Here is a 69012-nt window from a genome sequence, read left to right on the forward strand (position 1 = left end):
TGCCTTTTTGCTACCTATTTGTAGAGTTTCTCTCCTATGGGTCGTCTACCTTGTGGCCCCTCATTCTCCTCAGCCTATGATTGGATGATGTATCTCCTTCCTAAACTGGACAAGCATAATTTTGATTTAATTTTAACGTTCTCTTATGCTATTTGGAGCACTAGGAATACTATGCTTTGGTCAGGTAAATGTGACCCCTCCTAACATCGTGGTATCTCGCACCATCTACTAGTGGCAAAACTTCCAACTTGCCTCCACTCCTACTTCCGCTGCTAGCCACTTTTCGGACTCATCAACCATGAAGTGGGTGAAGACTAGGCCTATTTTTTTTGAAACTTAATGTGGACGAAACTTGGAATGCGAACCATCTCATTGATGGTGTAGGTGTGGTTCTTCGAGACAATACGGGCAATTTTGTAGCAGGCTTAGCTAAGCATTTCCCTTATGTTCCTTCTCCTCTCTTTGTTGAGCCTTTAGCGGTCAGGGAAGGTCTTGCCTTAGCGTCTTCCAAAGGTCTTCACAATATAGTTATTGAGATTGATTCACTCCAGATCACCTAATCTCTCCGATCTTCTTCGTCGGACTTTTCTCCTATTGGTCTCATCGTTGAGAACTCGTGTTACATCCCACCCGGGTCACCATTTAAGAACCAAAAATAATATTTAAAAATTGTCACATCTCGGGCTCAACTCCACCGTGGCACTTTATTGTCCGCTTTGAGCCCCGACCACTTCCTCACGGTTTTGTTTCTGGGAATTCACACGAGAACTTCCCAGTGGATTACCCATCCTGGGATTGCTCTCGCACGAACTTGCTTAACTTCGGAGTTCCTACGGAACTCGAAGCCAATGAGCTCCCAAAAGGCCTCGTGCTATTTGGAGATGGGCATGTACATATAAGGCTTACAGGATCCTTACCCCTAGGCGATGTAGGATCTTACAATCCACCCCCTTAGGGGCTCAACGTCCTCGTCTGCACACTTTTGGCCAGGGAGTCGCTTTGATACCAAACTGTCACATCCCGACCCGGGCCCCACCACATCCCTAGCTCAACTTCACCGTAACACGATATTGTCTGCTTTGGGCCCCGACCACACCCTCACGGTTTTGTTTCTGGGAACTCACATGAGAACGTCCCGGTGGGTCACCTATCATGGGATTGCTCTCGTGTGAACTCACTTAACTTCAAAGTTCCAATGAAACCTGAAGCCAGTGAGCTCCCAAAAGGCATCGTGCTAGGTAGAGATGAGAATATACATATAAGGCTTACAAGATCCACTCCCTTGGGCGATGTGGGATGTTACAACTCGAGAGCTTTCCTTGGGGATCACTGGAGTTTGTTTTACTCGTATAAGACGTCAAGCAAATGAAGTTGCTCATCGACTTGCCTGTTTCAGTCTTTCGTCCAGCAACCCTTCTATGTGGTCTAAGGAACCACCAGACTTCATTTTAGATGTTTTATTTGCATATTGTAATTCTGAGCAGTGACTACTCACTCTTTGTAATCTTATTTCCCTTATCAATATATCTCTTTATCACCTTTGATTAAAAATAAAAGGATATATCAGAGTAATCTCAGGGAAAAACAAGTTGTTATAGTACACTGCTCACTCTTTGTAATCTTATTTCCCTTATCAATATATCTCTCTATCGCCCTTGATTAAAAATAAAAGGATATATCACAGTAATCTCAGGAAAAAAACAAGTTGTTATAGTACAAACATGACCACATAATCGAAAAACAAGTTATAGTACAAACAAGACCACATGATCACACTACAAATTGGATGAGATGTTTAGTTTTTATAATTTTCTTTCATTTTCAGCTTTACTATGGATGAATTTGATGGGGCCATCGGATAATTCTGATCTTTTTTATTTTTCATCACAAAGGAAAAAAAATACTTTTGTCATTCAACAGTTGATGACTTGATGATGGACCCATGATCATCTGAACAAATCTACCTGGCACACCATCACAGTCTTCTTTTTCTTTATAAGGATTTTCCTTCTATTTTTCCTGCCATCCAAACTGCTTTTTCTTTACCAATTTGTGTTCCATATTGAACCTTTAGTCCCTTTCCTTAAAATATCATTTTCATTTGGGTAAAGGCATACTAGCATCTTTAATGATTACGATACAAATCTTTGACTGGTCTCTTTCTCTATAAGACTCTCATACAGATTAACTGAGTCGCGCATGATTAGAATCTTCACAAAGCAAGATTTACGAAGATGGATACTAAATTACTAGTCTAATTTGAATCCTTCTATCTATGCGGTAAAAGTTGAGGTTCCGTTATAAAATTAATATGTAATATAAACAGTATATTAAGTACTTATAAGCACATGTAAGGTCTCTCATCTCAACAATATGAGATTCGTTCTCAACATGCCTCTTATATGTGAAGAATTTTCAAGCTTAACATATGAACAACGCAAATAGGTGACGTGGAATGCGTTTGGCCATTGAATTTCACACTTGAGACAACATGTTTTGATACCATGAACAAAGTTGGGGTTCCACTATAAAATCAATTGGCAATATGGGAATAACCCAATTACTTATAAACACATGCAAAGTCTCAACATATGCAACCAAATTGGTAATATGGGATTCCAAGAGTTGAAATGCATTGTACTCGCCTTAGAATTGATGTCTTAAACTCTCTCTTTATTTTGTATATATTCGACATGTTTTTAGCCATCAAAGTGATGACTGCTGTTCAAAGACCCTCAAGTGCAAAAGGATAAGGGAGCTTGATTGTAAGATACACCAGTTGATCAGAGAGAGACAGAAGTCGGCCTTAGTATCCAACGATGTCAAAATTTTGGCTTTCGATGTAAGGCAAAATGTTAAACGCGACACATTTATTGACCCTATTCTTCACATAAATGTGCAAAATATAGTCATATGAGAGATGTGATTATGTACTCATCAAACTAAGCTAGCTAGAATTAGGTCTATGTTTGAAGCTTAAAGTGGCAGCTTTGGCTTCTTAGTACAACAGTAGTTCTATGGTTGAGAAGTGAACTTGTAGTCATGATGATTACAGAAAAACAGGCCTTTATATTTGTTTTTCTTTCTTTAAATAGCTTTATGGCTTTTACAGCTCAACCACAACATCAAATGAGTTGTGCATAACCAATTGCATTTAGACAGAGATTAAGAGCAGGAGAGAGGGAGCTAGAGGGTTTTAAGGTCTTTGCTGAAAGAATTACTTTTTGCAATCTTTACCAACCCAACCCTTCCCAATATTCATGCCTAAGATTAAGAGAACATACGACAACCTTGAACGAGGAGCTTTTGATCATTTGCATAAAGAGATTCCAAACCCTAAATCGCACTTGCTTCCAATAAAATATAAAACCTTGATTCAAACTCTAACTCTCAATCAATGTTAAATTTCTAAACCACGTTCCTAACATGCATTTTAGTCATTCAATATTAAACTTTCAGAGAGAGAGAGAGAGAGAGAGGTGAGTTTTAAATGGGGTTCTAAAGCCATGCAACCTTTCACACGATGATGATCTTGTGCAAGGGTAAGAGATAAAGCAAAGCAAAGGAAAGCAAAAGGGGGATGGTGGTGGGGAAGTTGTGGGCGCTTTTGGAAGACTGTAGAGAGAATAAAGACAGAGAGAGAGACAGGGCTGGCTTTGAACAATCACAAAAGAAACTCAAACATCGGCTCTGTCAATCTCCGTCGATATCGATCATTTTAGCTTGTGCAGAAAAGACAAATGTTTAATTAGATTCCTTTCCACCTAATTCACCAAGTTCAGGATCCAGACCGTTGAAATTTGATCCAACGGTTACAGTTATTATAACTTTTAAAGGAGCCCCTGTTTGTAGCTTTTGGATCAAATTTTAACGATCCGAATCCCGGACTTAGTAGATTAAGTGGAAAGGGATATGATCCCTTTCCTGAGATAGTGGCTTTCATGTGGGTTTTCTGGCCCTTATAGAGGACTATGATGCCTTTTGTCCTAATAAGGGCACGTGTGTCATCAACTTCATCAACTCTTCGTTCGTAATATCAAGAGTATAGTTACACTGTTACACATATATGAAACAATTAATTCTAACATATAACAAAAAATTTCACAAAATTATTTATTTTCAACATTTGTCACACTTACTAATAACTGATCCATCACTACATTCTTCACATTCTCGAGCACATATTTCCAAGAACGCCAGTTAGTAGTAGGACAATTATTCTGTATTGCTACACAAATCGCATACGCAAACTCCATATATTGCCTCATATCATAGGGCCCGGAGGGCACGCTCTGCTCCTGGTTTTTATCCTCCATTTGAGCATGAACAGAATTGTGAAGAATAAGTAGAGCAGAAGCGCATATTTATAGGAAGGTTAGGGACTTTGCGCGACGAAGCCTTTGTCGTGCAAACATCTGCACTATATACAGTATTGATTCCTCTTATTCACATGCACTGAATGCTCTAACTAAAAAAACTAACTATATTTTGTGCGACGAAAGTCTTTGTCATGCAAGTGTTCCGTTGATTCGCATGCACTGAATAATCTAACCCAAACTGAATGACCTTTGTCGCCCAAGGTTTCTACGGAAAATCTTCGTCGCGCATTTTTTTCGAGCTAAAAAAAATTACCCGCCGTTTTCTTACTGACTTTACACGACGAGTATCTTTTTTTCGTCATGCAAACTGTATTGTGCGACAAAGGTGTACGTCGTGCAAAGTAGCACCGCTCTTGCTTTATGAAGCTATTTTTTCGTTGCACAAAACTCACTTGCGCGATGAATTTTGCTTTGTCACCCAAACATCTGTCGCACAAATAGTTTTTTCAACTAGTGACAAAGATTAAGAGTAGGAGGAAGGGAGCTAGAAGGTTTTAAAGCATCCCCAATGCGAGCTTTATCCTCCATGAGGCTACCACATTTCTAGCCTTAGCAAGAAATTTCATCCCCAAAGAGCCAGAAAATAGGGCTAGATCCACCACTGAGGCTAGCAACTTCCTTTCATGGGTAGCATAAAATCGGGCTACATTTAGCCCCAAAAAACAATGGATCCTACAAAAAAAAGTAGCAACACATGTGAGCAAAATTCTATCACTCTCCCTCCACTTGCAAATACACTTATACTCTCCTTTTATTATTTTTTTAATTCTTTTTCTTACTTATTTTTCTTGCAATTTGGCTAATTCATAATTGTTTTAAATTCCATAAGAATTAAATTTTCAAATTGATTTAACGTTCATGTGCATTGATGGATGAAATTTTCAAATAATTTTTTTTCAAAATTGTATGATACTAATTTACCAATTGATGCTAGGTAAATTGTTGTGTTATATATATATATATATATATATATGTGAAAATCAAATTATTTCAGAGGGCGAAGTGGGGGTTTGTTTCTTTCAACGGATGAGATTGAGATAAGGGAATCTAATCCAACGAACGATTCATAAGTGATGAAATCTAACTTTGTCACAATTGGAACTTTTTAGGTTAAAGGGTTCATTAAAAAAATTTAAGATATCACGTCCAAAAATCAACTTAAGAAAAGCTAATACAAAAAAAAACATCGCTTAATCAAATTAATACATAAATAAATATATATAGCCCTATATAGAGCCCGAAAGATATAGCCCCTCACTGAAAGGGATTCTTTTATAAAGTCTTAAAGATTCCTCGGAACTCTAAAATAGGTTGTATCCTCCACTTTTCTAGTCCCATATAACGCCCCTCACTGAGGATGCTCTAAGGTCTTTGCCGAAAGAATTACTTTTTGCAATCTTTACCAACCCAACCCTTCCCAATATTCATGCCTAAGATTAAGAGAACATACAACAACCTTGAACAAGGAGCTTTTGATCATTTGCATAAAGAGATTCCAAACTCTTCTAGTCCCCCAATCCAATGATAAATCACACTTGCTTCCAATATAATATAAAACCTTGATTCAAGCTCTAACCCTCGGTCAATGTTAAATTTCTAAACCACGTTCCTAACATGTATTTTAGTCATTCAATAGTAAACTCTCAGACAGAGAGAGAGAGAGAGAGAGGTGAGTTTTAAATGGGGTTCTAAAGCCATGCAACCTTTCACACGATGATGATCTTATGCAAGGGCAAGAGATAAAGCAAAGAAAGCAAAGGAAGGATGGTGGTGGGGAAGTTGTGGGCGCTTGTGGAAGACTGTCCAACTAAAAAAACAAACCAAACCAAACCAAACCAGATTGGCCACTACCCTAAAACAACCCACCTCAAACTAATGGGCCGTACAGGGTAGAGGTGTGACACCTCCAGTCCAACTAAAAGAGAAACGTACTAAGTCTTTAATCCATGAAAGCCCAATTCAACCTGAACAGAAGGATAAGGAACCAAGAACCAGAGAAGGCAGAAGAGACGCAGCGACGAGCTGAAGTCGAGAATGTCGATACTGTGGGAGAAGAGCGGGACATGGAGGTGGGTAGTGAACAAGACCCGTGATTCGAAGCCCTTCTTCTTGGCCTTCGCCACCGTCTGCGGCGTCGTTCCGGGCGTTATTGGCTACTTCGTTATGCAGACCACCAACTCTGGAAACCAACAGCTCGAGGCCGAGCTCCGCCGCAACGCCCGACCTGAATCCATGGTGCGATTTCTGTTCAACCCAGTTGGTTTTCTGACATTGTATTGGGTTTTAAGAAATGGGTTTTGCTTGTAATTACGCAAAGATTGTTAATTTATGGAGAATTATACGAACCCCTTTTCGAATAGCGAATAAATTAGGTGATCAAATTGATTGTTCGATTTGTATGGGTTGTTTTTGTTTGATGCAAATTCAAAGCTGCAATCTTGACTTGTTGGTGAAGTTGTGATATATGTTATGAGTAATGCGTTTGATAAAATGAACTGATTTTGTCTATGAAGTGACCTGAAAAGTTTTGGTTTGTTGAAGATCTGTGTCTACGCTTCCAACTTTAGGTAAAGGAAATTAAAAAAAATCCAGCTAAATGATTTTCACTCACTAGTATAGAACACATGTATATGTATGTGCCATAATGTCTGACTAATTTGCGTCGTTTGATGGTATGGAACCAACTCAACCAAGTAATCTCGCTTCTTCGATATGTATATATAGAGTTTGTTTTGCTAAGAATGTACCTCGCTGAACTAAATTTTTAAAGCCTTGCCTTTCCTACTTTATTGTTTACACTTTCATGATTAAAATTCGTTGTGATCTTGAACAGATAATTGCTCGTGTATAAGTCCTCTAATTTATCTTTCCTATGTGTTTATAATTCATCAGAAACATTGAATAAATGAAATCGAATCTTGTTGAGAAACCATCACTTGTACGTGTGTCACCCATTACAGAGGCAGTTTAACTCATCCAGTACTGATCCCTATTGGATCAGAAACCGTGAATAAATCTTATGTTACGTGTCATCAAATTGCTGATATTAAGTTTGATAACTTCTTGTTATTGAAAGCTTGTTTCCTTGTTTAGTTCAAATGGATTTCAAATCAATTTCGGGTTGTTTCTTGAAGCAGTTTCGTACTCTGAATCAACACAAATGCTGATAGTTTTTTGCTTGAAATTTTGAATCAGAGGATGGGGCAAGTGAATAAAGAAAGATTGGCAGAATTCCTTGGGGAGTTGCAGCGGAAAGAGAACACAAATGACCGCTATGTTGCTGCACTGAAAGGAGAGACATTGACTAGGAATCCATATGTGAGAATTCAACCAATTCCAAAGCCAAGCAACACTGAAGCTGAGAAGGAACAGAAGTAGATGGAGGTTCTGCTGTCAAGGGTATCAGTATGTTTCTTCAGAACAACTACATGGATGGGTTTTGGCGTTTTTGATAGCATGGTTATGCAGAACTTTGCGAGCTGTGTCTTATTTTTTTTATGAATATTTAAGTGCAGTAAGAACTCACTGAGAAAAAAGGCATTCAAGAACGGAATACGATAGTTTCTCATGTACATGTTGTTCTAGAGCATTTTCCAATGTATGGAATGCCACACTATCAAATTTGAAGATAGGAAGAAGCTCCAACCGATATATTAATCCTACGTTGATTGACATATAAAGTTTCTGCTGTCAAATTTGACATATTAGAAAAGGTGCTGTCAATTAATTTTTTTAATTATTTTATTGTTTTAAAAGAATTTGTGGGTTAGAAGAGAAAAAACATATGGATTAGAAGAAGAGAAAATCTGACATTACTATGTTAGCCATCAAATTATCATTGGACATTTATCTTTTGACATCTCAATTGGAGATGCTCTAAAGAGCCAAACAATGTCCAAAGTAGATCAATAGAAACTCTCACGGAACCTTAATTCTTGAACTAAATATTAGAATTGCTAATTTAGGGTTTGGGACTACAAAGCAATGAAGCAGAACTCAATCCCTTTTGCATTCCCATAACAATTTGTGAGCTTGTATTACCATGGACAGATAGACTGCTGCAACGGTAGTATCTGGGTAAACTCCTGTACCTTATGTGATGGTGCAGCTGTTGAAAGCCCAAATTAATGGGCTAGCTAGGCAATCAGAGATTCTAATTTCATGGAAGGAACCCTTCAGATTATTAGGGTTTGTCATTGGTGGCAGAACATACAGAACACTTCATTGCAGAGACTCTTATCACCATACCCACTTGCTACATTGTTGAAAAACTCTGCACACTGGACCTTGTTCTTTGATGTAACCAACGGCAATAGACTAAACTAGCAAATATAGAAAACTTAGAAACACACAAGTATTATACTGGTTCGGCAGAACTTATGCCTACGTCCAGTTGTGATTTCCCTAGGTAGAGAAATCACCGCTTCTTTGATTAATAATAGAGATTACAGAACTTATGCAAACCCTAGAACTAATCTCAAACCTCTCTGCTGTTTGGCTGTTTTCTCTCTGCTGAAAATCAGCATTGCCGCACCCTATTTATAGATATAGGGTTGGCTTACATGTCCTTTACAGATTATAATTCCTATTCTAAGTGGAATAGGAATTTAGACTTCCTTTCCAATTCCAAATAGACTTCTAGGATTTCTAATCTACATTGAATAAGGAAACTAAGATTCTTTCCTAGCCCTTTTAGGAGAAGAATTGGTGCACCCTTTCCCTAAAACAATCCTAAACAGAAAAGGACACAAATTGACGAGCCAAAAACTAACAATCTCCACCTTGGTGAGTCAAACCAAGTCTTGATCGTTTGCACCCCAGAGTATCTTTGAACCTTCTTGAAGTAGCTCTAGAAAAACTTCAAGAGTCTTCACCTTGGCAACCTCCTTCTTGCCTCATTGCACCTCAGGTGAGGAGGTGCTCCACTTTAATCAATCAACGAGATTGATCAAGTTCAAACAATGCTTGAACTTCTTGGCCGGCACTATCTTTGTAAGGAAATCTGCGGCATTGTCATCCGTATGAACCTTTTCAATCCAAATTTCCTTAGACTCCACCCAATCTCTGATTCTGTGATATCTTGCTTCAATGTGCTTTGATCTTCCAGAAAAAACCTGATTCTTTGCCAAGTGAATGGCACTTTGACTATCACACTTAAGCTTCACACAATCTTGAGTGATTCCCATTTGACTTACCAAGCCACTAAGCCAAATTGCTTCCTTTCCAGCTTCGGCCAATGCAATATACTCTGCCTCTGTGGTCGATAAAGCTGTAATTGGTTGCAGTAGTGCCCTCCAACTGATTGGTCCTCCTGCGCATGTAAACACATAACCAGAAGTTGACCTTCTCTTGTCCAAGTCTCCTGCATAATCGGCATCCACATATCCTAACACCCCTGCATTTTCCTTTTGCTTCTCAAACATAATCCTTTGTCACCAAGAACCCTTCAAATAACGCAAAATCCACTTGACTACATCCCAATGTTGCTTTCCTGGATTTGCCATGTATCTGGAAATGACACTGATTGCTTGAGCTATGTCAGGACGTGTGCATACCATTGCATACATGAGGCAGCCCACGGCATTAGCATAAGGCACCTTCTTCATTTCTTGTTGCTCTTCCTCGGACGTAGGACACTGTTGTCCACTTAACCTGAAGTGAGCTGCCAAAGGAGTCGAAACTACCTTTGCTTCTTGCATGTTGAACTTCTCAAAAACCTTCTGAATATACTTGGCTTGTGATATCCAAATCCTTCCAGCGGTCCTATCTCTCTGAATTTCCATGCCAAGGATCTTCTGTGCGGCACCTAAATCCTTCATATCGAACTCCTCGCTCAACATCCTTTTCAAGTCTTGAATTCTAGACTTGTCTTGACAAGCAATTAACATGTCATCCACATATAGCAATAGCAATATGATCATCCCATCTTGGAACACATACCACTGTCTTGGAGACTGTTTCAGGCCATACAGGGACTTCCTTAGCTGACATACTAGGTTTTCTTTCCCATATTCAACAAACCCTTCTGGTTGAGCCATGAATATCGTCTCCTCTAAATCCCCATGAAGAAACGCTGTCTTCACATCCATCTGCTCAATCTCCATGTCATGCTGAGCTGCCATTGCTAAAAGCAATCAGATAGAAGTATGCTTGACTACAGGTGAAAAGATCTCATCATAATCCACCCTTTCCTTTTGTGAGTACCCCTTAGCCACGAGCCTTGCTTTGAATCTCACGGCATCTTGTTCATGTAGTCCTTCCTTTTTCCTAAATACCCACTTGCATCCAACTAGCTTTCTGTCTTTGGGTTTAGGAACCAACTCCCAAACAGAGTTCTTGTAAAGAGACTCCATTTCCTCTGTCATAGCACTTACCCAACTATCTCGCTCATCACTTGCTATAGCTTCTCGATAAGTAGTCGGATCTCCTTGACTAATGTTAAGAGCATAATTAACTTCATTTTGGTCAAACCCAAACCTGTCAAGTTTCTTCTTGTTCCGCTTAGGTTTGTCCAGTGCTATGCAGCTTTGGAATGCAGGTGGATTGTTGGGTGGAGTTTGACTCCTTTGGGATATCTGGCGGATTGGAGTACCTTCAATCTGTCCTGTTTCTTGCTCCACCTGATTCCTAACTGGTGAATGATGTTGATGCTCTTCTTCTTCCTCAAAACCATCAGATTCGGCTTCTTGCTCAATTTGCTCCACCTGAGCTTCTTCTTCATCTGAACTGATTAACGGAATCTTTGTTGCTTCAATTCCAGCATCATCCTTCTTCTCCCTACTGCTCTCGACTTTATTCAGAGGCATGGTTGTCTCATCAAAGACAACATCTCGACTGACAACCTTTTTCCTGTTGTTGAAATCCCAAAGCTTGAAACCCTTCACTCCTTTCTCAAAACCTAGGAATATGCAATGTATAGACTTCGGTTTGAGCTTGGACCTTTCATCACTTGGAATATGTGCATAAGCGCTACAGCCGAACACCCTGAGCTTGGAATAATCCACCGGCTTCTCAGACCATACCTCTTCTGCACTCTTAAAACCGAGAACTGTAGATGGTGATCTGTTAATCAAATAACTTGCATGATTAACAGCCTCTGCCCAAAAACTATCAGGCAATCCTGCATGAAATCGCATGCTCCTTTCTCTCTCCATGAGAGTTCGGTTCATCCTCTCAGCAGCTCCATTTTGTTGGGGATTATTCTTTACTGTGAAGTGCCTTATGATGTCTTCCTGCTTGCAGTAATCGGTGAACTCATTACTTGTATATTCACCTCCATTGTCACTTCTCAGATACTTGATCTTTCTTCCAGTTTGATTCTCGGTTTCTGTTTTCCATTCCTTGAACTTTGCAAAAACCTCGGATTTCTGCTTCATGAAATAAATCCAAACCTTCCTAGAAAAATCATCCATGAAGGTAACAAAATACCTGGCTCCACCATTTGATTTAGTTGGAGCAGGACCCCAAACATCTGAGTGAATATAGCTGAGTTGCTCCTTACTTCGGCTATCTGCACTGCTACTTGCGAATGTTACCTTTCTTTGCTTCCCAAGAACACAGTATTCACAAAAGTCCAGTTTGCAAGCTGACACGCCTTCCAACAGGCCTTGCTTGTGTAATTCTTGCAATCCCTTCTAGCTTATGTGCCCGAGCCTATGATGCCAGAGTTCAGTCTTGTCTTCTATATTTTGATTTACAGAAACAGCTGCTCCCCCGACTATAGTGGTCCCAATTAACTTATACAACTTATTGGGTTGTAGGTCACCCCGCATTACCACTAGCGATCCTTTGGTTACCCTAAGTCTTCCTTTTTTAGACTTGTACCCATAATCGGCCTCATCTAAAGTGCCCAAGGAAATCAAATTATTTCTTAGTCTAGGGACATACCTGACATTCCCTAAAGCTCGTATCATCTCATCGAACATTCTGATTCGAACAGTGCCGATTCCTCTTACAGGACATGAAGAATCATCCCCCATTAAGACTTCCCCACTGCTGACTTCTTTGAAAGTATTGAACCATTCTTTTTCTGCACACATATGAAACGTGCATCCAGTATCCAAAATCCAATTGAAAGCCTTGGAGCCCGATGTTACCGAAAGAAGTTCCCCGTCACTCTCATGTTCGGTGACTGCACTAGCGGAACCTGAGCTTCCTTCCATCTTGGCTTTCTTTTCTTTCCAAATCTTGCAGTTCCTCTTCCAATGATCGGCTGAACCACATTCGAAGCAACCTTCCTTCTTTTCCTTTTTCTTCTTGGATTTTGACCTACCTATGTTGCCAGTTTTCTCTTCTCTTGTCTTTTCCCGCCCCCTCTCCTTGCCTTTGGCATAAAGGCCTTGAGAGCTTTCAGTTATATCATCTAGTTTAGCATATGACTGAAGAGCTTGAATTACGTCTTCAAGCTTCAAGGACTCTTTTCCAAACATTAGAGTTGTTCGAAAGTGCTTGAAAGACGAAGGTAGAGACCTTAGCAGGATGATAGCCATATCATCATCTTTGTAAGTTTCTTCGACTTTCTGAAGATTAGCTATGCAATTCTGGAACTTGCATACGTGATCTTCAATATCACCTCCTTCTTCTAGTCGAAGCCCGAATAGTTCATCCTTTAGAAAAAGTTTATTGGACACGGTTTTTCCCATATAAACATTCTCCAATTTTTCCCATGCTTCCTGGGCAGACATCTTTTCGGTGATGTGTGACCGAACTGATCTTGTGAGATGGATCTCGATGGAACTCTTGGCCTTCTTGAGAACCTTATTCCATGCTGCTTCTGTCATGCTTTCCGGCTTCTTACCATCAAGTGCATCATCCAAATCCTGCTGTATCAGTACGTTCTTCATCATCCTTTGCCAGTCCGTGAAGTCATCATTGCCGTCAAAGGGTTTTAACGCAGGTCCTTGATCCGCATTCATCTTCCCTTTTAACATCGTAGAACACCTTGATCCTAGCTCTTGATACCAATTGTTGAAAAACTCCGCACACTGGACCTTGTTCTTTGATGTAACCAACGGCAATAGACTAAACTAGCAAATATAGAAAACTTAGAAACACACAAGTATTATACTGGTTCGGCAGAACTTATGCCTACGTCCAGTTGTGATTTCCCTAGGTAGAGAAATCACCGCTTCTTTGATTAATAATAGAGATTACAGAACTTATGCAAACCCTAGAACTAATCTCAAACCTCTCTGCTGTTTGGCTGTTTTCTCTCTGCTGAAAATCAGCCTTGCCGCACCCTATTTACAGATATAGGGTTGGCTTACATGTCCTTTACAGATTATAATTCCTATTCTAAGTGGAATAGGAATTTAGACTTCCTTTCCAATTCCAAATAGACTTCTAGGATTTCTAATCTACATTGAATAAGGAAACTAAGATTCTTTCCTAGCCTTTTTAGGAGAAGAATTGGTGCACCCTTTCCCTAAAACAATCCTAAACAGAAAATGACACAAATTGACGAGCCAAAAACTAACAGCTACAGCACTGTAAAAGCACCATATCAATCAAAAAACTCCATGCCCGGATAATTACTGGAGGTTTTGAGCAAAACCCATTTGTTGTTGCAAAGCTAGTTGGCAAGTATGTCGAGTGCAGTGAATCAAGCATGGAAGCTCCACGTAAGCTGTTTGATAAATTGCTTGAGAGAGACGTTTTTGTGTGGAACATGGTTATTCAGGGTTATGCAAATGTGGTTCCTTTTGTTGAAGCCCTCAATGTGTATGATAGAATTCGGTTCAGTGGTGTACCTGCAAACCGGTACACCCACCCTTTTGTGCTCGAGGCTTGCGGTGCAATGAGAGATGTAAAAAGAGGTCGGATTGTTCATGGACATGTCGTGAAATGTGGACTCGACTCGGATTTGTCTGTTGGGAATGCTCTTATTGCCTTGTATTCCAAGTGTGAGGAGATTGAGATATCGAGAAGAGTGTTCGATGAAATACCTGAGAAAGATTCTTTCAGTTGGAATTCCATGATTTCGGGGTACACGGCAAGTGGGAATCCTCATGAAGCTCTCATTCGTTCCATGCTGCGAGATCATGCCACATGCTTGCCTGACCATGCCACTCTTGTTTGCATTCTTCCTGCTTGTGTTGCAGCATCGGCTATTGAAGTTGAATTTTGGATTCATTCTTACATTATATAGCCAATTATGAAAGCCGATGCTGTTTTAGGCAGCGCTCTCATTACAATGTATGCAAATTGTGGTTGCGTAACCACTGCCAGAGTTAATTTTGATCAAATCAGCGAGAATACTGTGATCCTGTGGAGTGCGATTATCCGGTGTTATGGAATGCACAGGCATGTAGATGAGGCACTCCAAGTGTTTTCGCAGTTTGTGGAGACTGGCTTACGCCCGGATGGTACTGTATTTTTGTGTTTACTGTCCACTTGTAGTCACTCAGGGATGATCACAAAAGACTTGGAACTTTTCGAGAAAATGGTAGATTATGGAGTAACAATAAGCAAGAAACACTACGCCTGTGTAGTTGACCTTCTGGGAAGAGCTGGGTTACTTGACCAGGCGGTCGAGCTTATTAGAAGCATGCCCATGGAGGCAGGGAAAGATGAATATGGTGCCTTGCTTGGAGCCTGTAGAATACATAATAACATAGAACTCGGCAAAGAAGCTGCGGAAAAGTTGTTTGTTTTGGACCCCGAAAATGCTGGGAGGTACATTCTTCTAGTCATCATCTATGAAGATGTGGGCAGATGGGAGGATGCTGGTAGAGTGAGGAAGCTACTGAGGGACAACAACGTCAAGAAGCCAACTGGAAGTAGTTCGGTCGAGGTGGATTGTATGTATGACACATTTGGAGCGGATGACGAATCTCACCGGTATACAGACCAGATTTTCAACACATTGCAGAGATTGGATACGATAATGGAAGAAGAAACAGTGATGGTTTAATGTGATTGTCGTGCCTCGATAGTGTTACACGATTTGAATTCAACAGTGTCACCGTTAGAGCAATTGTTTCTGAATTATTGACCTAATGCAGGTTGTTCTACAAACGCCATGAATTTGGTCATTTGGGCTGCAAGGTTCTGAACCGATTCTTCGATTCTGGAATTCGAAGCTTCAAGGGCGGTGACATGAGCATCCATCTTTGTGGCGCGAGTGGTTGCTCTCGGCATAAGCAAGGGAAACGTGGGATCGTAGAATTGGCTGATACCAATAATAAGAACCTTGTTCTAACCTTCAACGCATGACACACATAAGTATGTTGTATAATTGTTCACAATATACTTTTCTTATCATAACCTACCTTGCACACTTAGTCTGCTATATATATTCCTTTCAGACTTGCAAGCTAAGTTTCCATCACAATAACCACCCAACTAACTATCTACTCTAATGACAAGTGTCAAACATCTAATAAGAGTTCCCTGAACTAACAGAACATACACATACCACTTAATTTGGCTAACCCTTCTTAGTATCCTAACAGGGAAGAGCTGGGTTACTTCACCAGGCGGTCGAGTATATGGTGCCTTACTTGGAGCCTGTAGAATACATAATAACGTAGAACTTGCCGAAGAAGCTGCAGAAAAGTTGTTCGTTTTGGACCTCGAACATGCTGGGAGGTACATTCTTCTAGCCAGCATGTATGAAGATGCAGGTAGATGGGAGGATGCTGGTAGAGTGAGGAAGCTACTGAGAGACAACAACGTCAAGAAGCCAACTGGAAGTAGTTCGATCAAGGTGGATTGTACGTATCACACATTTGGAGCGGATGACAAATCTCACCGGTATACAGACCAGATTTTCAACACATTGCAGAGATTGGATACGATAATGGAAGAAGAAACAGTGACGGTTTAATGTGATTGTCGTGCCTCAATAGAGTTATACGTTTTGAATTCGACAGTGTCACTGTTGGAGCAATTGTTTCTGGATTATTGACCTAATGCATGTTGTTCTACAAAGTTTACACTTGTCATTTTCGTACTAACTTGATTCTTTTTGCAAATTGAACAAATTAGAACTCCATCGAAGTTCTCGCTAATTGGCGAATGCTGACAGAAGAAGCACAACTCACAAGTTCTAGTGATTTTAAGCAACCAAACATCTTACAGATGATTAGAAAGAGGAGCAGAAGTACACATTAGATTTAGAAAGCAGGACTGTACAATCTGGCGCAATTCGATACCCGGGTGTCACGGACAGAAGGCAGACAATCTCTAAAAGCTATATGCACAATCTGATATACACACGAATCCCTTTGTGCGGTTATCCGGTGAAAACCCTGAGACGGCTGCGAATTGGCTGGCGGCAAATTGGACAGTCCGACAATCTCGGTGCACAGTCTCTGCACGACTGCAACGAAATAATTGTTAATGGCAATTGGCATGCAAGACAGGAAAGAACAGAGAGAAGGGGTTCTGCAAATGCAGCTCACCATGTGTCCGCAACCAAAGGCAATGTCCTTTCCATTAGTTAGGCAGATTGGACAGAGCTGCATTCAAATTGAAACGAAGAAAGTATATCAGTTATCTGAATTTGTAAGAAGCTCAAATACATTTCGCTTCGGCCATCTATATATAGCAATTGTAGAAATTACAAAACAAAAAAAACTATACCATCTCGCTTCGTTCATCCCCTGCAGGCGCTGGAAGACCACTTGGTTCACGAGTTGGTGCACGATGGGTGTAAGGAACTGGTGGAGGGCGTGGAACGATTTTCTTCTTTTTCCCTGTCGTACGTCTTTTTTCCAGGTACAATAAAACTTATATTAGTAAGCTTAAGCATGCTAGAGTCTAATCCAATCAAAATGGTGTTTATGCTAACCATACCCGAGTATACCGAATTCAACAGCAGCCTTATACTGGATTGGGATTTCCATGAGGGCAGCCAGAGCAAATGCACTTTCTTTCTCGGATGAAGTTGTGTGTTTAGACATAATTTCGGTAAAGTTAACGAACTATAAACGAAAATAAACTAGTTAGAGGATTAATGTCTGCTTAAAATCTCTCCATTGGCAATAAACTTAGTGCTATATAGCTTATCATACCTGAAAATTATCAAATTCGCGTGAAGGGAGCTTGTCATCGAACTTCCTCATGTCTTCCCAAGGACCATCCCCGACTCCAACAAGAACAATCGAGAGCGGATAGAAACTGCTCACATAAGTTTTCAAAGTAAATCTTTTAGGTTCAACTCAATATTCCTGCTGTAATAATGCACTCAGTGCCTGGTAAATCGACACATTTAGCACCTTTCAAGATTTGCTTAGGTTTAGCCATGACAACTGCATGGCATAGACATACTTAAAACAAAGGAAATGAAAGTTGCAGGTTCTACCTTGCATCTGCAATTGATCCGATCGTCTTCTGCTCCTGTGGACTCAATTCATTGTCGCTAGTATCGATACTTCTGGTGACCTTTACAATTAAGAAACTCGTACTTAGTTGTGAGAGAGATAGAGAGAGAGAGAGAGAGAGAGAGAGAGAGAGAGCGCATCAGATATTAAACCTGGCCATCTGCAATGATAACTAAAACATGGTATTGCCCTCCACTTTTCTCCACAATATCCATTGCAGCTTCAACTACAGGTCCATAAGATGTTGGCCCTTAAAACACAACATATGTCTATAAATCTCTGATACTCCAAACTATAATACGTGAAAAACACAAGATATAAGATTACGCCAACCCGAAAGTCGCAAATTTGGAACTATTCTTTTGTAGCAGGCCAAGACTTCTTCGAAACCATGGCAGGGCGAATGATCATTGTGAAAGCTAAACACCTCTTCATCATGAGTGGTAGCTAAAAAGTGAGGAGGGAGGTAAAGTCAATCCAATGATCAAAACACGAAACGAAACAAAAAAGGTCCAGCGCTTCAAACTTTGGAGGGATTAAGGCCCCTACCATCACCAAAGCCGAAACAAGGAATGAGGTTGTCTTCATCAAATGGAGCTAAAGTTTTTCCAATTATGGAGATAGCCTTCTCATATGGATTAGGTTCATCGCCGATGGCGTGCAGGCTCCGGTTTCTGAATGAAACTTTGCCTGCAGTAACAACAACAACAAATCATCAGCTTCAAAGATGTCCAAACACAAAATGCATCTAAGTCTATGTATACGAACAGCAGTGCAGTTTTTATTTTCGTCCGCTAACCTGTCCATTCGTTGCTCTTGGTGAAGTCAATTCCGACGATGAGATTAGATGACTCCAAGCCTTCTTTTCTCAAGGCATCTGTAACCTGAAAAAAGGAAGCAATTGATTTTCTGCAATGTTAAAGGAGACGTTCATATTTTTTTTTTCTTTCAAATTTCTGTTCAGAGTTACTGTGAGTTGTTCCAAAACATGTGAAGTGATGAGCCGAGTATCATCGGCTGTTACACATCATGCAACAAGACAGATACACGCATCATTGTATATTAACTGGAGATTCGACAAATTTACTCGGTGATGATTGAGACTAATTGGGAAATGACTCTATACATTTATTTGCTTACTATTGTTTAATTTTGTCTATTGATTCTCGTTTACTTATCCAATCAAATGATTTTAGATACACAAGACTGTGCAGAGAAAGAAAATGGGTATGCAGAAATCACTTCCGTAAAACCCCTCGTGTTTCACAACCTTACTTTAATAATCATACTTAAAAGAATAAACAGTAGGGTTGTGGGACAAGCAAGTAAAAGCGAGTCGCACTCGCCTTGCTTGTATTCTGTGTGCTAGCATTGCCCATTGGCCAATCTTCCAATGTGCCATTAAAAATAGAGTGATGCTTTCAAAGACACGCGTTGACACGTCACTAATGCAAAATCCTTTTTATATAAAGAAAGAAGGATGTGTGCAACATGCATGATTAATAATTGACAATCATGATAGTTGCTTGGCCCATGATTAATAAATAAATAGAAATTAACCACTCAAATAAGGGTATATTTTGGCTCAGCATCCTCAAGTGGTGCAATACTCATTATCTTGTTTGTCGCATTTTGATCAATTTAAATTTTAAGATTTGTGTCTATTCATTGCTCAGATCTCAAAATTTAAACTCATCTAATAATTATAAATAAGGTGGTGAGCATCACTATTATTTGAGGATGTTGAACATCACCATTACTTGAGTGCGGTGAGAAAAAAAAATCCCCTCAATAATGTATTTTTGTGATGGTTTCGAATTGGATATGACTAAAAAGCAGTTAAAAATACTATCCAAGTCAATACGGGGGAGGACTGAGACTAAACTAAAAGAGTGGATATCCATTTACAATTTTACATGGTACTAATATATTGTGGTGTTATTAATTTACGTGTTCAATTAAATTGACGGGATGAAAGCTATGACCAATAATAGCAGTAGGTCCTGCTATTTGATAAGGAAACCATAAAATAAAAATATTATTATTATTTTAGTAGAGCCCATGTTGTTACTTATGTTTAAAATAAGTGCCAATATTATATCAACACAAAAAAGGGAACGCTTTAAGCTCATCCAATAACATATTCCAAGTCATGTTGAGATAAGAAACTTTCAATAATGCTATCATGTCTTTGAGATTATCGACTGGTTTGGATCTTAGTCATTTGAATTGCTCTAGATGGGTCCAAGTCCAACCACCCTAAAATGGTGTAGGCAATGGAGCTAATCAACTAGTTTTCAGTGTTTAGTGCTAATCCTACTCTCAATTTTAGTCTAAACCCGACTCTTAATATGTAACGAATTATCATGGAAACTGTTCTCGGGCCATCATTTGAAGTAAAGGCGGAACCAGGATTTTAGTCTAGAACGGATTCAAAAGTCTTTAATCTGAAAAGCTTGATTTTACAAAAATTAGTCTACCTTGTGATCAGCAATCGACCACCATCGTTTGGATTTAATATAGTGTCGTCCTCTTCATCCCCTTCCTTAAGCCTAAACCCAAACCTCTATGACTTTCTTCCTCTATCCTTCCACTGATCTCCAGACCTCAGTCCTCCTCAAAGCTCACAACATAAGAGCAACTAACCTCAAATCAAGCCTAAAGAAGGAAATTAAAGTAAAAATACCATAATGGGACTCCGAGCCTACGAAAATCATAACCATAACAATAAACTTTTTCGCGTAAAAAAAAAAAAAAAAAAAAAAAAGTAAGTCAGGATGGGTGTGAAACCAACCATCATGATCCTTCATGGCTCTGCCTTTGACTTGAAATCAACTAATAAAAAAATGGCATATGTTGAACTTGATTAGTTGGTGAAAGCAGTGTGCATGCTTTGGTGCATTCTTATAATCAATTTGAGAATATTGGATAAGAGAATGATTCTCTTAACCCCAAGTCGTATATTTCAAAGTTTTGAGAAACAAACTGAGGAGAGAAATTATTGGTTAATTTTGACTAGAGATTTTTTTTTTTTTTTTTTTAAAGAGAGACAATTTGAGGCAAGCTACGGTTATCCACTTATTTCGGATTTGGAGAATTTATGTAGAATTTAACCCTATTCACAGTTAAGCAGACACATCCGTTTGGAGCATCGAACCCAAGAACTCCTATATTTTTTTTGTTTATTAAGAAGTCGAGTCCGCGCCATTATTGCTGACCACTGTTTATTCAATTATTTGAAAATTTTCCGTTGAAAAGTGAATAGTAACCGTAGAATTTTGGACAATTCCAAAGGATAGTCAGGGGAGAAGACCCAAAAAAAAAAAAAATCCAATCCAAAACAAAACCAAACCAAACCTATGATAATTAAAAAGGAGATAGACAATCCTCCGATTAAAACAGAGATTCCCATAGAGTTAACATATTCCCCAATTTGTATGTGAAATTAACGAAAAATTTTCATATGTTTTCTGCTTAATTTCAGACAAAATTGTAAAAATAATTAATTTGTTAGAGAGAGGAGAGAGAAACCTGTTGAAGGGATGTGAAGTTATCAGGGATATAAGCGTACTTATGCTTCTCCGTACCACTCTTTGCTTTGCTAGCACTCGTATCATTTATGTTCGGTTTCCTGAACATCCCGGGATCATACGACGGCGTTCTACCAGTGACGCCGTGGTTTCTGCCGGCGGTGCCACCGGAGATACCTCTAGAAACCCGATGGCTGTTCTGCTTGCTCTTGAAAAGTGACAAGAGGTTCCCCATGGCAACATCTACTCCTCCTTTGTTGTTCAACGCAAGGCCGGTAAATATGAGAGAAAACAGAGGACAAGAGAGAGATTTAGATAGGGTGGCGAGAGTGAAAAACTATGGACTCCGTCTGCTTTGGATTCAGAAGAAGAAAAGGAAGAAGTGTCAGGGAAGTGAGGTTAGGAATATATGCTTTAGTTTGTTGCTGCCTACGAACAAAGCAGAAGACTTTTTGAGGAGGAATAAAGAGTTCCCTCGTAAAAGAACGGTAGGTGACCGTCACACCCCACCCGTGGCGTTATGAGATTTTGAGGATGCTGTGCAAAATTAAAATACAACATCTTCACGCGTAAAACTCTTTTTTTGTTGTTTAAAACGGTTTTCTTCTTTTGTGGTATATTTATGAGTACAAAATTTAACATAAAAATTAATTTTGTAATGCAATATTGTCTAATGAACGGTAGATATAGAAGAATATAAAAGACAGTATGTATTAAAGAAATGAAGTTTTTAACAAGGAAAAAAAGAAGGTAGATAAAAAGATACACTATTCTCCATAACAGAAAGTAAGTTGGATATTTTTAAAATTTGTACTTAATTAAGTTATGCATATGTAGAATTTTTTTTTAATATATATGTAACTCACTATAGGCTCGAGAAACAAATAAAAGATGTGTACGACGAGATATCCAGCAACAAGAAGAAGGAAAATGATTGAATGAGAAACTCTCGAGACTCTTGAAAAATCTTTTTCATTCTTCGGTTATATATAGAAAGATAGAAATAAAATGACTACAATTATATATATATATATATAGAATTTTTTTTTAATTCAAATTTGCACTTCACACATGTTTTTTTTTTTCAGGAGTATTCAGTGGGCTAAATCATTTAGCAACTATGAAACTGTTTGGCTTTTTACATATAAGGTGTCATGCCTTTTGACACAACGAAATGATATTATTTCACTGTATAAATGTCATAGTTTGAAGATCTTTTGTATAAAATTTCTTTCGATTTGGAGACCATTAATCATTCATATGAAATATTAAAATAAAAAAAAAAAAACCAAATTGACGGTTAGTAATGAGAATATTGTTACTATAGTTGTCTATTTGTTCGACACATATGAATGATTAAACGATTTCAATATTAAATGAAATTTCTATAAATAATATTTATATGATGATAAAGAGCAACAATTTGAATTATGATATTTGGAAAATAAAATGGAGTTACATTGTTATAGAACGAGAAATAACTTTTACTTACAAGAAGTGGAATAATTTACAATAATTTATAAATGATAAAACATATGACACGAAGGAAAATTGAACCGTTACTGATACGCATGTTGTTAGCTTAGATGCTCCAACATCCATTTTGCCTTTTCATATTCTTATCCAAATACTTTTGGGAAATTCCAATTAGTGTCTCTTACAATATTCTCCTTCGTTGGTCATATAAAAAAGGAACTAGATTCTCTCCTGAGCTCAGGATGAAGATCCTCCTGAGCAGCTCATTCGGACCGTTCAAATTTGATTCAACGGCTGCAAACAGGGGTCTCCTTTAAAAGTTATAATAATTGCAGTCGTTAGATCAAGTTTGAACGGCCCGGATGAGCAGCTCAGGAGAGGATCTAGTTCCTATAAAAAAAAAATGAAGTTAAAGGAATGCGTCATACAAGATTTCATCCATTGTTCTAGTGAAATCGCAGAGTCTCATTGTACAACGATTCTAAAGGGACAATCTCAAACCTTCTTAACTATTTTATTTTAAAGAATTAACTTTTTGTTTTTCTTTGTAAATGGGAATGAGGAAGTCGAAGTCGAGATTCTTTTGACTTGTTTGATAATCATTTTATTTTTTGTATTTAGTTTTGTTCTTTAGATATAGGAAACGTAAATGAGAGAAAGAAGAATGAATAATATCAGACTCGTTTAGAAATGCTTTTAAAATAGATGAAGGTGTTTTTAGTGAAAATATTTTTGAAATCAATCTTTCGTTAAAATGCATGTGAATATTGAAGAAAAACACACTTAAAAGTGACTCTTGCAAGAAGCACATAACTGATGTTTTTTGTATGATGCACTTTAAGTTGAAACAAAAAAAAAAAAATTTCTAAAAACGTTTTCAATAATTTTTAATTCACTTCCACACGAGGTCATATATATATATATATTTTTTTTTTTATAGAAAAAGTGCAATTAATTTAAAGAGAAACCTCATTAACACCTAAGGTCTCGAGAGCCATATAAAAGAGCCTTTTTAGCTTTGGGAGGAACACACCCAACCCATAGATATAGATTATTACAAATATGCTCAAGGAAAGTAACGACATATGCTGTAAAATTTGCTTTCCTAAAGACGTGGTTCCACTCTACCGAACTGAGCAAGGAAGCAAGCCATTTTATGTCCTCAAAAATGGTTTTAATTCTCCACGAAGTTGTACACTTTCCATAAAAGCTATCAATAACAATCTTCGAGTCTCCTTCCACTATAAATTTCATGATATGATGTGGGTTGGCTAAACTCAAAGCATCCCGAAAAGTCAGCGTTTCCACCATAGTGATAGTGTTAGGCTACTAGATGACGAGAGCCAGCAAGAGAAAAGTGCCTTTGATGATTCCTAGTGATAAAATTCTGCAGCTGAATTGCCCTCCACTAAACTATTAAAGTTGAGTTTATAAAAACCTTCTACATGAGGTATCCATCTGACGTGTTAACAACATTTTTCGTTTGATATGTTTCTGTTTCAAGATCCTTACCAGCTGTAGCAGCCGTCATTACATAACGAGTCGGATCGGGTTTAATTTTTCTAAAAACAAAGTTGTTCCTGGCATTTGACATTTGCCAACACAAAATAAGAATTTTACTAAGATCAGAAATATCATCTTTATCTCTAGGTATTTGAAAATTAAGAAAGAGTGTCTAGACCTGCTGAGGTGCCTGCGTAGACCGCCTAGGCACTCGCCTAGCCCACCCAGACCCGCTTAGGTCGCGACTCACTTATACAGAAAATAGATAACCTTCATTTTACATTTTATTTTTTACAATAAATTGTAACATACTTGTTGCATACTTAAATGAACACACATTATATCCTTGTTCCCTATGTTTTCAATATGTTCCAATACTTCATAATATATATGTCATTCTATTTTGTAATTTATGATGAAATTATATATATTTTAAGTATAAGTAGATACTTATTTACAGAAAATATAATAGATTTACTTAAATCTGCCTAGTCTGCTTAGGTGCCCGCCTAGGCTCCCATCTAGCCGCCTAGGTGCTAGGCCCCAACCCGCCTCTCCACTAATGTCTAACGTCTTTTAGAACCTTGCCTTTATTACATAAAGGGCAAAGAGTCTAACCATTAAAGTTATGTTGACTTAATCTCTTGTTAGTAGAAAGTCCATTTCATCTAGAGTTTCAAAGTCTTAAATTCTTTTGTTTAAAATAGGACCATTTGAAATTAGTACCAGGTGGATTACCCTACAATAAAAACTTTGAAACCAACTGTACTGACTAGTTAGATGAACTAGTCAACTGATTACATGTTGTTAGATAGCCACAAGCATATAAACCAAGTAAACCGATATTGCTAAAGCAAGACAAGTGATCTCCAGTTATTGTTTTAGCCTTGGTTCTTAAGTTAAGTTTACTTAGTTAACAAAGTGTCAATACTAGCACACTCTACAAAGTTTATATCTAACAATGATTATTTGGATATAAGGGTAACTTTGCAAAGTATTGAACACAATCAAGTTTTTGGCTGGAAAAACCCACCTCTGGGTTAAAAAACTGGGGACTCTCCACTAAGTGCAATCTACTAGTGTAAACAAAGTTCATATAAAGACCACACAAGCTCAATTCCTATATCCTTATATATGGAGTAGCTTTACCTTTGTGCAACCTTACTTTACACGAGATGAACTCCTTCGGTCTTCACGAAGTGGCAGCTCCTTCTGAGATCTTCACCTTGTGGCACCGATATCAACATGATCAATGAAATGATGTGCTCATGAAATGAGGATTCAACGACTAGTCAAGTTCTCCAGTCAAATAGTTGAAGAATAACCTAACATGAATCCAAATGCTTAGTCTAAGAAAGATATGAAACCTTGAAGATTAGACCTAGAACTTAATGCAAAATCATGAATACAATGCAATCCTAATATGCAATGATTGGACATTTGTGCATGAGATGGTTTTGTGGCTAGAGTTTCAGTTTTGAAACTTAAGAGGTAGCTTTAAGCTAAATGCACCATTTTTCTTGAACTATCAATAACCTAGCCAAGAGACAAATGAAACCTTGAAAACCCTTTTAATTGAAAGATGGATGTTTCAAACAAAAGGTACAAGAAGACACGTGTCACAAGCCAAAGAAACCTTTTTCAGATCAAGGGTGAGAAATTGATGCACGGAAAAATGTGTCAGATGCCCCATGTGGGCTATCTTAATTCACGTGCCTAGACGGCTGGATAGCAGAATGAATTTATGACTAGACAACTACACTAAACAAAAGAAACTGAAAAAAAATAAGCTTGACATGCATATGCAAATGAATGAATCAAACCTTTTATGCAATGAAGATGACTGGAGCTTTGACAATTTAATTCCAGCATAAATCCCATATCAACATTGTACCCTAACTCTAAATTATGAGTATGTGTGGTAATATTTACAATTTTTAACAAGAGAAGCCAAACAATAAACCTAATACTTAACACTAGCTATTATCTTCGTCATGACAGTCCACCTTTATAGGGGCCAAAAAGATTCATGTAGGCATTTCAGCCATTCCTTTATCGTCATCGTGCGATTCATCAGTGCTAGAACTCGAACCATGGTGCTTGGTAAAAGGAAATAGAAAATGGAGAAGGTCACGTGCATTGTGCACGTGCCAGGCTGAGCTAATACGCGAGATTGAGCGAAATCTCAAACGTCACGATCTCTTAAATCACAGTCCACCGGGGCAAAAACGCAACACAGGACAAAAGTGGGAAACCCCAAGACTCCCAAACCCTCTCTTCGCGCCTTAACCTCTCTATCTCAATCAAATCCAAACCATTCCCCAAACAATTGAGCCGTTTGAGAGCAAAGGGAGGAGGAGGGGGGCGGCGATACTGATCCACCATGATGCAGCAGCATCAACCTCCGCCAGTCCCACTGCAATCGCAGACCGCCGGAACCCCAGCCGGAGTGCAGGTCCGCTGCGCTGGCTGCGGCAAGATCCTGACTTTGGACGCAGGGGTCACCGAATTCGCCTGCGACGCCTGCCAATTGCCCCAAATGTTGCCGCCCGAGCTGATGACCCGAGCCCAGGCTTATGCCCAGGCCCGCGCTCCGCCTCCGCTGCCACCCCCGCCGCCCCATGTTGCGCCTCACGGCGTTGATCCTTCGAAGATCCAGCTTCCCTGCGCTAATTGCAAGGCCATCCTTAACGTGCCTCATGGCCTCGCGAGGTTCCGGTGTCCTCAGTGCCAAGTTGACCTGGCTGTTGATGTCTCGAAGCTCCAGCAGTTCTTCCCGCCCCGTCTGCCCCTGCCTCCTCCACCCGAGGAGGTCAATGAGGTAAGTGTTTGGTTGCTGAGAATTTTCTGGAATGTGGAAGTATGAATTGCAAATGCACTATGAGTGCTAGAAGTATTTTGCTTTGTTAACATAAACCTTAATAGATATGGTTTCTTGGTAGTTAGAACAAGTAAAAGGCTTAGGACTTAGGGGTGAATACTGTGGATTATTTTTTGCGAGAGACTCGGAGTCTCCGAATAATGTATGTTAGAAAGTTTCACTTTTGTGTAGTTCCATTACTTCCTACGATGAATATTTCAGTTTCTAGCTAGTATGGACTCGTCTGGAATTGCTTTTAAAAACGCTGAAAGCGCGTTTAGTGAAAATGTTATTGGAACCAATCCTTAGTAAAAGTGCAAGTGAATCTTGGAAGAACACTTATGTGCTTTTTGGTGCTTCTTGCAAGAAGCACGTCAAGTTGTTTTGGAACCCTTTTAACATTTTCTTTAAAAACGCTTTTAGTCATTTAAAAGTTCCAAATGATCCCTATATATTGGAGGTTTCAACTAGGGGACTTTTATTTGGGGATGGTGTTCTTGTTTGTAATACTTTGATTCCGGTTTTGGTGTGACTGACTGTTTGATCACTAACAATTTTTAACCGTCCACTTATGTGTTCAAAGCCTCTGCCTTTCCTACATATTTGGTTTCCATTGGAGTTTAAAGTAATTTAACCGCATGAAAGGGAAACTTTTTGGGTGGGGTTGGGGGGGAGGGGGTGTGAAACTTCCACCAGGTCACTTAAATTAAAGAAGATTTATTTCAGTTCAGAGATACTGTGCATCATTCAAACTGGCAAAGCCTAGGGACTCAAATATAAAATCCATTTCTGTTTCCAGTAAAGTATAACTTATTTTCAGAACTGACCAAAGGTTAATTGTAATCACCAAAAGCTGCATATCTTTTGGACCGATTATGTTTTATATAGGATCACTAAAGTAGCATTATGGTGCTGCACTCCTTGGAGTCCATTTATGAAAATATCTGTCAGTGAGCAGCATCTATCTTAAGTCCGCAAAGCAAATTCATGTTTCTGGTCGTGGCTTTGTTTATTCTACGAAGTTAAAAAATGAGCACTCTTATGGAATGTTATCTTTTGAAATGATATTATCAGATACATGTAGGCTTATACTTTCCTGGCTGCATCAAACATGTCAGGTCGCCATCGAAGTAGAGCGAGAAGAGGATGAAGGTGGCATGGCAGGAGAAACATTTACAGACTATGTGAGTGTTTTTGTTTGCCATTAACAAGTACGATGTGATTTATGTTCATAATTGCTGAGGCCTCATGGTTACAAGTTCTATCTTGGAGTTTTCTTTCTTTTTGACAATGTCAGTGTCTTGACTTTTATTTAAACCACTTGAACCGGCATCTCAGATACATTTTATGTTACTTTTATGTAGCGCCCTCCAAAACTATCCATTGGCCCTTCCCATCCAGATCCTGTTGTGGAAACATCGTCCTTGGCTGCTGTGCAGCCACCTGAGCCCACTTATGATCTGAAAATCAAGGATGATTTGGAAAATTTAAAGGCTTTGTCATGTTTACAGATTGAGACATTGGTCTATGCTTGTCAGGTTGCTGTCCTATTCTCGCGATGCTTTATTACTTGTAAATTGTCTGCTCCATTGTAAAGTTGTGTTTGCTTCCTTGACAGAGACACCTGCAACATCTTCCAAGTGGTGAGAGGGCAGGATTCTTCGTTGGGGATGGAGCTGGTGTGGGGAAAGGTCGAACAATAGCAGGGTTAATATGGGAGAATTGGCACCGTGGGATGAGGAAAGCAGTGTAAGTTTTTGGTTGCAGTTTGTGGGCGGATTTTAAGAGTCGTTTGCATAAAAGGATAAAACAGTGACCCACCACCCCCCCCCGGCGGGGGATCGAAAAGGATGATATGGAAAAAATAATCTCTGTGGCCTTATTTTAAGCTCCCATCAATTGGAGTTATAGAAATGTCATCTTAATACATATTACACATGGGAAGTTAAAACACTAGCAGCAGAAGTAAATGCACAATGTCCGAAAAAGATATCATATTAGTTAGTGTCTGTTCAGTGACAAAAAAAAGAAAAAAAAGAGGTACCACATTAAAACATGGCCTGTTTGTACTAAGTTTTGCTCCTTGTGACCGGATAAAAATTTCAAACACATGGGTTTCTTTATCAAACAATCTCACGTGTTGGAGTTTCAGTATTTTTCTTTACGTTAATATTGGTAAAAAGCACTTCGTAACTGGCGTTTGTTTTGTTGGTTGGAATTGCAATACTGAATATTTTCAAGGCCAGAACTATGCTTTTCAACTCTTTGTTTAATGCTTTCTCCTCTCTGCATTGATTCTAAAACAGGTGGGTTTCTGTTGGTTCAGACTTGAAGTTTGATGCGAGAAGAGACTTAGATGATGTAGGTGCAACTTGCATTGAAGGTAAATGTGCTCGGTCTAGTTTTCTTGTGTGTGTGTGTGTGTGTGTGTGCGCGCACACTTTTTTAAACGTGCTTGGTCTAATTCTATTTGTGTATTTAGAAGTACAATTTCGTATACCGGGACAAATTGTGAAAATCATTCATGTAAAATTGCATATATAAACTTCTTCCTCATCTGTGTAGTACATGTAGTTATTGCACGGTGTGTTGCTGTGTTAATGGTTTTGTTTTGCGGTGTCATAATTTGATTCAAGCTTAATGACATTTGAAAATTATGTGAGGATGATTTAATAGTGGAAAGAAGCTTAGAACTGCTAGGGAAAAATGGTACAGATGCATTTGGCCCAAAGTTGTGGGTCAGTGGTAAGTAAGTGGTGTGAGTAATTCAATAGAATGCTACTCAAACTATGCTTTAAGTCCTGGATTTCCCTTATTCTAGAAAAGGATACTTGATTGCATTTATTCAAAATGTGAAGGATCGTTACCTTTTCTAAAACTCTGTGATTTGGCATGCGTTTGGATGTGCTTATTATATTACATTGTTTGGTAAAGGGTTGTGGCATGAGATGACAACATGTGCCAAAAATAGAACAGGAAGACAGTTCAAAACAGATTAAATTCTCAGATAGCGTAGGGCATCAGGACTCTGCTTAGGTTTAGCTGCAGGTTGCTGATTTTTTGAATTTAAAAAAAAATCTCCAATTGGAATTGAGCCTTTCTTCCATTATGGGAGACTATGATTCTGAACAATATCACAATAGATATAATCTTGTTTGCAGTACACGCCTTGAACAAGCTGCCTTATTCCAAACTTGATTCTAAGTCTGTTGGCGTCAAGGAGGGCGTTGTTTTTCTGACATACAGCAGCCTCATTGCATCCTCTGAGAAAGGTCGTTCACGTATGGGGCAGCTTGTGCAGTGGTGTGGACCGGGATTTAATGGTCTTGTCGTATTTGATGAGGTAGTATATTTTTGTTTTAAATGGTTTTCTGAAGATTTTTAACATATGGTTTAATTGATGGAATGAAATATTCCATGGTGTCAATATGTTCTGCTTTTCATGCTAAAGGTCCATGGCTTCATTGTAGTGCCACAAGGCCAAAAATCTGGTGCCTGAATCTGGAAGTCAGCCAACACGTACTGGTGAAGCAGTTCTTGAAATTCAGGTTTGTCCTATCAGATTTTTGAAAGCACATATATTGCCTTCTGTTCTTTATCTATAGCCTTCTGTTCTTTATTTATAGTTACTTTTCAAAGTTTAGATCAAGGATTTCATTTTGGGTAATTTAATAGGCATATTTAAGATATTTGAGTTTGCAGAATCTGCATCTTGTATTTTACTTTGTAAAATCTGATACAACTCCTCTTCTGACACATTATGTGCCTGACTGCAATACCTATGGTTCCTCTGTACAATAATAAATATACCTTTGCTGTAAAAGGGCCAGAATAGCATTAAGTTATTAACCCATAATGTTTTTCTTTGTATTGTCACAGGCTAAGCTTCCTGAAGCTCGTGTTATTTATTGTTCAGCAACTGGTGCATCCGAACCACGAAATTTGGGTTACATGGTACGCCTTGGTCTTTGGGGCCCTGGAACATCTTTTTCTGATTTCCGTGAATTTCTAGGTGGGTTTTTCACTGAATACCCATACATTTGTTTGTCTTATTTAAAAACTTTTACTCACTTCTTATAGAAAGGAGAACATTTTTTCTAACAGCACAGCGTGTGTAGGTGCTCTTGAGAAAGGAGGCGTTGGAGCACTCGAACTTGTTGCCATGGATATGAAAGCAAGGTAACAACGCTGAGAATAATTACTTGTAAAATATACATTAGGGGCAAAAGCGATGTAATAAGGATCTAAATTGGGGACTCAATTCTGTGACTTACATTCCAGCTCTTAAATCATATATGGATCACGTAGTGTTTATCTCAGCTGGAATGTATATGGGTCAGGATCGGGAACACACCTTTTTGACACACTTTATTAGGGCCCACTCCATAACTTTTTTCAACGATCTGAACCATCTATATGTCAATTCACCATTCATAGATCATCCTTGCAAAAAATTAGACAAGTCCAAAATCATTAAGACACTCATTTGTAGTGAAGAAAATGTACGAATGTGGTTCTACAAAGAAACACTGTTAAAATGACTGCCATTTAATCCAATGGTCATATGGTTTGAATTTGAGTGATTTTTGGTAGACATGATCTTTTTGGGGAAAGACATGAAAGATAGACGGTTAGATTGTTGAAATTCATTATGGATGGGCCCTACAAAATGCCAGTCCTCAACGCCCTTATCATAATGCCATCATTGTTATGATGTAAAAATGCGTGTTTTGATATTTCAGGGGGATGTATGTATGCCGTACTCTTAGCTACAAAGGGGCAGAGTTTGAAGTTGTTGAAGCACCGCTAGAAGCTGAAATGATGGTATACAATACATGTCTTATTTGTGGCTCCGATGTTGAGGGGGAAAATTTTCTCTCTGATTACTTGAAATTTAAATTATAAGCACAGTTTATTATTCTTTTATGTTACTTTGTTGTCTTCTTAGGACATGTACGGAAAAGCAGCAGAATTTTGGACAGAACTGCGACAGGATATACTAACTGCATCTGAATTTCTTGCTAATGAAAAGCCTGTTTCTAGTCAAGTGTGGCGATTATATTGGGCCAGCCATCAGGTATTAGTCTAGGTTCCTGGATGTTTGTTGTTTTAAAATTAGATTTTTCTAAACTTTTCACAATATGCTTTCAGTTTTTTTTAATAACTTTTTTATTATGCTTTTGTGCATATCTTGCAGCGTTTCTTTAGACACATGTGCATGTCAGCTAAGGTGCCGGCTGCAGTAAGACTAGCTAAACAAGCATTGATGGATGGCAAGTGTGTGGTTATTGGCCTTCAGAGTACTGGAGAGGCGCGAACTGAGGAAGCTGTGACCAAATATGTGAGTGAATTGGTTATTTTTGTTGTACTTGGCTTTTGATTTGTGCATTATTTAGTTTTGTGTTCGTTGCTTAAGCAGGGTCTTGAACTTGATGATTTTATTTCCGGACCTCGAGAACTTTTACTGAAATTTGTTGAGGAAAATTATCCCTTGCCTGAAAAGCCTGAACCTCTCGAAGGTATATATGCGATTTACTATTGTTTGCAATCATTTATTTTAATGTAACTACCAATTTACTTTCTAGAGTTATAATAGGAGAAGATAGTGTGAAGGAGCTGCAGCGGAAGAGGCACTCAGCAACTCCTGGTGTTTCAATGAAAGGGAGAGTGAGGAAAGTTGCAAAATGGAAACCTGCAAGTGATGATGAAAGCGATGAAGAATCTGAAAGTCAGTTCCTAGAAATTGGCTTCTCTCTAATGCTTGAATTTGGGCCAATATTAGTTGTCTTTGGTATCTTGCTGTACTTCAGAATAAGTTTGCAAGCATGTTTTGTTTGGATTCTCATTGTCACCTTGAAGGAAATACTTCTATGGTTCTTATTGGTGCATCACTTTTAGCCAGTATGCAGAGTGCACCTACTGAAGCATTCAGCTTAACTGCTCATATATTTTTATTTAGAATCTTTTCCTTTTAGGGCACATCAATTATAGCGGATTGTATTTTATGTAGTTGAAAAATGATGCAACTACTCAAGTACCTTTCCTTATTCCCAAGATTGCTTTGATTAATGCAGCTGATTCTGCTCAGGAATCTACTGAATCTGATGATGAGTTTCAAATTTGTGAAATTTGCCAATCTGAGGAGGTAATTCCATTTGGCATGTTAAGATGGTTGTTCTTGCAATATGTTACTTATCCATGAGATGCTGCAGGAAAGAAAGAAACTGCTTCATTGTTCCTGTTGTGGGCAACTGGTCCATGCTGCATGTCTTATCCCACCTGTGACAGATGAAGTGTCAGTAGACTGGTCATGCCATTCATGCAAGGAAAAAACAGATGAATTTTTGAAAAGAAGACAAGAGTATATAGCTGTTCTTACGAAGAGGTTAGTTTAATTTGATTCTTTTTCCCCACAAAGTTTCATATGTAATAACTTAATTTTTCATGACATGTTGATGTCTTATTTATAACTTTATAACCACATCAATGACATTTTCATAACCTTTCAGGTATGAAGAAGCTTTGGCTCGTAAGTTAAACATATTGGAGATCGTTCGTTCTTTGGATCTTCCAAACAATCCTTTGGATGATATCATTGATCAGGTAGTGGTGATGTTCTTTCTCTCCCTCTGTCTCATGTAATTTTGAAAATACTAAATCACATGTTCATTGTTAAATTGCATCCACCTTCGTAGAGCCTCCATGCTTGTTCTCTTTTTCCCTAAAATCTAACTGGAACAGCCTTGCCTATAATTTGTTAGATATTGTAGGCTGTTATGCCATGTTGTAGTCTAATTCTATCTTCATTTTGTAGAAGTGTTAGATTCTGAAATCCTTAAGAGTTAGGTCCAAAGTCCAAACTAAACAAGTCTTTTCCATAAGTTTGACCACACTTATGGAAGGGAAGGTTTTGGTCATAAATTTATGTAGAGTAAAACAGCCATCTTTTATTGTATATCTATGGTGTATGTCTGTGGCATAATGTTGCCTAGACATTGATATCATAAAGGATATCAAAGAAATGAGCTATCTTTTCCAGTACAGATTTCTTACCACTGCAAAGAGAGAAGGGGATGATTCTGTCAACTGAGGCATGAAGAGTATCTTATTCTTCAGACTTCATAACAGTGACATAAGTTATGTAGGCATAATGGAGAGGGTACTCAGAATTAAATCCAGTTCTCTACTTGTGATAGGTTTATTTTTTCTAACCTCCGAGTCTTTTTAAGGCTCAAAAATTGGATCCTGCTTTTTAAGAAATCCTCAATGGTTGACCACGTTAGGAAATAGATAGGTGAAACAATATCCTTGAGCTCATTCAAAGTCCTACTGGATTAAGCATACTCTTCATAAGCATCATAATGAAAAAATAATAAATGTATCCGTTCTAATCTCAAGGGCTTGTATGTTTCCTTTACTAATGGTGCTTATAGGTCATTAAACTTGCTCCATAATAGAGAACCCCTGATTGGATTTACCTGTTTGGTCTTGTTCACACTGATTTGTACCATTCTTTTTGTAAGTACTGGTCCTGTTATTCAAACTGGGTTGCTTGTGTCACACTGATTCAAAGGAAATGCTAATTTCCATTCTGCATATTTAATTGTTTATAACAATACTATGTAGGTATCTTACACTTGATATGATAACATTCCGGCCAGCATGAGCAGGCATGACAATGTATATGCATGTAACTCTTAATTCAAAGACTTAAAATAGGTGGTTAAAGGGTCCTACCATAAAAAAAAGATGGTAGGCAAAAGAGGCCATTGATCGAAGGTAGCTTGTTTATTTCCATTTTCAGTCTATACTTGACAATCAGTCTTGTTCCGTTTACAAAGCTCTAACATGATCCCATCTGAGAGTCACTTTGCCAAGACTGTCTGCTTCATTCCAGATTCTAAACTAATGTTCATACTCTACAACACTCTACAGACTACCTCAACTTTATCTGTTTATTGAGCAGAATTTTTTTTCTTATTTCTTTTGGGGTGGGTGTCAGCTTGGAGGCCCTGATAAAGTAGCAGAAATGACTGGAAGGCGAGGTATGCTTGTGAGGGCATCTGGTGGAAAAGGCGTTACCTATCAGGCACGGAACACGTGAGTTATGGTATTTTTTTCACTCTTACTTATTTTAAGTCATTTTTAAATTGGCTAAACTGTATTTTGGTTTAGGAAGGAAATTTCCATGGAGATGGTAAACATGCATGAGAAGCAGCTTTTCATGGACGGCAAGAAGTTGGTTGCCATCATTTCTGAAGCTGGATCTGCTGGCGTGTCTTTGCAGGCAGATAGAAGAGCTACAAATCAGGTATGCCTATATTTTCTAGAACTTATCTTCTCAACAGTTGCTGGCTTACAGCAGAGTGAAACTGGATAGTATCTTTTCATCACCTCTCCCTCATCTAATTACAAGCATTCTAAAATTTAACAACAGAGACGAAGGGTACATCTTACTCTGGAACTTCCTTGGAGTGCTGATCGAGCGATTCAACAGTTTGGAAGAACTCACCGGTCAAATCAAGCCTCTGCTCCTGAATACAGGTAGATAGGCACTACATGTAAAAATTGTTTCTTTTATTTCGCTCACCAGTGTTATGCTGGTTGCTAAATTAGTGTTGACTAGTTTTCTCTTGACCTTTAATTTGGAAATGACTTCTAGAAAAGTTGTGACCTAGCTACCTTTTACTGTTAGAAGCAAGGGATTGTCCACTGTGCCAGTACATGTTGATGTATCAGAGTGACTAGTTGAAGGAATCAGATCCTGATATCCTTTATTAGTTTTTTAGTGAAACCAAATATCCTTAATTAATGGATCTCCTATCTGATATATGATAGGTTTTGGTTGAATCTTTGGTCAATCCAACTAAAGGGCCGGCTTTACAACCAAATGAGTTTTGTCTCATACTCAATAAAATTGAGATTACATAAGAAAATTTACTATTTATTTGTTTGTCGTTTTCTGATCAGTGTGATTACTAATTAGTTATTAAATGCACGCTATTACAGATATGAGAATCATGCATGGTTAGTTTTTTTTTCCAGTTGATGAACTGGTTTCATCCTTTATTTCTTTTGCAGGCTTATCTTTACTAACCTTGGTGGAGAGCGTCGATTTGCATCCATCGTAGCAAAGAGATTAGAATCTCTTGGAGCACTAACACAGGGTGACCGCAGGTTACTTGAATTTCATCTATGTAGTTTTGGTAGTTATTGTTGTGGTATAAGAACGTGTATTGTAATTTTATTCTCCATTCCGTGAGTGATTTGCTTGTCTCATTATTTGGTTTGATGTAATGCAGGGCAGGGCTATCATTGAGTGCCTATAACTACGATAGTGCTTATGGAAAGAAGGCCTTGATGTTGATGTATAGAGGAATCATGGAGCAGGTTTGTATGAACTTCTTCTGAAAAATAATCTCTCCATAATGTATGAATACAAGTAAAAATTAAATTGTGATGAAAAATAACTAGAAGTCAATTTTCAGGATTCTCTGCCTGTTGTGCCGCTAGGATGTTCATCAGAAAAACCGGAAACAATCCAAGATTTTGTTGAGAAGGCTAAAGCTGCTCTTGTTCTTGTAGGAATAGTTAGGGATGGTAATAGTTTTGAACTATTGTGCCATACTATGCTGGATAGAATATTTAATGGCTCCATTTTATTCCCTACATGTTCTAAATTATGTAGTGTTAGTACGGTTAATTGATTTAAAATTTTTATTTTCCGTAATAGAATGTCACAGAGAATTTGCTTTTAACTATATTTTATTTTCTTGGTGGTGACTTATTCTTCTTATATATAATGTAGCTCATGGGAAAGATCATGGCAGGCTCGTTGGCCGTATAATTGAATCAGATATGCATGATGTTGGACGTTTCCTCAATCGGATTTTAGGAGTACCGCCTGATATACAGAATAGGTCTGTGATTGACATGTCAATTAAAATATAGTTTACTTATAGTAGTTAAAGTTGGGTTTCATAAGCTGATATCATTATAATACACAGGCTGTTTGAGTGTTTTGTTAGCATTTTGGATCATATTGTCCATAATGCACGCATTGAAGGGAATCTGGACTCTGGGATTGTTGATATGAAAGCTAATGTTATAGAGCTACAAGGAACTCCAAAGGTCAAGCATTGCTTAATTGTCGCTTGTTTGATTTACATTTTATATTTATATTGACTTCCAATTTGTTGCAGACTGTTTATGTAGATCAAATGTCTGGAGCTTCGACAGTGCTTTTTACATTTACCCTGGATCGTGGGGTCACGTGGGAGGTACTTTTGTTTTCAAGTGACTAGTTGAGTGTTGGCTTATTACTATGTCTATGCCAATTCACATACTAAACTATGTTTATCTTTCGTAGTCTGCGAGTGCCATGCTTGAGGAGAAACAAAAGGATGGACTTGGTTCTGCCAATGATGGGTTCTATGAATCTAGGAGGGAATGGTTGGGAAGACGTCATGTCATATTAGCCTTTGAGAGGTACTGCATCTGAAGTTTGTTATACATATTTTTTTGGTTTGAAACATGTATTGTTCTGCCGATTTTTGCTCAAGTGAAGTTGTATATGTTCTATTAGAATGAGGATCCTCTCCAGATCCTCAAATCGTGTTCGTTCATCGTACATCATGCAGTCAGAAATTATTTTAAATATTTTTTATTTAAAATTAAACATAAACAGTACTTGACGAAAACTGGCTGCACGATGTACGATAAATGGACACGATTTGAGGATCCGGAGAGGATCCTCGTTCGTTCTGTTATTAATTTATTATTAATATTATTTTTCTTCTGAGTTTTTCTTCAGCATTATTATATGTACTTTCCCTTCATAGTTCTTGTGCTTCAATTCGTGTATCTTTCTACTTCATTTTCTGGTTTCATTGTTTTACCCTAAATATGTTTCAGTTCTACTTCCGGATTGTACAAGATAGTCCGTCCTGCGGTGGGAGAGTCAGTAAGGTACCAAATTTATGCTTTATGTGCTTCATTCATCTTTGTTCTAAAATAAATATATTTCACTTTCACCTACTGCTTTTCCCCTATCCAGAGAAATGCCTCTGTCGGAGCTAAAAAGCAAATACAGAAAAACATCAACATTAGAGAAGGCTCGTCATGGCTGGGAAGATGAATATGAAGTTTCGTCCAAACAGGTAGATATTGATAAACTTTCAAAATTGCTGCATTATTTTTGGTGCAAATAGTTACTTTACTGTTATTAAATGACTTTGTTGATATTATGTATAATGTGATGCTGAAAATCTGTATTTCTTATGTATTCAAATCGACTATTTATTCAATCAAAATGGAAAAAAAGGCACTCATTTATCAAATCATCGTGTATCATATGTTTACCTTCATGGCCATTTTGACCTTTGATTAACCATGCACCGCATGTCTGGCTCATTCTTTCTTTCTTGAAGACTTGGATATTGTTTCCGTGTCAAACAGCAACTCAACCGACTAGTTGAAAATTCCTTAGGTGTTTATACATCTCATTTGCTGATTGTGATAATCTTGTGACTTCACCATTACTTGCAGTGCATGCATGGACGCAATTGTAAGCTTGGCAACTTCTGTACTGTTGGCAGAAGACTGCAGGAAGTAAATGTATTAGGTGGCCTAATTCTTCCCGTCTGGGGCACTATTGAGAAGGCTCTTTCGAAGCAGGTAACTTGTTTTCATCTGCTAGTTAATGTGCCCCGGTGATCTCAGCGACGTAAATTTAACAAATTACAGACTGCCTTTTCTTCATTGTGATTTGTGGACAACCTTGAAATGCTCTTTTACCAAGTGCCAGTGTTTGCACTTAATTGTTCCTGAATAATTTATATTTAGTAAAAGTGCAAATATGCATCTCTAACTACTGATAACTCGTGTGACAATTTCTCCAGCAACGGCAAAGCCACAAGCGACTACGTGTTGTGCGTATAGAAACCACGACAGATAACCGCAGAATCGTTGGTCTCTCTGTCCCAAATGCAGCAGTGGAATCCGTACTTCAAGGTCTCTCCATTTCTCTTGTTAATTTTCATTTTTCCTCTGCTTAGCGCCCTTGGCCGGTAAAAAATGTCAAAGCCACTCCAATTCAAACTCTTTTAACGATAAGCATTTACCTTCTTGAGGTGCCTAGCTAACTTAGCCTAGTTCTTATGCAAGTGAAACTCATAAATGGCTAAGGATATGAAGTTCATGAACTCGTTCGTTCCCTTTAGAAGTTTACTTGACCGAGGATGCTCTGATTATGTTTCAGATTTTGCATGGGTTCAAGAAATTGACGACTGAGATGACGCAGTAGTCTGGTTGTAAATTTTGCCAAGTTGCTATGCTACTCTACGCCGTGATAATCTTGGAAGCACATGAATAGTTCCAGAACGAAGGCAGAAGCCAAATACCCAAGAAATAGAAAAAGCGAAGATGATTTTTCTGCACATCGTAATGACCCGTGCAGTCATTGATTTTGATTTTATTTGTTTCTCGACCTCCATTGCTAATCTGTTTTTTTTTTTTTTTTTTTTGCCCTATTTATTTTGTATATCACCGACGACGTTTTACGGCATTGGAGGTTAGATTTAGTCGGCTCTCTTGGTCATTAGTTTTGCCGCAATCAATTTGTATAACTATCATACAGTTAATTCAAATGGTAGAGGAAATAGAAAATTCCCCTTTTTGTTCAACATCATACATTTTGTGAATGAAATTGTACCCAAAAAAAAAAAAAATCCTTTACGTTCAAAGACATTAAGATATTTATTAGATGAAAACGAACAAAACAAAATCATTAAAATTCAAATGGACAAAATAAAAAATCCGATAAAACCAGCGAAAATATTAAAGCCGTAACGTCTCAGTCTAACAATGCAATGCATTATTCAACTAAGATGTCATATAGCGGTGAATCAATTTTATGCAAGTCTTTTCCGAAAGAAGAGCATAAAGTGCCTCACTGAAATTATTTATCACAGTACATATAAATATTTATAAACTCTCGGATCAGCACACGAAGGGAGCAGCGACGTGATGGTCATGGCAATAGAGGCCAGGTCGCTGAGTGAAACCCTGTCTCTTAAGAGCCTGCCTCGCCTTGAGAACAAGCTCTTGGTTCGAAACGGCTCCGTCTTGCTCTGAGAGTATCTTCTGAATTGCATTACTAAGAGCGCCATAGCTTTCAGCTGCATTTCCGGGAGGAGTGGCATCCGCGGACGTTTGGTCTGTCTGGCAACCGCTAATGAGAATCCCGCCATCAGGAATGGCGCGATGATTTGCTCCGGCATAAACCTCTTGCTTGCTGCCTACTTCTGTCTCTAGAGCAGGCTTTGCGTACTCGTCGTTTTCTTGAAGCTTTAGTTCAAGAAACCCTTGAGCCAAGCTTCCAATCTTCCCCAATAACCCGCTGCCTCCGCCCTCGTGGTTTTGGAGTTTGCTCATGATCACCTTCATGAACTTCTTCACCTTAGGGCTGGCATCCTCTCCGAAAACATCGAAAAGTGTTGGCCTCAGCTTCCCAACGTCAATGTCATCCTTGCCTGTTTTCTGCTTGAGTATCTCTATGAGAGTTGAGAGTGGTAGAGACCGGCCTTTGACACGGACCCTGACCCCGTCTTCAGTTTCGATCTCTCTGTCTTCCGCCTTCTCTTCTTCATCATTATGTCGACCGTGGCGCAATGCAGATGGGATGTGAATCCCACGAGATTGCAGTGCATCTTCTGCCCTGTCCTTCAGAAAATTCTTGAATCCGCCACCACCGGAGCTGGACTCGCGCCCTCGCCCCTTGGTGCTCTCTCCTATCTGCTCTTTCGCTTCATCAATGAGGCCCCCGCTGTGGCACGAATCTGATACAATTGTCAACCGGCAACCTGCTGGCAGCTGGTCTACAAACTCCCTGAAGTCATCATCTGTTACAAGTACCATCTAAAACAATTGTTATACCGGCCCCATACCAAACAAAGCAATCAGATTCATGTTCATATATGACCAAATTCAGATTAAAACCTTTTTTTTTTTGGTAACAAAAAGTTTAGGAAGAGATTGGCTACTCTCGCCACCAATACCAGGGCATACCCACAATCTCAAGTCAAAGGGATTTACGTGTGACACTTAACTGGCAGTTGTCACGGGTATACATTTACAAAGGAATTTACAAATTGTGCACCAACGAGAACTGCTGGCAGCGTGAATCAAACTTAGATTGGGGGTTAACCTCAAGCACGCCCGTACCAACTGAACCAACCTTCGTTGGCATTATGCTTATATTTTTTTATAAGCATTCTGAGTTTGAATTAGAAAGAACAGTAGATAGAAATGACTTAATCTTATACTTTAACACAATGTAAAAGCAGAAAAGCAGACTTTACGCAAAAAAAAAAAGAGAGGGCAGAAAAGCAGATCAAGAACCCAAACACATTATATTAAGAATCACAACCAAACGGATTTAGCTCATCCAAAAATTTTGGATCATCAAGCAGATCTTAATTTTTCTGAAATATGATCAAATTCTATCCATAATCCACCAGTTTTGTTCACCAGAGACTGAAAAAAAAAACAGAAAATTGGCTGAAACGATCAATTTACAGATCACGATTGCTGAAATGATCAGTTTTTAGTGTTTGATGGATATGACGTCAATATTTGATAGACATGTCATCAATGTTTGATTGATACGTTGGTTAATATTTGACCGATTTGTTCATCCACGTTTGATCGATATGTCGCCCATCTTGATTTTGATAAGTTCATCCATTGGAATTATAAAAAAACAGATACAAATCAAAACAATAATCGGTTTAAGTAAAACTCAAAAATCAAAACTGAGACGGAAAAGAATTTAGAAAAGAAATGAACGAGTCAAACCAGTGATGAGGTTCATGTCAGTGGGGACGATGCACTCGTCATATCCCGTATCATCATCATCCCCCGTCTCGGCGGGAAGGCGGGTCCCGTGGCCACTGTAGTGAACAAACAGGACGTCGCCGGGATCGGCGGATCGGATGAGGTTGGTGATGGCCTGGCGGATGTTTTTTCCGGTGGGCTGAGTGTAGGAGTCGTCGGTGTCGATCAGAACTTGGATGTCGTCCTCGGAGAAGCCGTAGCGGTCGACGAGGCATCTGTGCATTCGCCTGACGTCGTTTATGCAGCCTTTGAGCTCCGCCTTCGTTCCTTGGTAGTTGCATCCTATCAGCACTGCCTTCTTCACCATTTCTGAAGATTTCCGATCACTCTCACTCTGTTTTTTTTTTTTTTTTTTTTTTTTTGTGTGTGAGAAGGAGAATTGCAATGTGATGATCCTCTGTTTATTATTACCTTAAAATTAGAGTTTTATTTATTTATTTATTTCGGAATTACAATAATATTTTAATATACCAATCCTTTTGTTTGATTAATATACAAGTTGAATTAGTTTTTTAAATGGGTTTTGGCTTGGGTTGGTGCCGGCAAAGAAGAACAGGATAAGGACTTGGATGCACGTCCTGGCTTTTAATTGCATACCAAATTGCTGCATGATATATTTTGCCATATTAGCAAATATATTGTGCCAATGACTATCTATCTTTTAATATTGGCACAAGTTAAATTTAGAGTTATCTTGAAAATATTTGTAGTATTTTCTCAACTTCCCCACAAAACATTATCAAATTTATAGTATCATTTGTTGAGGGGTATCAATTTTACATTGAAAAAAATGACGTTGTATGTGCTTATAAGTAATTAGGTTATTCTCCATGTTGTTAATTGGTTTTATGGTAGAACCTCAACTTTCTTCATAGCATCATAGTAGGTTGTCCTATGTGTAAAGTCCAACGGCCACATTTGCTCCACTTCACCGGATTTGTATTGTCCACTTGCTGGACTTGAAAATTAGCCGCACATAAGGGAGCGTGTTGAGAACTTGAGAATATCAATCTCATATCGCAAAAAAAAAGGAACTTTGCATGTACGTATAAGTAATTAGACTACTTCCTCGTACAACAACATAACCATCCTATGTTATGGTATTTTTTTACTTCAAGTATCTTTTTGCTAAGTGGTTTAAAACATTATCATACACTTGATGTCGTGTGTTCGTGCACTCGCTCCATCATCAATATCTGAGGGGAAAACCAGAAATTTTTCATAAATTGGCTAATATTTTGTTATGCGGAAGATAAAAGTTAACCCAAATGCTATTTGGACTTAAAACAAGCAATAGCTGCGTGATTAGAAAAAAAAGACATGTAGTTTAATAGTAACCATAACACCCTGAATTGGGTATTGCCCTAAGCTCCATATCAATAATCTTGAAAAATGATAAGATGTAATGTCGCGCAGAGAGAATTTACGTTACAAAAACAAGGGGCGTCCTGCCCATTATGACTGGGTAAGAAACAAAAAACCAAACGCACAACACAAAGACTAGAAAAAATAGGGGGAAAAAACATAATCATGTCCTCGACATCATTTTTTAGCATTGACAAAATTGCAGTTCACTCGGATTTCACCTTCATTAGGTCTTGTGAGAACTTGCACATTTCCAAGCTTCACCATTGACACAGAAAACTGGCTTTCGAAAAGTGACGGCTGAGACGCCAATGCAGCAACAAAAGGACCGGTTCTCTTGTCCGACTTGAGCAGCTGATCAGTAGACAACAATCCCAACTTCTTGTTGAGATTCGAGAAGTACATTGGATCGAATGTCTTTGGAGTTATGGCGTCGAGATAAACCAAGTCCAAGTCATTTTTGCATTTCTTCTTCAAGAAGTTATTCAAGTACATAGAGTTAAGTGAAGGGTCAGGCTTTCTCGTTCCATTGAAATTTGAGAGCCTGTGCTTGAAGGCGTAGCAAGAACTTCTGCCCATGGTGTGTGCCCCGGAGAGTGTGACCAAATCAAGCATGTTCAAGCCGCGTGATTGGAAAAAATTGATCAATTGAGTGATGTTCTCCTGTCCCTGAGGAACAATGTCAGCTTCCTTGAGGATTGAAATTTTACCATCTTTGCGTCCGAAGGGGACTTCCCAAAATGGACCACCAGCTATGATTGTGGCATCTCTGGTTGCGGCAGTGAGAATGTCAGCACATGAGACGGTTTTAGGACACTGCCTCTCAAGCTCCGCTTTGATGTCATCAATTACTTCAAAACCTCTTAGTGTCCTGCTGGCAAAAGCCCTCCTCTCGCTAGCTTGATGGTTAAGGAGAATTGATGCATCGCATCCCTGCAGTGCAATGTTCATTACAATCATATAATACATGTCATTTACAATATTCTCTAAGCCTTTCTTCTATACATTAACTGTTAGAATTTCGTCTAGATCTTGTACTTTTGTATATGGTAAGTGACATTTTACCTTGTATGAAAATTTAACAGTTAATAGGATCGGTTAAGGGTTCAATTCCTTCTAATGCAAGTAACAAAAAAGAAAAGTAAAGTCAATGCGAACGAATGCTTACTCTCACAATACAGTCATGGAAGTGTAAGCGAATGATGCTAGCAGCCAAAGTGAAATCCTTCTGAATCCAATCTCTGACTTTTTGTTGAATGATTCCCTCAGCTTGTGGACATGTTTTAACATAGTGATCGAATGACAGAAGATCCTCAGCGCGAACATATTTGGCCCGAGGCTTTTTTACGTTAAGAGCTGCCGTTATAGGTAACTTAGTCGATGATACAACATTGATCATGAACAGCTCCAACAGAACAAGAACAACAGACAATCTAGAACTGCACAACTTCATGTTTATGAAAACTTATTTTTGGTATTTGGTATTATTGTGTGTGCTTAACATTAACCTAAATCAGCCTTGACTTTATATACAACTCTAAAAACTGAGTTGACATGTTCGTGGGGTTTTGTAAATACGTGAGAAGCACTATTGCGTCTTAACGCACACAAAATAGTAACATGCAAACATGTAGCTTTTGGAAGTCTAATTTTTTAAAATTTTGTGTACAGATTGATACTGTTTATAATTCGGGTCATCAGCTGAGACCAACCCACCCCACTAGGGGAAGGTCCCAGCGGAGAAAAACCCACCCCAGCAGGGATACCGAGAGCTCCATCACAAACTACACCTGGATCCCAAATTAATTAATATATATTAGCTCTTTAAGATTCCCACGTCTTTAACATTTGTATTTATTTAATTATTATTTTTTTGGTTAACTTGTATATATTTATTCGGACTTTGACAAACCATCCAATATTCAAAGTTTCTCAACCTCTAAAACGAGAGATTTTTCAATGTAACCGGAACACATGATGGTACACTACGTGTCACTATATAAATAACAAAATATGTGTGTTAAAAACTTAAAAAATATAATTTTTCATTATTTATATAAAAACACGTGATGTACCACCTGTGTTCCTGTCATAATGAAAAATTTCTCCTCTAAAACAATTGGAGAATTGAGTAATCAAGTGTGTTGAAGTAATCAAGCATTTTAATATTAGTCCAAAACGCATAAATCCCTTTTATCCGGTTAAACATTCTAGCAAGTTGCATATTGTCATTTAGAACTTTTCCTTATTTCTAAAAGAAAGAGAAAGTAATGAAGCTTAGTTTTTCCATTTTTTTATTTTTTTTATTTTTTTGACAAAGGGGATATTTTAGGATTAGGGTTTCAATTATGGGACACTTCTGGAAGTATCTAATTCTTAATCGTATTAAATGGACCTCGAAGGCAGCCTATTTTTTTCCTTCTAATTTTAGAATTAACTACTCAAAACATCTCCAGAGGGGCTTGAGCATTGCTCGAAGCGTGTCGAGAGTGCTCATAGGCGGGGTTTAGGCATTGCTCGAGGCATGTCGAGAGTGCTCATAAACTACTTAAGACTATGTTTCAAAATCTTGAACAGTGGCCAAAAATCTTTAATGTGTTAACAAAAATGTTAGTTTCCTATATTTTCCAAGCTTCAGCAGCAGGACCTAAGTAAGTTCCTCTCTGCATGCTACTTCTTTGAGTGAAACATAGAGAGCCCATTCACAAATTTTCACTACATGTAACTAAGAAATTGCCAAAATCTCCAGCTAGCTAGCTAGTGCCAAGATACTATACATTGCCAAATTTATATATATGTTGAAATGCTGATACATTATACTAAGAGTTACCATACATTATATAATTTTTGGCTTAGACAATTAGATATATATTTTTTTTTTCCAAATTGGATTAAATGTCCCTAGTAGTGATGGTCCCGTACAAAAAGCTAGATTTAAATTCTCATGGTGGAATCCATTATGTTTGAAACCCAAAATTAATTTTCTGCTAATAATCCGTTAACCCATTCAACCTTCATAACCGAAAGAGATATGAAAATGTTAACGGAGAGTTTAAATCCTCCAACTGTAGCATCGGAACTTTCAAACTATGTTTGCTTGTTTAATGTTGAACAATTTGTTTTCTTGATGGAAATCACCTGATTTATAGAATTGGAACTTTGAATCTTTGATGCTTGCTGATCCATTTGAATTGCGTAGTGGGTTGTGTTTGAAGAACTCTTCAATTTTTAAAAAATTTGTGCTGCAGGTACAAAGTTGTTAGATCTTCATCCGGGAGGAATCACACTGTATTCGCTACTTAGGATGGACATTCTTTCGCCTTTGGCTGGAATAAGTATGGACAGATGGGTTCAGGTTCAGCAAAAAATGGTAGGTTCTACTTTGTCAAGTTAGTTTGATGAAATTTTAGGAGCTTGCTGTGAGAATCTGATAACAAGTTGTTGTCTGGATTACGCTAATTCAATCATGCTTAACTGTATAAACTGATCAATATTCTTAAGTTTTCGTGGTGTTCTACTATCTAGGGCCCATTTCAAATTTTTATATTTCGTAGTGGGTCGTGTTAAATACTGCTAACAGCTATCTGGAAAGAAAAAAAAAAAGGGGGGGGCTGGGCTTTGGGGTGGGGTGAGAATGTTAATTAACGGAGAATTGGATCGAAATGTTAATTTTGAGCTTATTATAACGGACTTGATCGCGAAGGTTTAAATCTTATTTTTATTATCTGATTATTCTATCACCATGAGAACTATTAATCCAATTTAGTCTTTCTTTTGTCGGATTGCTTAATTGAGGTTGACATCAGACTCACTCTAGAATTAAAATCATAATGTTGCAAAGGTCACACCTTTAATATTAAATCTGCACTCAAACCTGAAATCAACAGGTTTTTACAAAGTATTATTAATTAACATAACGAGGAACACAAATTCACACCATACAAATGAATCATTTAAACAAAAATTACAACCACCAAAGAAATAAGCAAAATCAGATCAATTATGTTTGAGTAATGCTAGGGAAACGAAATTTGTAGACTAAGTTTTATAAACTAAATAACATGGAAGTTGATAATTGAATTATTACTTAAACGTTGATAAATATATTCATTTCTTATTGGCGACACATCATTTAGTTTGCAATTTTAATCTATAAATTTAGTCTCTCTAGCATTACGCATTAAGTTTTCTAATTAAGCTTTGCAGAATACAACCATGTCCTTCATCATCCCCAGAGATCTCAACCTTCTCATGTTTGTGTTTTTTATTCAATTCCTCCTCCTTAGACACTGTATTTACCAACACCCCGTCACGCATTGAAGCCTTAATCTCATCGACCTTGGCTTTGTCAGGCAACCTAAAATTCCTCGAGAAGCTTCCACTTGTCCTTTCCTTACAGTGCCACGTCTCATGCTTGGGGTCTTCCGTTTCAGGCTCCAGTTTTCTCTTTGCAGTAACACGAAGCGCTTTGTTTTCTTGTAGCTCAAGCTTCACGTCCTCTTTTGCAAGGCCTGGAAGATCTATTTCAAAGGTGTGAGCATCTGAAGTCTCCTTCCAGTCCATGTATGTGGTGTTGTTGGATATTTCTGAGTCGAAAACTCTGAAAGGTGCCAAAAAGTTGGGCTGATCTAAGAGAGATAGTAATAAAATGGACATTTTCAGATTTGAGTTTTTGTTGTTTTTGTGGTTTGGGTTTAGGGTTTGGGATGAAAAAGCTATTAACCTGAGTTCTTGTTTTAATTACGGATGGTGTTTTTTATCAGATTTCGCAAGTGATGGTTTTGGTGCGTTGTTTGATATGAGTATTTTTCCTGGGAGGGAAGAGGAGACGGTGATTTTCTTGGAGTTTCTGGAGTTGGATAGTCTTCGGCTTCTAGGGAATTGATGTTCTTGATGTCGATGGACTTTGTTGGGCCCATTCCATTTATATTTTTTGAGATAATGGGTAGGGGATGTTGAATAAGAAGAGTATCCAAGATAACTCTAATGATCCCAAGAAGAAGAAAATAGAGCACTCTTAAAGAAAGCTCACAAAACAAACTAATTAGCAAAGCTTTTCTTATTTAGCTCTAGGCTTTGTTTTTCCTTGGATGATTTACAATGCTTGAGAACTTAGGTATTTATAGCAAACCAAATGATTAAACTAAGATTATTTATTACCACACAAAACACATTAATTGCACCTAATAATTTTTATTCAACCATACCTAACATTGCCTAACTTTCCTTGCCTAACTTTGACATTGATTTTCAACACTCCCCCTCAATGTCAGCTCTCATTCTTTGCACTGTGCTGAGCAGACAGCGAAAATTTTCGAGCTTGCCTGTACTTAAACTTTTTGTGAACAAGTCCGCAACTTGATCATTCGTCTTGACTTGTCTCATCTCAATCTCTTCTTGTAGAACCTTTTCTCTGATAAAGTGGTAGTGCACTTCCACATGTTTAGTTCTTGCATGAAAGACTGGATTTTCTGCCAAGCGAATGGCCGATTGGTTATCACAGTACAATGGTACTGGATAATCTACTGGTTGATGTAGATCACTCATCAGCTGTACCAGCCATGCATTCTCTTGAGCTGCCATTGCTGCTGCTCTATACTCTGCTTCTGTGGTTGACAAAGATACCGTTGGCTGTCTCTTGCTACACCAAGAGATGGTTCCAGAACCAAGCTTAAACACATACCCAGTTGTTGATCTCCTGGTGTCATGATCTCCCGCATAGTCAGCATCACAGTAACCAACTAACTTGCAGTCTTCACTTTTCTTGTACAAAAGACCATAGTCAATTGTACTCTTCACATATCTCAGTATTCGTCGAACTGCTTCCAAGTGAGGCTTCTTTGGATTTTGCATGTACCGACTCATCACACCAACTGCATAAGAAATGTCAGGTCGAGTCAAGGTTAAGTAGATCAGACTACCTACCAATTGTCGATACATCGTCGCATCTTCCAAATCTTTTCCTTCATGTGCACTCATTTTGACATTTGGCTCCATCGGCGTAGAGATCAGCTTGCATTCGAGCATTCCGAACCTCTTCAATAAATCTTTGGAATACTTCTGTTGACAGAGAAATATTCCTTCTTGTGTGCGATCAACCTCTAGACCAAGGAAGTGCTTGAGTTGGCCAAGTTCCTTCATCTGGAAACGGACTGATAAATTCTCCTTCGTCCGAAGAATTTCTGCCTCATCGTCACCGGTTATGATCAAGTCATCCACATATACTAGCACGATAGCTAGCTTTCCTTCATTGGCTTTGACAAACAAGCTGGAATCTGCAGGTGTTACTGAATAACCACTTTGTGTTAGAAATTCAGCAATCTTACCGTACCATGCTCTTGGTGCTTGTTTCAAACCGTAGAGTGCTTTCCTTAACTTGCACACGTACTCAGGATGAGCTTCGCTTTTAAAGCCCATTGGCTGCATCATGTAGATTTCCCGATCTAACTCTCCATGCAAGAAAGCATTCTTCACATCCATCTGGTATAGATTCCAGTCTTTGTTGGCTGCAAGTGCAAGTAAGACTCGTACTGTTGTAAGCTTCGCCACTGGACTAAACGTTTCATCATAGTCTAGTCCGTACTGTTGAGAGAAACCACGAGCTACCAATCGTGCCTTGTACCTCTCGATTGACCCATCTGGACGACGCTTTATCTTGTACACCCATTTGCAGGATATGGGTTTCACATCCCTTGGCTTTGGCACCAAATCCCAAGTCTGATTCTGCTTAAGTGCAGTGATTTCTTCTTCCATAGCTCTTATCCATTCAGAACTCTGTGATGCTTCTTCAAACACCTCAGGTTCTTTTGGTGCTCCATCAGTTATGGCAGCATTGGCATATTTAGGATTTGGCTTTCGTACTCTTGTTGACCTTCTTAGTTGTGCTTGTGGAGTTGATACTTCCACTTCACTAGGTCTAACTTCTTGTGGTTGTTGGTACACACCTGTTTGCCAAGGACTCTTAGGTACTTCTTGCTCGACATCGTCTCCAGCAAGCAAATCTTCAGGCTCATCTGGACTTGATTGGATTTGGGCAGCTTGGTCTCCCAGTTTCCCTTGCAATGTATCTTCTAAATCTTTTGGGTCGGGCAACGCCTCATTTTCTGAGCACCAACAAGATGATGCTTCTGCATCCCATTCTTCCTCCAGGGCTAGAGACGCAATGACGTCCCAATCATCTTTGTAGTCAATGTGTTCTGGTGTTGTTACCGTGAGGGCTAATTCTTCTTCTTCCTCCATAGCGAATAATGCTTCAGCATCCCAGCCATCTTCACTATTCTCCTTCGAACTGGAAGTAGCAGTATTACTTTCAACAGGCTCTTTCTTGGTCCAACAATCTTTCGCCATGTGGCCATTCTTTCCACAATTGTAACACTTGCCCTCAAATCTTTTATTATTCTGGGACTGACCACGGTTGTCGTGATACTTCGGAGCTCCCCCTGGCCGAGAACTCCCTCCTCCTTGATGACCTTTTTCCTTGTCATCATTTCTTTTAGATCCACCACCAGCATACCGCTTGAAGGTGCCTTTGCTTTTGTTGGTGTAGAGCGCTTCCTCTTCACTCTTCAGTGAGACTCCTCCCATTTGCTTGGCCATAGCTTCTTGACTTGCAAGCAAATTTTCAAACTCAACAAGCGATGGTTGTGTTGGCCATCCTTGTATAGCGGCAATGAACCCTCGATATTCGGGTCTCAAACCATGGATAATTATTCTCTTCATCCTGGTTTCCCCAATAGGAGCTGTTGGATCTAATTCTGAAATTTCGCGGCATATCGACTTCACCTTGTGAAAGTACTGGGCAATCGTCATGTCGCGTTGTACCATCGATAACAACTCATTCTCGAGAAGTTGCAATTTTGTATCGTTCCTCTTCGAAAAGAGTGTAACAAAAGTGTCCCATGCTTCCTTTGGCGTTTTGGCATCCCGAATGTGCTCCAACATTTCTTCTTCAATTGTGGTCTTTAAAGCAAACATCGCTTTGCCTGCTTTAATTTTCCACTTTCGCAAGACGCCGTTAGCATCTTCCGCTGCCGGTTGTGTAACTTCACTACCACCGACAACCTCCCACAAGTCTTGACCTTGAAGGTAAGACTCTATACACGTTGCCCACGTGTTATAGTTTTGGTTGTTGAGCTTCTTGATTCCTCCAACAACTTGAAGATCACCCATCGTATCGGCAAGACTTTGACTTCACCGAACAAGCTTGAGTGATTACCGTGCAGAGTAATACACTACTCTCGACACAAAGAAGCTTCCTCTCAAGGTTTGTGATAACCCCAACAATAATCTCAAGAAACCTTTTCTGATGTGGAAGATCAGTCAAAACTGCAACCACAGAGCATACTCGGAATTTCAAGAGACTTTACAACCAATGCTCTACCAAGAACGATCCCTGACCGACTTGGCTCTGATACCAATTGTTGAATAAGAAGAGTATCCAAGATAACTCTAATGATCCCAAGAAGAAGAAAATAGAGCACTCTTAAAGAAAGCTCACAAAACAAACTAATTAGCAAAGCTTTTCTTATTTAGCTCTAGGCTTTGTTTTTCCTTGGATGATTTACAATGCTTGAGAACTTAGGTATTTATAGCAAACCAAATGATTAAACTAAGATTATTTATTACCACACAAAACACATTAATTGCACCTAATAATTTTTATTCAACCATACCTAACATTGCCTAACTTTCCTTGCCTAACTTTGACATTGATTTTCAACAGGGGATAGAAGTCAATGTTACAGAACTCTCTTGGAGAACCTGGAAATTGGTTCCTAGAAGTACTGTTCAAGCTCAAAAGCGTAGTTTGAATATGCTTCTCTATAAAGCATTTATTTGTTGTTAGAAGCACATGAAATTTTTATCAAGAATTCATAAAATATCTGACAACCCCATAGACACTATTAACTTCGTATGCTAAAACATTATCCCAAGCACTTTTGATTATCTAAATCTAAAAATACTTCCAAATACAACTTGAAAATCTAAATTTGTACACTCAAGTGCATGAATAAATAATTTTAGTCACTTCAACAAATAAGCTAGTCTTTAATTACAACACCAACGAGAAATGGTCCCATCAAGTGTGTATTAAATATAATTTACCATCGATATTGTCTCCAAACTCAAACATACGTCCAACATGTGGGGAGAGATAGCCGCAATGAACTCATCAACGTGTGGATTTTTTTTTCTAAAAAGGCTAGATGCTATTAGTATTTAGCCACCAACTTCAAACTCGTAGATTATTTTGGTATTTTCGGATGCATGATTATGTTCATTTACATTTATAGCTTGTATTGAGCTACACAACCTTAACACTGTTATAATCCTTCATGATTTTACAACCAGATCGAAGATGATCATCCTCTCAAGTATTGTCAGGGCCGGTCTAGAGATTTTTGAGGCCTGGGACGACGCTAAAAAATGTGCCTCACTTCATATAAAAAAATTATTTGTTTTCACACATAAGACATCGATAAAATTATATTTAGAAAAACACTTCAAACTCAATAATTTAGAAACACGGAATAACTAATTTATTTTGTATCGAGATAAGGAAACCAAAAAACTTCGGGCTTACAAGTAGATTGATTATGAGTTTTGTTTTTCATCTGAACTTTTAAAGTGTTTTTGTATAAATAGTGAGGTATTTTTTCTTATTTACTAACCTTGTCAATATAAGAATAAAAAAATAATAATGTTTTCGAGTCTTTAAGGATATTTATAAGTAATGAATGAACACTAAATTAAACCTTTTGATGACACGTAATATTATTTGCAAATTTAGTCTACGCGTTACTCTTTGTTGAAGATTAGACTTGAATTGGAATGGATAATTAAAAATAGCAACCTACATAGCTATTAGCTAGTAAATAAATTAAAAACCAAACAAAAATTTGTAAAAATTGAAAAAAAAAAAACTTGCACATATCATTTCGAACTTAGGACCTCTCGTTAATTTTAAACAACAAAAATCATTGCTTCTAATTAAACTTCTTGATCATTTAGCCAAAATTTATAAATTTATACTGTTATGAAAAGAGATTTGTAAAACAATTGGAATGTAAATAAGCACACATGGTGTTTTGAACCTAAGACCTCCTCATTAATTTTAAACAACAAAACCACCAGTTCTAGTTAAATTTCTTTGTCATTAAACCAAATTTCATAAATTTATATTCTTATAAAAACATATATAAATATATTACCATAATATTTTTGACGCCCCTAATTTTTTGGGGGTCCGGACGGTCGCCCTACCCGCACTGGGCTTGAGCTGGGCCTGAGTATTGTGTATGTGGACGTTTCAACGTTCCTCTTATATCCTAAGGAGTTTCTTTGAGGCCTCCACATCATACCTAATTACGATCAGCCCATGCACAGCCTTAAAATGAGAGAAAATGATCTTCGCTGGATCCTTTTCCTAAAATGAGCTCAATTTGAAACATTATTATTTAGGGTATTTTAGGGGCATGTGTGGGCTTTTCCTGCAGAGTTCCCAACCTAATAATATTATTCAATGAAAAATTGAAAACGATCCAATTTATTCTATTTTGTTTTTTGGACGATTCCTAAATCATGTCCAACAAAAAAAAGTTCCTAAATCATGACTTCAGACCAAAACAAAATGGAAAATCTTAAACCCTGATTAGAAACGTGTGTGATACATGAAAAAAAAAATGGTACTTGAAAACTTCCTGATCATGCTTACATATGCAAGTTAATCCTTTTGTACTGGCCGAAGTTTGTTTATTTATGTGGCGATACACTAATTTTACTACAATTTTCAAATTGGTGTATCAGCACATGATAAAAAATAAAAATAAAAAGTTGACATTTTGAATTAGTACTTAATCATCATCATCCAATAATGCAGATGTATAATTGTAACAAAAATAAATAAAAAATGTACCAAATATAAATGTGTTTTACGTACACAGGTACATATATTGATAGAATTGTACCTCAGTTTCATATATAGTTTTTCCTTTGATCATCAAGTCCATCTTCTTGATCCAATTAATTATATCCTTTTTTGTTCCCATGGGTTCATGTCCACTGGTGCCCTTGCATGCACGCACAAGTCTTCAGTGCAAAACTAAATATTCCCCACCATTTGGTCCATACAATAATGCAAATTATATACATAAAAAATCTACTGCAGGGTTTTGGCTGTGAAATGGAATGTTTTCTTTTCCAAGAATTCAAACACAAGTCATCATCTCTGCCATGAATATGATCCTTTTCTGTCCAAGCGAATGTATCAGAAAGTGCTTCACATTCTCCCTTTTCTGCAAATGCATATATGCTTATTACGTGCTATCGTTTAAGCTTCATCGTGCTGACGGTGAATACAATAAAAAAGCAAACCCTAGACTGTCACCCTTATCCAGAAGGAATTTTTCAGTAGGGAAATGTCAGAGAGACCAACTATTGGGATTATATTTTATAATACATATGATGCAATTGTTGATGATTTAATTATTAATTACTTAATGTTGATTAATGTGTTTTTTTATTTATTAGTGGCATATCATATAGGCTTCATAATTGCATTTTCAAAATTTTCTAAATCTCTAATTTTTTAGCTTTCAAATAATTTTGTTTTTGCTTCAAATCATTCGTGTGCTTCAATAATATGCTTAAGTTAAATAAAACCCACAAGGCAAATGGCTTTTGTTTCAAAGTTGACTGGAGCACTGTGTTCTCTCACCTACATAACGAAATGATTAATTTAATTAAATGAAACCATATTTGGGAAGTTGACATAACGAAATGATTTTGTAATTCCGTAGACTGGAGCACCATATTCAAAGTAATTCCGTAGCCAAGTTTGACATAACGAAATGATTAATTTAATTAAATGAAACCCATATATAAAGCATATAGTCGAAGAGCAAGAGTGTAGAGAAGCATTATTTGATAATACAAACTAAAATGGAGGTAGATCAGCAAGTTCTTCACATGAATGGAGGAGTTGGGAAAACAAGCTATGCAACCAACTCTCTACTTCAAAGAGCTGCGATTTCAATGGTGAAGCCCACAGTTAAGGCAAGCATAGAGCAGCTTTCTAGGAAACTCTTCTCTGACTGTTTGAAAATAGCAGACTTGGGAAGCTCTTCCGGACCCAACACCCTTCTGGTGGTATCAGATATCATACACAACATCCATGCCACTTTCCGAAAACTGAACCGTCCATCTCCTTCACTCCAAGCCTTCTTGAATGATCTTCCCGGAAACGATTTCAACACTCTATTCAGGTCATTGCCAGGGTTCTATAAGAAACTTGAGGAAGAACAGTTAGGGCCATGTTTCATTACTGCAATGCCTGGTTCTTTCTATGGCAGGCTCTTTCCAAACAATTCTCTCCACTTTATTCACTCTAGTTATGCCCTTCTGTGGATCTCTGAGGCTCCAAAAGGTTTGATAACCAAGGAAGGAGAGGGACTAAACAAGAAGAACATATACATAGCGAAAACAAGCCCACCTGCTGTGTATAAGCAGTACTTGGAGCAATTCAAAAAGGACTTCAGAGTGTTTTTGAGATCACGAGCAGAAGAGCTGGTTCCCGGAGGAAGTATGGTCCTCACAACATTGGGGAGCACAAAGAGCCATGATCCACTTAGCATTTGGGAAGTTGTCGGACTCAAACTCAATGATATGGTTTTAGAGGGTTTGATTGAGGAGGAAAAATTGGACACATTCAATATGCCATTGTATTTTCCTACAACAAAGGAGGTTGAAGATGTCATCGAAGCGGAAGGATTTTTTACTTTGCAAAGCCTTGAAGTTTTCAAAAATGATTGGGACTCCTATATAAAGCACGCTGACAGTGGCCTCGATAAAAAGGCAAGGGCTGCCGTACTTGCCACTGAGATAAGGGCTGTGGGAGAGCCTATTCTGGCAACCCAATTCGGAGAAGTGGCTATGGACGATTTGTTTCGCAGGTTTGAAGAAGATGTCCTTGATCACATGGAAATGGAGAATTGCCAGTTCATTGACCTGGTTATCTCGTTGACAAAGAAGCGTTGAATAAGATGAATATGCAAGAAATGAGAACAAGATTTAGGTTACATTGTTCTTTTTATTTTGTACTTCATTATAAGAAATAAATTTGCTTACTGTTAACTATTGCAGAAGATCAGCAACCTTTCAGTAAAACGAAGAAGATGAACTAAAGAAAAAGAGACATATAGAAGAAGATTACCATTTCATCCGTGAGGTGGTTATTGCTTCTCTTATTCTAGTTTGGTTTGTTGGCTCAACGTTTCAAATTGCAGATGCATTTACAAACAAAATAATAATAATAAAAATAAAAATAAATAAATATAAAGCATATAGTCTTTTACGTCAAAATAATGTGGCTACCAAATTAAATCCGGTCCTTATCATCTCAACAAAATGTGGTTACCATATGCTCGTGGGGAAAGGAAAACTAATGAAACTAGATTCATCAATTCGATTTCGATGAATTAACACAATATTGAATGGAAAACGAACAATCCAAATCGGATGGTTCAAAAGGGAAGGCTCTAGGAAATAACTAAAAACAGAAGAAGAATACAAAGATGAAGTAGAAGTAGAACACACGGCTCGGGTTGTATAATGGAAGTTGTCTGTTGCATGATTTTGCTTTGTTTTTGTCTGAAGAAGATAACTAATTATTGCTTAAATGTCGGCTTTGTATCACATGGGGTGTCTCACTGCTGGTGTGATATTATTGCTGAAATATATTGAGGTTTTTGTGACATCCCACATCACCCAGGGGAGTGATTCTTAAATGTATATTCTCATCCCTACCTAGCACGAGGTCTTTTGGGAGCTCACTGGCTTCGGGTTCCGTAGGAACTCCGAAGTTAAGCGAGAAAGGGGCTAGAGCAATCCCATGATGGGTGACCCACTGGGAAGTTGCTCGTGAGTTCCCAAAAACAAAACCGTGAGGGAATGGTAAGCCCAAAGCGGACAATATCGTGCTACGGTGGTGGAGCGGGGGCGGATCACTTCCTGGGCCCGCTCCACCACCGTAGCACGATATTGTCCGTTTTGGGCTTACCATTCCCTCACGGTTTTGGGGCGGATCACTTCCCGGGCCCGCTCCACCACCATAGCACGATATTGTCCGCTTTGGGCTTACCATTCCCTCACCGTTTTGTTTTTGGGAACTCACGAGCAACTTTGTCACATCCCGGCCCGGGACGGATCACTTCCCGGGCCCGCTCCACCACCGTAGCACGATATTGTCCGCTTTGGGCTTACCATTCCCTCACGGTTTTGTTTTTGGGAACTCACGAGCAACTTCCCAGTGGGTCACCCATCATGGGATTGCTCTAGCCCCTTTATCGCTTAACTTCGGAGTTCCTACGGAACCCGAAGCCAGTGAGCTCCCAAAATGCCTCGTGCTAGGTAGGGATGTGAATATACATTTAAGGATCACTCCCCTGGGTGATGTGGGATGTCACAGTTTTGGTAGGCACATATATGCTGTTAAAACTTAAAATAGACGGTTCAAATTATCGTTGTAAGATGTAAAGGAGAGTCGAGAAAGGTTTAAGGTTGTTGGCATTCTTTAACTTAAAAAGTATTTACTATTGAATGATTAGAATCTTATTTGTTATAACACACAATTTTTCTCGTTGGCATATATCAAAATCTAATTTCGTGTAAAAAAGGATAAGTTATTATCCAAAATAATAATAATTTTAACTGTCAAACTATGATTTGTTTGCTAAAATAAAAATAATTCAATAAATTATCAAATCAATCATAATCATTTACGTAGGAAATTCTTGTGGTGGGAGAGGTGTGTTTTGTATATAAACATTAGACAAGGGTTTGGTCCACACCAACAAAATTTCCAAATACAAATTAGAATGTTAAACGAGAGGAATAAGAAAAGTTAGATGCTTGCTATCTGTTCATTAAGGATAGGGTTTGTAACTTAATTATAACACCCCATGTTGGTAGTTATTCTTTTTCCATGTGACATGTTTTTGTGTACCCAATTAGACTTGACCACTAGCCTAATGGGGTTAAAGAGTTTAATGTGATTTGGTGATTAGTATTTAATAGTAGATTTGTGTAGCAAATACACAAATCCATGCATTTGTCAAAACTCGAGATGCTACTGTCTTAATATTTTAAATCAATCATATACTGTGTTTAACTTTATCACATAATAATGCATTATTAGCTTGGATATCATATTCATATCCCAAGGTAAGTCATTCCCATTAGGCCAAGAACAAGTTCATTCTAATTCTAACGTCAAAATTGCTTTTGCTTCTGCAGGGCTAAGTTTTCAAATCCTGAATCCTGACTTTTGGGACTGTACACTCACTTGGAAGCAAGGTTTCTTATGCTCCTGCAGGCCATGTGAGTATGTGACTTTGTGAAAGTGTGAGAGGATAAAAAGGCTTAAGCCACACATTAAATTAAGGGTCCACAAACCATCAATGAGGATCAACAAGTCTTATGGTTGTTTGAGTACAAATCTCAATTGCTCATGACTTCACAAAACACATGTACTAGAGATGACACATGTCATCCTCTCAATGCACACAAGGTGCACAGATCCCCAATAGGACGGTTTATATGCACTTTGATGACACCTTATCTTAGAGACCATGATTTATGTTGGCTTCAATAACTGCTTGAGCTGGCATCACATTCAGCAAATATATAGAGATGAAATGTGTCAAATGACTCAATTCAATGAGTCATCCAACTTTTTTTTTTCTTTTTTTTTTTTTTAATGTGAAAAGGTTAAGCATTATGAGTCGAGTGAATGGTCAAATGTATATTTGTTAGGTTGAATAAATTAATGGTCGAAGATAAGTGTAAATTGGTTCGAAATGATCAAATTAATAGTTTAACATTAGCTAGGTTCAACAATAAAAAAAGTTGATCACTGATAAAACGAAGTCATTTAATGTAATTCCCTAAGTAAATGACTAATATGGATGAAATATGCAGGTTCAATATGTTTACATAACGTTTATGTGTAAAACCTTGTTATGCTATGGTTATTCCTTTCTTCCTATATATACAATATTTTGCTACTTCATCCCTTATTGCAGATGTTCAAAAGCACATATTCCAGGCTGTAAGAAACAAAAACAAGTTGGAAAAAGGAAAAAAAAGAGATCAAAGAAAGAAAAGGGATCAATATGCCAGTTTGTCTGGAAAAGTATGTGTGAGAATCCTATTAATTACATAAAGATATCAATTAATTAACGTGTGTAAGTTCAGAAAGGTCTTGTATGGACTTCTAATATCTTTCATTTGATTAGCGCAACTACTGAATCCTAACCACTGTTCAACCTCAATGACTTTATAGCTTGTGCTTACTCAAAAGGGCAATTATGATTATTAAAAGAATCAAGTTTCTCTACTTTACTTTGAACAGTGTTTGACTCCTTACACGTAAAGTAACCTACTTTATCTTGAACCCTACTTGATTTCTTACATGTAAGGAGGATATACTTACATGTAAGGGATTATTCATTCTTACATGTAAATTACAGTTGTAAGAAAAAAAAATTGCACACGTATTAATTGTAATTTATCTACAATAAACAATAACTCATTACACATAAGTAGTCGAGTATTTCACATTCGCTTCACCTCACCAAAAAATATTTGAGAGAGAGAATGAGAGATTCCCTCCAGCTAAAAAGAGGTTATCAATAATTGGTCTTTTACTTGCATTGTTACCTTCCTTATGCACCACTCAAGCTTTAAGCTCTGGCATATCAGAAGAATATATCCAAATATCTTCTGTAAAGCTGGGAGAGGAGGGAAGTCCCAAGTGAAAAAACATGGTGGCTTGAGCACATAATCCCATAATCCTCCCACCCAACAAATCCCCATTTTAATTTCAATTTGATTCTCTCCTTATGCAAGAACAACACAAACAAATTATATTATTAACAATAATTAACAGCAAATAATCCCAAATTGCCAAGTAAGTAGGCAGGCCCCAACCTCCCCATGTTACACAACCTCCCCTTTACCTGTCCCCACTTCCTCTCCTTTTATAAAATCCCCATTCCCTCCCTTTCCCCCTCCTTCACTCCCACACCACTTCCTCCATTGATCTCTTCCCTTCTGCACATTCTTGAGCCATTTTTCCTAAAAACCCTAGTTTTGGCCTTCTTCTCTATTAATTGCTAAACCTACCCAACAGCACATAGAGATTTGCATACCCAAACACAAAATACATACATATAACATAAGAAATATGTGCAGCTCAAAGGCCAAGGTGACCTTAGGGATTGAAGTCACACCCATTGTGGCTAGAATCAATGGCAGGCCAGTCCTTCAGCCTAATTGCAACCGGGTTCCTAGCCTAGACCGGCGTGGTTCGATTAAGAAAATATCGACACCACCACCACCTCCACTACCATTGCCAACTTCTTCTGCAAGTATTACTAGTCCTAGAACTACCAACAAGGCAGCTTCATCTTTGTTAACACCTCCCATTTCTCCCAAGTCAAAGTCCCCAAGGCCACCAGCAATCAAGAGAGGAAATGACCCTAATGGCCTCAATTCGAGTTCCGAAAAAGTTGTGACACCAGGAGGAACCACAAGAGCTAAGATTTTGGAGAGGAAGAAGTCCAAGAGTTTCAAGAGCGCTAGCGTTGGTGTTGATGTTGATGCTGCTGATCATAATCATGGAGGTTTTGGTAATGGTGGATTCTCTGCTTCTAATATCGAGGCGTCGTTGAGTTATTCCTCTTCTTTGATCACCGAGGCACCTGGCAGCATTGCTGCTGGGAGGAGGGAACAGATGGCGCTTCAGCATGCACAACGGAAGATGAGGATTGCCCATTACGGCAGGTCAAAGTCTGCCAACTTTGAAGGGGTTGTTCCTGTTGATGCTTCTGGTAATGTAGAAGCCAAGGCAGCTGAAGAAGAGAAAAGGTGCAGCTTTATCACGGCTAATTCAGGTAATTTATAATCCTTAAATTATATTATTGGACTTAATTTGTGAAATGAAAATTATAAATAATGTTCCTAATTAACTGATTATTAATTGTTTTATTTTAATTTTATCTTTATCCTCAGATCCCATCTATGTTGCTTACCATGATGAAGAATGGGGAGTTCCTGTCCATGATGACAAGTAAGTCCAATTGAGCCTCTTTTGGACAAAAAAAAAAAAAAAAATTGAACCGCTGTACTTAATGTTCCTCTGATAATATAACTGATCAAGAACAGATAGGGTGAATACCAGACTGAAAAAGTAGTCATTATATTTTCCTTTTTACTCATTTGGTTTCAATTTATTCATGTTGCAGGATGTTGTTTGAACTGCTTGTGTTAACTGGAGCTCAAGTTGGCTCAGATTGGACTTCCATTTTGAAAAAACGTCAAGATTTCAGGTGATGCCTTGATTTTGTCATGCAAATTTTTACCAACAAAAATTAACGGGTGTATACAACGTTCTTCTTACAATAATTGATCACGTAACAAATTAGGATGAATGCAGGACCGATGATGTAGTCATTTGTCTTTTTTTTACTATCATGCTTCTTCTCATTAGGTAGATGGGATCAAACATGTATGTTTCTGAAAAACTGCATTTTTATATACATTCCACCACTGCAGGGATGCATTTTCAGGATTTGATGCAGAAACTGTGGCAAATTTAAGTGACAAACAGATGATGTCAATTGCTTCAGAATATGGCATTGAAATCAGCAGGATCCGAGGGGTTGTCGACAACTCTAACAGAATTCTTGAGGTAAAAATACTAAGGAAGCATCAAAATCTGCAATTTCTTGCCTTTTGTCCTCTTATCAAATCTTTTCCATCTAATCTGTCCCCTTCTTTTAAGGACCATTTTTTTTTTCCTGATCAATGATCACGCCTTCTTTTTATGGACTTGTTAAAGAACATTTTCATTAGTTTAAGAAAACCCATGAAAATAATGTAATGTTATTCAAGAGAATACTGCCTTGACCATCATTAACATCTTACTTTTATTCTTTTTTAGTTAAAGCATAATCTATGATTCTTTTCTTCTATTGTTTGGTGAAAAGCTTGACTGGTGCGGCATTCCAGCTGTTGTCCATGATGTTTGCAATATATAACTACAATAAAGAATTATTATTGACGTTTTGAATAATTATATGTATTCATCTTTCAGTGTAGGGTATTAGTTTGGAACGTTAGTAACAACTTTTTCTGCAAATATTATAATATATATATATATATATATATATATATATATATCTTTTTCTTTTAACACTTGGAAAAGCTAATATGGCTTAGTTTAGTAGTTGTACTTAAGTGTTGTATTTATACTAATGAACTCAATTTTTTTTATAATTACTTGCAGATCAAGAAGGAATTTGGATCATTTGACAAGTACATCTGGGGATTTGTCAATGAAAAACCCATCTCACCACAATATAAATTAGGCTACAAAATCCCAGTGAAGACATCCAAATCAGAGTTGATCAGCAGAGACATGGTTAGGAGGGGATTTAGGTTTGTGGGTCCAACAGTTGTTCATTCATTCATGCAAGCCTCAGGCCTCACGAACGACCATCTGATCACTTGCCACAGCCACCTCCGATGCACCTTATTGGCCGCCTGCCGTCCCACATTGGAAGAAATTCTGTAGAATTATTGACATCAAAGAGAGAAAAAGAAGAAGAAAACCATGGACAAAATTATAAACCCTAATGCGTTCGGTGATTAATATGTTAGAGATGTGTGTGCATATAGTTTGCTAACCATATCGAAGAAAAAAAAATAGTAGTTACTTGTGATGGTTGTGAATTGTGTGTACAATGTAGATTAGAGGAAAGGTTTGTGACTAGATATGTGAGATTTTAGTTAGGGTGTCGAAAATGCATCAACAGTCATGATTCATGATTAGTATCGAGAATCTATCATTAATGGTTCAGATTCGCATGCATAGACCGACTGATTTTAGTATTCATAATTTCTTTTAATTAATGTTTGAACTAGGCAGAGGTGATTGATAATTGGAGATAAAAGAAAGGTTTGGGATGGAGGGTGGTGGTGTAGTGGGAGCTGAAGGAGGAGACAGACATCATGTGCATATGCATTTGGGAGGCAAGGCATGTGTTGGATGTGTCAGTTTTTTGCTTTCTATTTCCATGTGACCCATCAAACTCTGAATGATTTGAATTCCTTTAACAGGCTGTGTGGGATACTACCATCATGTGTATCTCTCAATTGCTCTGGTAATTGAGTTATTAGTGTTTTTTTGTAACTCCTTTTTTTTGCTTTGGGGGAATATTATACCCCATTGTATTCTTGGATTTGATGTGAGAGGTTTTGAGTGTTTTTTTTTTGAATCGATTGGCATGTACTTCTGTTCTGATTGCTGACTGGTGACTAATAATATATATACCTTTTTTAAATAGTTTTTTTTTTTTTTTTTTTTTCCTTCCAATAGAAAAAGATTAGGTGAGATCAGCACTTTAAACGGTCTCGTACGAGACACCTACCTTTCCCTAAGGGGGAGGACTATTACATCCAGAAACTCTCCGCCCTCCTGCCCGCCAAAGGGAGAGGACCTTTTTAAAATGTTTATTTACTAAATAAGTTAGGTATCTTCTTCTTAGTGTTAATTTTCAAAAAGGTTTGCTTGACATTTTGAAGGGCAGTCTGGACATTGGATGGCTTGAATAAGAATGGGTGTTCAAGTGCAATAATTGAGAGGATAGGAAGTGGTATGTATGTTTGGACAAAGTAGAGGGCTTCACATGATTAGTGTTGACAATGGAATTATATAATGGACCTTATTATTTTGTACACTTACTTTTATTATTTGAAGTTAGACTAGTAAGAGTGAGAAAAATGGTTTGAATGCAAATTGAAATGAGTCAGAGAAGAATACTGTATTCACCAGGGCAATTTAGAACTTGTAAATTTTGTACTTAAGCGAAAAATAAAGTTATTTATAGTATGTGCTAAATGTTCAAGTGAATCAACGTAAACCTTCTCTATTTCTAATGAAACTTGTAAAATATGGAAAAAAAAAAGTGAAGGAAGGAGGACAAGCAATTTGTAAGCAAAAACCACCATGCGTAATTGCGCACTTAAGTTTTGGTTAAAGGAAAAAAAAATATAAAAGTAAGTAACTAAATTCTTATATCTTTAAAGAGTATCTCCAACGAACCTGTTAAAATTAAATACCTCCGGAGTCATTATTTATTGGTTGCAAAGAAAAGGAGCATGCTTATGCAGCTTTGGACTGGTATTCTCAAAGTTTAACCTATGCGGGGTGCAAAACCCCTAGTTTATGTTTGGTAGGCTGGTTGGAACAGGTTGTGATTAATTCAAATGAATATGAGTCCAATTCTTTGTTTATTGTGTTAAAATGTGAGATGAATATGATTAGACATAATGAGTTATGAATTCATAATATAGTGAGTTATCTAACCTATCTTTATACATGGGTTACAAGTCATATATTACAAATCTTTGCCAATCTGATTTTATCTAAAGGCCTAATCATATCCAGCCCACCAAATGGGCCTCTAAGTCTTGCTACTGTTCTTATGGCAGAGGCAGAAGCTCTTTCCACTTAAATAATAAATGGAATATTTTTGCTCACCACCCTTAAGTGATAGTGATGCTTACCATCTTATTTATCATTATTGGAAAAGTTTAAATTTTGAGATCTATGTAGTGGATAAACACAAATCTTAAAATTTAAACTCATCAAATAGTAATAAGTAGAGTGGCGACCATTACCATAATTTGAAGGAGTTACACAAAAAAGCACTCAATAAAAAGAGCCACATGCCAATTTAACATGCGCTTAGGGCCACGTTTTAGAACTTGGCACGAGTGTGCTTATGCAAGAATGCAAGTGCAAGTAAAACCAAGGTTTGATATGCTTTAGCTAGTTGAGGAGTGTTACAAATTTTTTTAAAATCCTGATTAAGTACACATAAAATATCATATACTCATTTATAATCTTGATTGAACACTATAATTTTTAAATAATTTAAAACTACACATATCTATTTTTTTTCTCCTCAAACCTAAGACTTCTCATGTACATGTAAAAAGAAATATTATTAGACTGTAATATTAAATAGTTTAATCACGCATATATTGAAAACAAAAAACAAAATAAAAGACAAAGGCCACATGTATGAGTGAAAACAAATTCTATGTTGGGCCTTCTAGCCAGGTTATATTCCAGCCCAGGCAAGAAGGAGCCAGGTCTCGAACGGTAATAGCAGGTTTTGCAGGGCTGAACAGGATTTAACAATAAGCCCGGATCTTCTTCTCCAATAACCGAACCAGCCCAGGGCCGGACCGCCGGAGGGGCCTGTAGAAAAAATCTGAACCGCCGCATATTTCCAGGACTCTCTACTTTCTCTCTCCCCTTCAAATTAATTCCATCGTCACTTTCCCTCTCTCTCCCAATCTCTCCTCCCATTTGTCCCCTTCTCTCCTTTTTCCTATGAACTCTGATCGATCCTTCCAAAAGTAGGGCACACCACAAAACCTAATCCCCACCTGATACACCGAAACGATGCCGCTTTTCGTCTCCGACGAGGACTTCTCCCGCCACGGCAACGACGCCGTTTGGGTGGCGGAAAAGGCCGACGCCTATATTCGGGACCTGCAGAGGGAGCTAGAGACCGTCAAGGCCCAGAACGACGCTGCTTCCATCACGGCCGAGCAGACCTGCTCCCTCCTCGAGCAGAAGTATCTCTCCATCTCCGAAGAATTCTCCAAGCTCGAGTCTCGATACGCCCAGCTTCAGTCCTCCCTCGACAGCCGCCTCTCTGAGGTCGCCGAGCTCCAGTCCCAGAAGCACCAGCTCCATCTCCAATCCGTACGAAGCTCGATTCTGCTTTCAATTGTTTTTCCATTCTGTTGCTTTCTGCTTTAGGGTTTGCATGAACAAATTATCGCGTTTATTAATGCTTTTGAGTAGGTTACTATAGTTATATCCTACAATTCTATGCTTGTTGGGTTTTCGTTTTCGGTTTTCGTACGTATGAATATTTTTTATCTTGGTGTATTGATGTGTTTGGTCGTGCGTTGCTGTGTGTTCAGATTGGGAAGGATGGGGAGATAGAGAGGCTTAAGGCGGAGGTGTCGGAATTGCACAAATCGAAGAGGCAGTTGATAGAGTTGGTGGAGCAGAAGGACTTGGAGATTAGTGAAAAGAATGCCACCATCAAGTCTTATATCGACAGGATTGTAAGCTTTCTTGCATTTTCCCATTTGGCATTTACGAGGTGGAAGTTGAAACCTTTATCTGCCATACATTTAGTGACATTTTCACCTCCTCTTTATTGATTCTGAAGGTATTATCTTCTGACAATGCCGCTCAAAGGGAGGCTCGTTTGAGCGAAGCCGAGGCAGAATTAGCACGCACCAAGGCTGCATCTACTCGTCTATCACAGGTCAATCCTAAGTAAAATTTATTTATAGTTCACGTAAAAAAATGAATCTTTTTTTTAGTTTGCCATTCCACTATCTCTTATGCTGCTACATTTTAGTTAGAAAGTTGCTCACCGTTGGAAAATAATGTTAAGAGTGGTGGCTAAGTTGGTCAGGACTAAGTAGTAGGTCCCTGCTATATTTCAACATCTTCTGGAGCATAAATGTGTTTACCATGCCAAATCTTATAATTTACAGGAGAAAGAACTTATTGAAAGGCATAATGTCTGGCTTAATGACGAGTTAACAGAGAAAGTTGACAGTCTCATTCGGCTTCGTAGAACGCATGCTGATGTTGAGGCAGATTTGTCTTCTAAACTTGCAGATGTAAGTGTAATTCTAACTATGACAGTAGATTCTCTATGTTTTATGTGGGCATATATAAAGCATAATGTTGAGGCAGATTTGTTTTATACAGACAGGGCATATGTCTTAGTAAGCATGCCTATACACATATATTTTTGTATTTACTTCTTTGTGAATGTACTTGATTTTTAATATTTTTAGGTTGAGAGACAATTCAATGATTGCTCTAGCTCTTTAAAATGGAACAAGCAAAGAGTGAGCGAATTAGAAGCCAAGCTAACGTCTTTGCAGGAGGTGGGGATACATTCCATTTGGTGTTTAAAATATGTTTCGTGTGGCTCTTTAGTTATGTCTGAACTGATTTGTTCATACTTATTTCACACTTATAGGAGCTACACTCATCTAAAGATGCTACTGCAGCCAATGAAGAGCGATTAACTGCTGAACTCTCAACAGTGAGTTCCTTGAAATGTCTTTTATATTAAAATTTATTTTATTTAGCCATATGTTCGACTGGAGACGATGTGAATTGAGCTTTATATGTTATTAGTTAATAAAGCATTGGTAACTGGTTTTCTTCTTTGAGAATGTGGAAGACTAGTTACTTGTATGACAATAGTTGGCTTTTGTAATGACTTATTTTGTTATATTTAATGTGAAAATTTGTTGTTTTTGCAGTTAAATAAGCTTGTTGAACTATACAAAGAAAGTTCTGAGGAATGGTCCAAAAAGGCAGGAGAGCTTGAAGGTGTGATCAAGGCTTTGGAGGTGATAATTTCTCGGTTAATCTTGTTTGTCTTTATATTATTTTTTATTTGGAGTTTCTGTACTATAATTTTCTGTGTGCTATCATGTAGACACATTTGAATCAAGTGAAAAATGATTACAAGGAAAAACTTGAAAGGGTAGAGTCTGCAAGAAATCAATTTGAGAAGGTAGATGTGTTTCTTCCCCTATTCCCATTGATGGGTTTAATATTTTTAAATTTTCATGAGCATAGTTATTCTGCAATTTTTTTGGGTATGATGATATGATTCGAAGTATGCCATAATTTACTTTGTTGTTCTATTTCTGAGAATATATATTTTATTTATCTACTGGTGATGGGACATTGCTTGTAATTGTTTTTTCCCTTGTTATAATGTCGTCGGCCCTGTTTATTTTCTCTGGACGTCCAGACAAAAAGGTGTGTGAGTTTCATTATGGTGTTTAGTTTAGTAAAGGCAGTGCGTAACAATTTCTCTGTTATTTTTGGCCCTTTTGGGTTGTGATGAGTATAGGAAGCAGCAGATCTGAAAGCGAAACTTGAAAAATGTGAAGCAGAAATCGAAGCTAGCAGGAAATCAAATGAGCTTAATCTTCTTCCACTCAGTAGTTTTAGCACAGAAGCGTATGTCCAACTTTATAGTGGTCAAAGAATTTTTGGTTTGTAGCTCTTAGAAGACTAGTAATACGCAGGCATCTATTCTGTCTTATTTGATTTTTATGTTGCAGATGGATGAATTCATTTGAATCCCCTGACATTATAGAGGCTGATCGAGCAGTTGTCCCAAAGATTCCTGCTGGTGTTTCAGGAACAGCATTAGCAGCTTCACTTCTGCGGGATGGCTGGAGTGTAAGTAGTTATTTCAATATATTGCGAGTCATATTCTGTCATCTCTTCAGTTTATTGTTTGTAGTTTATTTCTTGACTTTTCAACTTAATGCCTCCCCTCCTTACATAGCTTGCAAAAATGTATGCGAAGTACCAAGAGGCTGTTGATGCCTTTCGTCATGAGCAGTTGGGAAGGAAGGAGTCTGAGGCAGTCTTGCAACGGGTATGATCTACATTGTGATTTATAATATGTCCTCTCTTCAGGAATGGATGATACTCAATATAGTGCCTGTGTTTGTTGAACTTGCATAAACTTGTGGGACTT

The 69012-nt window shown here is 38.0% G+C and overlaps 8 protein-coding genes and 2 pseudogenes across 12 annotated transcripts in view; 6 read left to right on the forward strand and 4 right to left on the reverse strand.

Moving 5' to 3' along the window:
• Positions 1 to 6335: 6335 nt before the first annotated feature.
• Positions 6336 to 8091, forward strand: LOC137730039 (centrosomal protein). The gene is made up of 2 exons (XM_068469108.2): positions 6336 to 6614; positions 7575 to 8091. Exons 1-2 carry the CDS (start codon positions 6414 to 6416, stop codon positions 7755 to 7757), a joined length of 384 nt encoding a protein of 127 aa, XP_068325209.1. The 5' UTR covers positions 6336 to 6413; the 3' UTR covers positions 7758 to 8091.
• A 381-nt stretch (positions 8092 to 8472) lies between these two features.
• On the forward strand, positions 8473 to 16310 carry LOC137727957 (pentatricopeptide repeat-containing protein At3g24000, mitochondrial-like; annotated as a pseudogene).
• Positions 16311 to 16406: 96 nt separating this feature from the next.
• On the reverse strand, positions 16407 to 21799 carry LOC137727958 (E3 ubiquitin-protein ligase RGLG4). 2 transcript variants are annotated; one of them, XM_088678556.1, is made up of 11 exons: positions 21236 to 21799; positions 18504 to 18588; positions 18254 to 18394; positions 18038 to 18151; positions 17857 to 17954; positions 17686 to 17765; positions 17396 to 17501; positions 17178 to 17305; positions 16965 to 17088; positions 16784 to 16840; positions 16407 to 16701 (listed from the first exon to the last, which is right to left on the reverse strand). In XM_088678556.1, exons 1-11 carry the CDS (start codon positions 21467 to 21469, stop codon positions 16615 to 16617), a joined length of 1254 nt encoding a protein of 417 aa, XP_088534682.1. In that variant the 5' UTR covers positions 21470 to 21799; the 3' UTR covers positions 16407 to 16614. The 2 variants fall into 2 exon arrangements, with proteins under 2 accessions (XP_088534682.1, XP_088534683.1); XM_088678557.1 differs by having other exon boundaries at positions 17857 to 17930; positions 21236 to 21671.
• Positions 21800 to 26409: 4610 nt separating this feature from the next.
• Positions 26410 to 39756, forward strand: LOC137727803 (protein FORGETTER 1). Of its 2 annotated transcripts, none has more exons than XM_068466627.2 (32): positions 26410 to 27034; positions 28192 to 28257; positions 28438 to 28611; positions 28692 to 28822; positions 29380 to 29456; positions 30235 to 30416; positions 30544 to 30621; positions 30953 to 31085; positions 31192 to 31252; positions 31816 to 31897; positions 32022 to 32150; positions 32271 to 32414; positions 32493 to 32592; positions 32676 to 32801; positions 33148 to 33218; positions 33286 to 33458; positions 33583 to 33676; positions 35076 to 35173; positions 35249 to 35384; positions 35511 to 35617; positions 36155 to 36250; positions 36376 to 36463; positions 36562 to 36673; positions 36882 to 36993; positions 37081 to 37204; positions 37276 to 37353; positions 37443 to 37561; positions 37988 to 38041; positions 38130 to 38232; positions 38621 to 38749; positions 38974 to 39085; positions 39333 to 39756. In XM_068466627.2, the coding sequence occupies exons 1-32, from the start codon at positions 26597 to 26599 to the stop codon at positions 39362 to 39364; spliced, it is 3759 nt and encodes a 1252-aa protein (XP_068322728.2). In that variant the 5' UTR covers positions 26410 to 26596; the 3' UTR covers positions 39365 to 39756. The 2 variants fall into 2 exon arrangements, with proteins under 2 accessions (XP_068322728.2, XP_068322727.2); XM_068466626.2 differs by having other exon boundaries at positions 26446 to 27034; positions 32670 to 32801.
• A 116-nt stretch (positions 39757 to 39872) lies between these two features.
• Positions 39873 to 42596, reverse strand: LOC137727804 (metacaspase-4-like). The gene is made up of 2 exons (XM_068466629.2): positions 41930 to 42596; positions 39873 to 40974 (listed from the first exon to the last, which is right to left on the reverse strand). Exons 1-2 carry the CDS (start codon positions 42273 to 42275, stop codon positions 40073 to 40075), a joined length of 1248 nt encoding a protein of 415 aa, XP_068322730.2. The 5' UTR covers positions 42276 to 42596; the 3' UTR covers positions 39873 to 40072.
• A 698-nt stretch (positions 42597 to 43294) lies between these two features.
• LOC137730108 (peroxidase 7-like) lies at positions 43295 to 44808 on the reverse strand. Its single transcript, XM_068469173.2, has 2 exons — positions 44502 to 44808; positions 43295 to 44266 (listed from the first exon to the last, which is right to left on the reverse strand). The coding sequence occupies exons 1-2, from the start codon at positions 44784 to 44786 to the stop codon at positions 43511 to 43513; spliced, it is 1041 nt and encodes a 346-aa protein (XP_068325274.2). The 5' UTR covers positions 44787 to 44808; the 3' UTR covers positions 43295 to 43510.
• A 2698-nt stretch (positions 44809 to 47506) lies between these two features.
• Positions 47507 to 48033, reverse strand: LOC137728456 (18.1 kDa class I heat shock protein-like). The gene has a single exon (XM_068467239.2). It carries the CDS (start codon positions 47987 to 47989, stop codon positions 47507 to 47509), a length of 483 nt encoding a protein of 160 aa, XP_068323340.2. The 5' UTR covers positions 47990 to 48033.
• Positions 48034 to 55191: 7158 nt separating this feature from the next.
• Positions 55192 to 56464, forward strand: LOC137730107 (S-adenosyl-methionine 4-1-methyl-2-pyrrolidinyl-3-oxobutanic acid methyltransferase pseudogene; annotated as a pseudogene). Its single transcript, XR_015951853.1, has one exon. The product of XR_015951853.1 is annotated as an S-adenosyl-methionine 4-1-methyl-2-pyrrolidinyl-3-oxobutanic acid methyltransferase pseudogene (transcript).
• A 3935-nt stretch (positions 56465 to 60399) lies between these two features.
• Positions 60400 to 63735, forward strand: LOC137729873 (uncharacterized). The gene is made up of 5 exons (XM_068468923.2): positions 60400 to 61284; positions 61403 to 61460; positions 61636 to 61719; positions 61946 to 62081; positions 62679 to 63735. Exons 1-5 carry the CDS (start codon positions 60576 to 60578, stop codon positions 62964 to 62966), a joined length of 1275 nt encoding a protein of 424 aa, XP_068325024.2. The 5' UTR covers positions 60400 to 60575; the 3' UTR covers positions 62967 to 63735.
• A 1815-nt stretch (positions 63736 to 65550) lies between these two features.
• Positions 65551 to 69012, forward strand: part of LOC137728781 (nuclear-pore anchor) — a 21682-nt gene continuing 18220 nt past the window's right edge. For both annotated transcript variants that reach the window (XM_068467543.2, XM_088678553.1), the window contains exons 1-11: positions 65551 to 66173; positions 66398 to 66544; positions 66652 to 66750; positions 66986 to 67114; positions 67295 to 67387; positions 67483 to 67548; positions 67772 to 67861; positions 67951 to 68028; positions 68374 to 68483; positions 68588 to 68708; positions 68818 to 68910. In XM_068467543.2, coding sequence (XP_068323644.2) covers positions 65868 to 66173; positions 66398 to 66544; positions 66652 to 66750; positions 66986 to 67114; positions 67295 to 67387; positions 67483 to 67548; positions 67772 to 67861; positions 67951 to 68028; positions 68374 to 68483; positions 68588 to 68708; positions 68818 to 68910 — 1332 coding nt within the window. In that variant the 5' untranslated portion in view covers positions 65551 to 65867. The remainder of the gene's footprint in view (positions 66174 to 66397; positions 66545 to 66651; positions 66751 to 66985; positions 67115 to 67294; positions 67388 to 67482; positions 67549 to 67771; positions 67862 to 67950; positions 68029 to 68373; positions 68484 to 68587; positions 68709 to 68817; positions 68911 to 69012) is intronic.

The sequence above is a fragment of the Pyrus communis genome, chromosome 10 (genome assembly GCF_041283825.1).
Source record: "Pyrus communis isolate YQ-2024b chromosome 10, ASM4128382v1, whole genome shotgun sequence".
In the NCBI taxonomy this organism is placed as follows: Eukaryota; Viridiplantae; Streptophyta; class Magnoliopsida; order Rosales; family Rosaceae; genus Pyrus; species Pyrus communis.

What these genes read in the sequence shown, in the direction of transcription:
- LOC137728456 (XM_068467239.2), bottom strand. Translation starts at nt 47,989, where the DNA reads ATGTCCATTTTATTACTATCTCTCTTAGATCAGCCCAACTTTTTGGCA.
- LOC137730108 (XM_068469173.2), bottom strand. Translation starts at nt 44,786, where the DNA reads ATGAAGTTGTGCAGTTCTAGATTGTCTGTTGTTCTTGTTCTGTTGGAG. An exon ending in TCCATGACTGTATTGTGAGA is followed by an intron (nt 44,267 to 44,501) that starts GTAAGCATTCGT and finishes ATTGCACTGCAG; the next exon opens with GGATGCGATGCATCAATTCT.
- LOC137727804 (XM_068466629.2), bottom strand. Translation starts at nt 42,275, where the DNA reads ATGGTGAAGAAGGCAGTGCTGATAGGATGCAACTACCAAGGAACGAAG. An exon ending in TGACATGAACCTCATCACTG is followed by an intron (nt 40,975 to 41,929) that starts GTTTGACTCGTT and finishes TACTTGTAACAG; the next exon opens with ATGATGACTTCAGGGAGTTT.
- LOC137727958 (XM_088678556.1), bottom strand. Translation starts at nt 21,469, where the DNA reads ATGGGGAACCTCTTGTCACTTTTCAAGAGCAAGCAGAACAGCCATCGG. An exon ending in GGATCAATTGCAGATGCAAG is followed by an intron (nt 17,502 to 17,685) that starts GTAGAACCTGCA and finishes TTATGTGAGCAG; the next exon opens with TTTCTATCCGCTCTCGATTG. An exon ending in GTTGAATTCGGTATACTCGG is followed by an intron (nt 17,089 to 17,177) that starts GTATGGTTAGCA and finishes CCTGGAAAAAAG; the next exon opens with ACGTACGACAGGGAAAAAGA.
- LOC137730039 (XM_068469108.2), top strand. Translation starts at nt 6,414, where the DNA reads ATGTCGATACTGTGGGAGAAGAGCGGGACATGGAGGTGGGTAGTGAAC. An exon ending in ACGCCCGACCTGAATCCATG is followed by an intron (nt 6,615 to 7,574) that starts GTGCGATTTCTG and finishes ATTTTGAATCAG; the next exon opens with AGGATGGGGCAAGTGAATAA.
- LOC137727803 (XM_068466626.2), top strand. Translation starts at nt 26,597, where the DNA reads ATGATGCAGCAGCATCAACCTCCGCCAGTCCCACTGCAATCGCAGACC. An exon ending in GTCTTGTCGTATTTGATGAG is followed by an intron (nt 30,417 to 30,543) that starts GTAGTATATTTT and finishes GCTTCATTGTAG; the next exon opens with TGCCACAAGGCCAAAAATCT. An exon ending in AAGCGATGAAGAATCTGAAA is followed by an intron (nt 32,802 to 33,147) that starts GTCAGTTCCTAG and finishes TGATTAATGCAG; the next exon opens with CTGATTCTGCTCAGGAATCT.
- LOC137729873 (XM_068468923.2), top strand. Translation starts at nt 60,576, where the DNA reads ATGTGCAGCTCAAAGGCCAAGGTGACCTTAGGGATTGAAGTCACACCC. An exon ending in AAAAAACGTCAAGATTTCAG is followed by an intron (nt 61,720 to 61,945) that starts GTGATGCCTTGA and finishes CCACCACTGCAG; the next exon opens with GGATGCATTTTCAGGATTTG. An exon ending in ACTCTAACAGAATTCTTGAG is followed by an intron (nt 62,082 to 62,678) that starts GTAAAAATACTA and finishes AATTACTTGCAG; the next exon opens with ATCAAGAAGGAATTTGGATC.